This window comes from Cherax quadricarinatus, chromosome 38 (genome assembly GCF_038502225.1).
Source record: "Cherax quadricarinatus isolate ZL_2023a chromosome 38, ASM3850222v1, whole genome shotgun sequence".
Classification (NCBI taxonomy): domain Eukaryota; kingdom Metazoa; phylum Arthropoda; class Malacostraca; order Decapoda; family Parastacidae; genus Cherax; species Cherax quadricarinatus.
In genome coordinates this window covers 4,176,155-4,242,621 of record NC_091329.1, presented here as the reverse complement: position 1 = coordinate 4,242,621, position 66,467 = coordinate 4,176,155, and the positions used below count along the sequence as shown (strand labels likewise).

The 66,467-nt window shown below is 38.6% G+C and overlaps 2 protein-coding genes across 11 annotated transcripts; one reads left to right on the top strand and one right to left on the bottom strand.

Moving 5' to 3' along the window:
• Positions 1 to 9,530: 9,530 nt before the first annotated feature.
• Positions 9,531 to 42,123, top strand: Tsp97E (Tetraspanin 97E). Of its 4 annotated transcripts, none has more exons than XR_008407649.2 (7): positions 9,533 to 9,723; positions 11,641 to 11,793; positions 13,206 to 13,319; positions 19,850 to 19,969; positions 21,899 to 22,069; positions 37,339 to 37,468; positions 38,494 to 42,123. XR_008407649.2 is itself a non-coding variant. In XM_053782382.2 (7 exons), the coding sequence occupies exons 1-6, from the start codon at positions 9,664 to 9,666 to the stop codon at positions 34,836 to 34,838; spliced, it is 693 nt and encodes a 230-aa protein (XP_053638357.1). In that variant the 5' UTR covers positions 9,534 to 9,663; the 3' UTR covers positions 34,839 to 34,885; positions 37,339 to 42,123. The 4 variants fall into 4 exon arrangements, 3 of the variants coding, with proteins under 3 accessions (XP_053638358.1, XP_053638357.1, XP_053638356.1); XM_053782382.2 differs by adding an exon at positions 34,764 to 34,885 and having other exon boundaries at positions 9,534 to 9,723; positions 37,339 to 42,123; XM_053782381.2 differs by having other exon boundaries at positions 9,534 to 9,723; positions 37,339 to 42,123.
• Positions 42,124 to 44,851: 2,728 nt separating this feature from the next.
• On the bottom strand, positions 44,852 to 63,990 carry Fnta (farnesyl transferase alpha). 7 transcript variants are annotated; one of them, XM_053782375.2, is made up of 8 exons: positions 63,881 to 63,990; positions 59,783 to 59,934; positions 59,093 to 59,216; positions 53,198 to 53,293; positions 52,910 to 53,044; positions 49,523 to 49,723; positions 46,458 to 46,638; positions 44,852 to 45,876 (listed from the first exon to the last, which is right to left on the bottom strand). In XM_053782375.2, the coding sequence occupies exons 2-8, from the start codon at positions 59,922 to 59,924 to the stop codon at positions 45,784 to 45,786; spliced, it is 972 nt and encodes a 323-aa protein (XP_053638350.1). In that variant the 5' UTR covers positions 59,925 to 59,934; positions 63,881 to 63,990; the 3' UTR covers positions 44,852 to 45,783. The 7 variants fall into 7 exon arrangements, with proteins under 7 accessions (XP_053638350.1, XP_053638354.1, XP_053638353.1 ...); XM_053782379.2 differs by having other exon boundaries at positions 63,849 to 63,912; XM_053782378.2 differs by lacking the exon at positions 63,881 to 63,990 and adding an exon at positions 63,740 to 63,874.
• Positions 63,991 to 66,467: the final 2,477 nt, after the last annotated feature.

The window sequence follows — 66,467 nt, the reverse complement described above, 5'->3', positions numbered from 1 at the left end:
GTTGTAATGCTAGTGGGGATTGCGAAGTGAAGCCTTTACTCATGTATCGCTCTGAAAATCCCAGAGTGTTCAAGACAAAAGTGTCTCATCACTCATCAGTACTCTTCAATAAAGGTAAGTGTCATTATTGTATTTATTTATGTAGCTATTGTGCATGTCTCATTGTTTTCTTTGTAGGGAAATGTATATTTCATGAAAAAAAAAATTATTTTTTTTAATACTTTTGGCTGTCTGGAACGGATTAATTGGATTTCCATTATTTCTTATGGGGAAAATTAATTCAGCTAACGATAAATTCGGCTAAGGACAAGCTCTCTGGAACGGATTAATATCGTTGGTCGAGGGTCCACTGTACTGTCCTTTTAAACTTGTCAGATATAGGTACAGCTGTACTCACCTAATTGTGGTTGCAGGGGTCGAGACTCAGCTCCTGGCCCTGCCTATACTGTAGAGTACAGGAGGGCCCCACTTACATAGCAAGTTAGGTTCTGGGCTACGGCTGTAAAGTGATCATTGCTTTTTTTCATTTTCAAATGCATATAAAAGCCTGATAACATGTTTACATTATCATATATTAAGTGAGCAATGTAGTTAGGCCTTAAAAATGCATATACATTACTTACCTTATAATATTTTCATCCTTATCTTATAGTGAATGGTGAATATATATATTGTAGAAAGTCTGAATAAATGAAGAATGGGTATAATTGAAAACCACTGTACAGTATTAGCAAAACACTGTAAAGCAAAGCACTAGAGCAGGGCCTGCCTGTACTGTATTATAATATTGTACATTATTCTTAGTATGTCCGGTAGTCCACTTCAGTGGTCATTAGTCCGTGTCCATTAGTCAGTCAATTAAGCAGACTTTCAGTGTAGGAAATTTTTGCTAAAACTGACACTCCTTTACCCCTATTAGTCCATTTTATAGAAGTTTCACTGTACTTCACATTTATCAAATAGCTTAACAGTGTCAGTTGTTTACCCTAGCAATATTTCACTATGCACCACTAGGACCAACACTTCCTCATACTATACATATAAGTAAAAAACATACCATAAGGAATTGAGTCTGTTTTCTCTCTCTCTCTCTCTCTTTTGTTTTTTTTTCTTACACAGGGTTAGACAAGGTTAAGGATCCATAGCTTTATTGACAAGCTGTTTACAGGTTAAGGATTCCTAACTTTATTGGCAAGCTAGGAGCTGTTACCTACATCAGCTCATTTGAAAGCATTTTTATTGTTATGAGACATACAAGTAGGGAACAGGATGAAGTTGGAGCCATCTGTGGGCCAGCATTTTCATTTGATCAACTGACTTTATCTCGTTGACATCATTATCCTGTACGAATGTGTTCCATACTCGAGTCATCCTGGGTATATATGATCTCAGATGGAGTGATGTTCTGGAGAAGGGTACAGCCAGAGTGAAGTTGCTGCTTTCTGCCCGTCTTGTGGCATAAAAGCTTGTTTCACGCTGTCCTCGAAGTGGATCCAAGTGTGGTACTTCGACAATATTGGCCTTAAATAACAAAAAAGGCACAATACCGTGACTGGAACAATACACAAATAACCCGCACATAAAAGAGAGAAGCTTACGACAACGTTTCTGTCCGACTTGGACCATTGACAAAGTCACACTGTGACTTTGTCAATGGTCCAAGTCGGACCGAAACGTCGTCGTAAGCTTCTCTCTTTTATGTGCGGGTTATTTGTGTGTAATATTGTCCTTGTACATAACAGTAAGGCCACCCACATCCCTCCTATGTTGAAGGCTCTGCTGAAATGACAGATCTATCCAGGATGGGTCCAGGCAAGAGATGAGACGTCTTGCTCTGTTCTCTACTCTGTCAAGCAGTCGCAGATGAGAGGGGGTCAGGCAAACCAAGAAAGTGGAGCATACTCAAGGTGTGAGCGTACTTGTGCCTTGTACAGAATCTTGCAACCCCTACTGTCAAGCAGATGCGAGATACGGCGAAGTGCTGTAAGCTTCCTGGCTGTCTTGTTTGCAAGATTTACAACATGGTTCTTCATGGTTAGTTTGGAGTCAAATTTCACCCCAAGGATATCAATTTCTTCTCCAGGTGCCAACACCCTCCCATTCATCCTTACTACTGCACCAGCATTACCATCATGGTGCCTAGAGACGATCATCATTTGCGTTTTCTCAGGTGCAAATGTTACTTGCCATCTATTTCCCCAAGCTGATATAGCTCTCAGCTGGTGATTGATGTAGCTTAGAGCAGCTGGCATTTCTTCTCTTGGATAAGTGAATGTCAGTGTACAGTCGTCTGCATATGCCTGTGATTCTGGGATGAGATGAAGAAGGTTGTTGAAGTAGACATTCCATAACAATGGTCCCAGCACGCTTCCTTGTGGAACACTTGCCCCAATAGGATGTCTTGCTGATTCTGTTCCATTGAGAACTACACTTAGAGATCTACCATGAAGGTAATCACTGAGGAGACATAGCATCAAGGATCTTACCAGTGATTGACAGGAGTGACACTGGTCTGTAGTTGCTGATTTCTACTCTGCTCTTCTTTTTGTGAACAGGGACTACATTTGCCTCTTTCCATAGAGAGGGCCATTTACACTGTACTAGGCAGTGCTGAAAGATGCGAGTTAGAGGTGCTGCTAGCTGGTCTGCACATCTTCTCAGCAATCTTGGGCTCATCTTGTCTGGGCCCACAGCCTTTTCTTGGTCAAGCGATTTAAGAAGGGAATGATCCTTCTCCTGCCTTATTGTCACCACTGACAGTTTTGACACAGTTCTTGCAGCTAGCCAAGGAGGGTCCCTTGCTGGATCAGGAATTTGCATTTTGGTAGCAAAGTGTTCAGCAAAGAGGTCCGCCTTCTCTTGACTACTCGTAGAGGTGGTCCCATCCTGTCGATATAAAGGTGGAATGAGTTCATCAGGCAGATAACCTTGTCTGTCCTTGACCAGGGACCACCAGGTTTTGGAGCCTACCCTACCTGATGCTAGCTTTCTTTTAGTGTCCACCTCCCATTTAGCAATGGCCCACTTTTGAATGTCACCCATATGCCTACAGGCTTGCCTGTGCAAGTTCCTGTTATAGGCGGTAGGATGTCTCTTATACCTTCGCCATGCTTTGTACTTAGCAGTAGCAGCCTCTCTACAACAAAAGCCAAACCAAGGCTGATCTCTCTCTCTCTCTCTTTGTGTTTTTGTTTGTTTGATGTAAAGATAATATATTATTAGATTTATATGCCGGAAAAAAAATCCCCCCCCAGTACCAACAATACCACCAGTCCGATAACATTCTTCTTTGCAAATATACAGGGTCTAAAGCCAGCAACAAACAACAAAATACCTTTCATCCGTGGTCTGCTTGCAGAGGCAAAGGCAATGTTCGCGGCTTTCACTGAGACCCACATAAAGGATCACTTGGACAACGAAATATGGATCCCAGGTTACAACCTATACAGATGTGACAGAGTGAACAGGCAAAAGGGGGGGGTTGGCCTGTACATTGCAGAGTCACTTGTTTGCACAGAACTGCTAAATGCCTCAAATGATGTAGTGGAAGTTTTAGCAGTAAAGGTCGAGAACCAAAACCTAGTCATTGTGATAGTCTACAAGCCTCCGGATGCAACATCCCAGCAATTCCAGGAACAGCTGTTAAAAATTGACCACTGTCTGGAAAACCTTCCAGCTCCTGCACCCAACATCTTGCTCCTGGGGGATTTCAACTTAAGGCACCTAAAATGGAGGAATATAGCAAATAATATTGTTGCAGTAATAACACCAGGAGGCAGCTCTGATGAAAACTCACACTCACACGAGCTTTTAAATCTCTGCACAAAATTCAATTTAAACCAGCAAATAATAGAGCCTACTAGACTGGAGAATACACTAGACCTCATCTTCACTAACAATGATGATCTGATAAGAAATATCACCATATCAAAAACAATATACTCAGATCACAACATAATTGAGGTTCAGTCATGTATGCGCGGAGCCCCAGACCGACATAATGAGATTAGTCACGAGGGAGCATTCACCAAATTCAACTTCAATAACAAAAACATAAAGTGGGACCAAGTAAACCAAGTCCTAACCGATATAAGCTGGGAAGATATACTAAGCAACACAGACCCCAACTTATGCCTAGAACAGATTAACTCGGTGGCACTCGATGTATGCACAAGGCTTATTCCTCTAAGAAAAAGGAGGAGTAGATGTAAAACAGAAAGAGACAGGCGCTCCCTTTACAGGCGACGGAAAAGAATAACAGAGCGGCTAAAAGAGGTCAATATATCTGAAATGCGTAGGGAGACACTGGTCAGAGAAATAGCAAGCATCGAACTTAAGCTAAAAGAATCCTTTAGGAGTCAGGAATCGCGGGAAGAACTAAAAGCCATAAATGAAATCGAAAGAAACCCAAAGTATTTCTTCTCCTATGCCAAATCAAAATCGAGAACAACGTCCAGTATTGGGCCCCTACTTAAACAAAATGGGTCCTACACAGATGACAGCAAGGAAATGAGTGAGCTACTCAAGTCCCAATATGACTCAGTTTTTAGCAAGCCGCTAACCAGACTGAGAGTCGAAGATCAAAATGAATTTTTTATGAGAGAGCCACAAAATTTGATTAACACAAGCCTATCCGATGTTATCCTGACGCCAAATGACTTCGAACAGGCGATAAATGACATGCCCATGCACTCTGCCCCAGGGCCAGACTCATGGAACTCCGTGTTCATCAAGAACTGCAAGAAGCCCCTATCACGAGCCTTTTCCATCCTATGGAGAGGGAGCATGGACACGGGGGTCGTCCCACAGTTACTAAAAACAACAGACATAGCCCCACTCCACAAAGGGGGCAGTAAAGCAACAGCAAAGAACTACAGACCAATAGCACTAACATCCCATATCATAAAAATCTTTGAAAGGGTCCTAAGAAGCAAGATCACCACCCATCTAGAAACCCATCAGTTACACAACCCAGGGCAACATGGGTTTAGAACAGGTCGCTCCTGTCTGTCTCAACTATTGGACCACTACGACAAGGTCCTAAATGCACTAGAAGACAAAAAGAATGCAGATGTAATATATACAGACTTTGCAAAAGCCTTCGACAAGTGTGACCATGGCGTAATAGCACACAAAATGCGTGCTAAAGGAATAACAGGAAAAGTCGGTCGATGGATCTATAATTTCCTCACTAACAGAACACAGAGAGTAGTCGTCAACAGAGTAAAGTCCGAGGCAGCTACGGTGAAAAGCTCTGTTCCACAAGGCACAGTACTCGCTCCCATCTTGTTCCTCATCCTTATATCCGACATAGACAAGGATGTCAGCCACAGCACCGTGTCTTCCTTTGCAGATGACACCCGAATCTGCATGACAGTGTCTTCCATTGCAGACACTGCAAAGCTCCAGGCAGACATCAACCAAATCTTTCAGTGGGCTGCAGAAAACAATATGAAGTTCAACGATGAGAAATTTCAATTACTCAGATATGGTAAACATGAGGAAATTAAATCTTCATCAGAGTACAAAACAAATTCTGGCCACAAAATAGAGCGAAACACCAACGTCAAAGACCTGGGAGTGATCATATCGGAGGATCTCACCTTCAAGGACCATAACATTGTATCAATCGCATCTGCTAGAAAAATGACAGGATGGATAATGAGAACCTTCAAAACTAGGGAGGCCAAGCCCATGATGACACTCTTCAGGTCACTTGTTCTATCTAGGCTGGAATATTGCTGCACACTAACAGCACCTTTCAAGGCAGGTGAAATTGCCGACCTAGAAAATGTACAGAGAACTTTCACGGCGCGCATAACGGAGATAAAACACCTCAATTATTGGGAGCGCTTGAGGTTCCTAAACCTGTATTCCCTGGAACGCAGGAGGGAGAGATACATGATTATATACACCTGGAAAATCCTAGAGGGACTAGTACCGAACTTGCACACGAAAATCACTCACTACGAAAGCAAAAGACTTGGCAGACGATGCACCATCCCCCCAATGAAAAGCAGGGGTGTCACTAGCACGTTAAGAGACCATACAATAAGTGTCAGGGGCCCGAGACTGTTCAACTGCCTCCCAGCACACATAAGGGGGATTACCAACAGACCCCTGGCAGTCTTCAAGCTGGCACTGGACAAGCACCTAAAGTCAGTTCCGGATCAGCCGGGCTGTGGCTCGTACGTTGGTTTGCGTGCAGCCAGCAGCAACAGCCTGGTTGATCAGGCTCTGATCCACCAGGAGGCCTGGTCACAGACCGGGCCACGGGGGCGTTGACCCCCGGAACTCTCTCCAGGTAAACTCCAGGTAATATGAAGTTAATTACTGTAGACAATAAGACCAGAAGTGGATGAAGATAGGCACTGGGAAGACTGGACAGGTTGCAGATGTGGTCAAACAATTGACTACTGGAGTTCACTTCAAATAAATGCAAGGTCATGCAGAGTTGAGGATGAAAGGGTAGACTGGAGTACAACCTAGGAGGCAAGAAGATGCAAACATCAGTGTATTGATGTGTAGCAGTGTATGTATGTGCACACATGCAATGTGAGTGTATATACACACTGTAGGCTATGTACACCAAGTATGTTATATACACAATGTAACCTATATAAACAATGTATGTCATTGCACACAGTATAGGCCTATATGTGTGTAGGCCTACATTAAGAGCAAGAGATGCATGTATTCCAATAAAGCTTTGTTTTCTTATTTTAGAGAGGGGGTGCCTTCATGTTGAAGGGCTCTTGGTCCAAGGAATTGGGGCAACCTTTCTTGCATCTGACTCCCATTACCCAGGCACTCTATGACCCCTCATGAAATACAAACACAAGAAGACCCAATCAAGTTACCAGCTGGTAACCTAGTTTGTAAGTACTCTTGACAGGCAAACAATTAATGAAGGGTGGATCAGATTACCTAGATAACATTGTTATCAGTGGTCATGCCTGTCTCCAGGGAGGCCCCTAGGTGATGGTGGTGACCACTTGATCCAAGGAATCAGAGCTACATTATCGTTGGATCAAACCTGAGCACTCTCTACCACTGTGCTTGTAGACTAGTAAAACCTAGCGATGTACAGGATTTTTGGTCTGTATACATGCTAATTTTACAGGCTTAATTCACTAGGTTTATTTTCGAAGGCATTATTATGCATCCCATACCCATCCTGTTGGTGGCAGTCACCACATACCCATCCTGTTGGTGGCAGTCACCACATACTCATCCTGTTGGTGGCAGTCACTGCATACCCATCCTGTTGGTGAGTCACTACATACCCATCCTATTGGTGGCAGTCACCACATACTCATCCTGTTGGTGGCAGTCACCACATACCAACCCTGTGGTTTGTGGTCACCACATACCCATCCTGCAGTTAGTGGTATACCTGGAGGGTGTTTCAGAGTCAATGCCCCTGTGCCCCAGTCCATGACCAGGCCTTGATGTGGATCAGGGCCTGATCAACCAGGCTGTTGCTACTGACAGCACACAAACCGACATATGAACCACAACCCGCCTGGTCAGGTACTGACTTCAGGTGCCTGTCCAGCTCCCTCTTAAAGATAGCCAGGGGTCTATTGGTAATCCACCCTTATGTATGCTGGGAGGCAGTTGAACAGTCTTGGGCCTCTAACACTTACCAATTCCGTGGATGGTAGTCACTTCAATGGTTTTTGATATAAGAAATTAGAACTCGTGGCTCGTACGTTGGATTGCGTGCAGCCAGCAGTAAGAGCCTGGTTGATCAGGCTCTGATCCACCAGGAGGCCTGGTCACAGACCGGGCCGCGGGGGCATTGACCCCCGGAACTCTCTCCAGGTAAACTCCAGATCAAACTTGATTACCTCCCATTGCCTGGCACTGTGTGACCTTACTGGTCTAGTGCTTCCCCATCAATATAAGAATTAAAATAATTTGTGCTCATAAATACTCAGCATATATATCGTTTTGATAATCAGGAAATGTATAGATCACTTTGCTTGGCGATAAGCTAAGTTATCCTATATTGAATTTTGTATCATAAATATTATTTTATTTAATTCCCTTGAATGTGAGACAGTGGACTGTCCTGTCAGTTATATATATATATATATATATATATATATATATATATATATATATATATATATATATATATATATATATATATATATATATATATATATATATATATATATCCTGGAGTTTACCCGGAGAGAGTTCCAGGGGTCAACGCCCCCGCGGCCCGGTCTATATATATATATATATATATATATATATATATATATATATATATATATATATATATATATATATATATATATATATATATATATATATTTTTAAGACAATCAGTGTTATGCATTTTATGAGCATTCAGATTTTCATATTACTGTTTATTTTTTATGTACAGTAATTTTGAAATAAAGATTTGTATTTGTAAGTTATGTAACTGGCTTCTTGGTGTGAGTCAGTGACCTTGATTACTGTAGATAACATAGTATTGTCTCGTGTTTGATAGAGGCTTTGATTAGGACTTTCTTGGGGCAAAATCAAGTATATATAAATAATTAAATTTTACAATCATATTCCATAATGGGGAAGTGGCGGAAACAGATTCCATACACAGTTGTAAGACTAGATACGATAGGACCAATGAGGCCATAAATATATTACGGTACTTGACTCGAGTACCCCCTCGATGAGCTAGTACTCAGGTATTTTGGGTATCTTAGGCAATTTATACTATGATAATTATATGTACCTGTACCTAAATGAACTTGTTAGTAATCTGGGATAACCCGGTCAAACTTGTCCATACGTCCATTCTTAGTGGGTTGTTTTTTAGGTTAAGTTTTGTTGTGCACCCCATACATCTTCCTGTGGGTGATGGTAATATTACAGAGGCACATAATGGGTTCACGAACTGGGCCCCAACATTTTGATAAAGCAAACTGCTGAACAAGGTACTCTGTTAATGAACTATTCACTAGTTCATGATCTGTTAACATGAATTTAATGTCAAATAAATTTGGGTGCAGTTTATATAGCATGTGTTTGAGTTATGTATAATACCCACTACTTTAGCAAGGATATGGTTGTTTAATTTAGACGTGCAGTGATGATGGCACAGGTGTATTGTGTGTGAAGACAGGTAATGTGCGCTGATAACGTGGATCTTTGCGCTTCTGCTCTCTAGTATTGAATACTTTAAAATTTTGAAATAAAGTATATGGTGTTCTGAATGTGGTATTTGATAGTACATAGTTGCCATGTAATCTACGTATAAGCGATTGAATTTATCGTCTTCTTCACCTAATGTCCTATCTTAAAATCAGGAAATATATTCTAAATGAGAAGGCAATGACGTTTGATAAAATAGTATATAATGCAAAGTTGTCATCTTAAATAAAATATGGATATCATATGTTACCTATATTGTTGTAAATACTATATGAAAATATATGAGGGATTATGTTTGGTAAGGAAGATATAAAGTAAAAATGGTTATTGAGATTAGAGTGTTGGTTGTCTTGATAAACGGTGGGGAGGCAGCAGCCGGTGTGTGGCACCTACTCAACAATCGATACCAGCAGCAGTTCCCTGATCTCGCCAGAGCCTACATGCTCCTAATTGTTCTCTCTCGTATACACTAGACCTGAGGAAACAAGCAAAATGTGTGGAGGATTCACTTGCTCTAAAAACTCGCTGTTGGCCCTCAACATCTTGTATGTTGTAAGTATCTAATGGAAAAAAAAATGGGGTGACTTGTTTACCTGTCGACCCAAGATTTACCTCCCGCTCCAATATTAATTTGCAGTAACCTTGAAAATGATTAATTCTTTGACTTTTCAATCTCCAAATCAATCGTGCCAGAAAGCGATGATAGTGTGTAAAGTATTTGTAGCATGGCTAAGGTGAAATATATTACATAGCTGGTATTATGGGTTCGGTCAAGGACCTCAATGGAAGTAGCCACATTGACTTGACTAGGTTATCCTTGGTTAATTTCTACACAGTGTACCTATGGAAGAAATACCTTGGCGCCGGTGAAGGGCTCTTAATCCTAGGAAGTGGCCCTAATTTTCCCTTCCTTGGATGGAAACTTGATAGCCTCATTCCCCCAGGTGCTGTACAATTACTGTGGGTTTTGCACCCCTTTTCTTCATGAATGTAATACAGGTAATTTATAATCCTACGGGTTTAGCGCTTCCCCCTTGATTATAATAATTTACCCATTTTGGCAGCTGTCATTCTCTCAACTCTGCCATATACTTCTTCCTGTACTTGCATCACTTTTTTTTTTTTGGGGAGAGGGGGGTTATCCTAGGAAACTTACACATTATGATACTGGATATGATAATTGTACTTATGTGAACTTATACCTAAATCAACCTAAACTACCTGCCACTTCATAACTTCTCAAATTGAAGCTACATCAGCCTCTGTTGCAGAGGCAAAACCTGCCATAAATATCAATCTTATACCTTTGTACTCCTTATGGGTTTAGCACTTTATTATAATTAATAATATATAATGCACTACAGCATATAAACGTGTAACACTGGAAAAGGTCAAAACCTAAATAAAAACTTGGTCAATAGTGGCTTTTGTATGCTGTTAATTTTGTTATAGTATGTGGAAAAAATCCACTGCTGTACCTAACTTCTAACCAGTCAAAATACAGTTTCTAGGGCATTGGCTTTTATGCCTAACCCCTGATTGTATGCATGTTGGGTTTAGCATTAGATCTATTGTTTGGATTATTAACTGAGGGTTGGTAACCCAGGATAACCCATTAATGCCATTCCATACTATTAGCGAGTTATTTTCCATTGGGATCCTTTAATCCATTCTTCCAGGATGTGACCTAAAACAGTCTAACACCTAGATACCTATACAGCTGTGTGAAGGGATAGATGCTGGGAAAAATGAGTTTTGTTAATGTAAAGTGCACTTGGTAGATTTCTTTAGCAGATTCTTGTTAATTAGTTGGGGATTATTGTTATTACTGTTACTGACTGTTGGTCCTTGGCACAACTTGTGCATTGTATATTTTACTTACATCTTATCTGCCTTGAAATAAATAATTATTTCTTGGGATCTGTTAGTTAAAATGACACTTATAGTTTGGTTTGATTCTCACATCAGGGCTAATCAGCTGTTTGTATTTGAGTTAGTTGACATGCCTGGTCAATCACACTGAATGTAAATACGCTTCAGTTCCATTTCTGCTAATAATGGAGGAAGTTAGATTTAATTACACTAGGTTTTGTTAGGTTATGTTGGCTTTTGTTTGGTTATGTTTAGTTTGTTTTTCTAGTTGTTCAACATAAAATTATTGCTATGGCAGAACCACTTTAATATTGGACAGTTTAAACTAGATTTATTGCCAAAATGCACAGAGGAACAGTGGTGTATTATTACTGTTATTTTTCAGAATTTTAAAGTTTGAATTAGGTAAGATTATCATAAGCAGTAGAATGCTCTAGTTTTATTCAAAAACTTTATACAATTTATTTTGATTTTCAGATTGCATTTTGGATATTAGTTTTATATCTGATATTTTAAAACTAACTGGATTGGCAGAGTGACTTCTCTGTATGTAATTTGTTTGCAGTTACCAAATTTAATGTAAATTTGTTCTTGCAGGTGGTGTCTTTCATTTTAATTGGTGTTGCTGCAGCAGCCAAGGCGGCATCATTTGTCACTTCAGTCTCGCTTGTTTCTGTCATCATTGCCTGTGGAGTCTTCTTATTGCTCATATCTATTGTGGGTCTTATTGGAGCTAGCAAACATCACCAGGTAACATGTATATATTTTATGCATACAGTATTTTAATTTTTCTGTAAAGGCTTTTGGTAGATGAAAGCTAGGTATTTATAGTAAAGGTTTAACCCTTAAATTGTCCAAACGTAGATCTACATTCATGCGCATAGTGCTCCAAATGTAGATCTATGTTCTATTTTACATTGTGTAAAAAAAAAAGTAGAGCTACGTTCGGAGCAGTGCGTGCGTGAACATGGATCTACGCTTGGACAGTTTGAGGGTTAATAGTCAAAAGCTGAAATTTATCATATTGTAATCATTGACGTTGATACATTTACTGTGCACTCTAATCATTCCTTAATTGCCCAGTGAAAGAGCTTAAAACATTGAATAATGTGTTATTCCCTGTTGAAGCATGTTGTAGGTTATGCCGGATGAGTGGAGTAAAAGAAAGGCCTCCTTGGTTCTTGTCATTTTGTTGTTCGAGTGCCTGATGCTACGTTTGAAAACTGATTGCAGGCTAGAGGCTTGGGGATGCCTGGGCTCCTACCATGCTTGTGCCAACATAGCATTTCAAATGTTATATCCTGCTTTAATGGGGAGTGCCTGGCCATATGTTACACGTATAGCCTACCACACAGATTTCGCAAGGGTGCTACACAGGTGTTATATAAGTACACTACTGACATGCAAATTTGCCTTTAAAAAAGGGGGGAAATGTTACTTCTTGTAATGGGAATGTAAAAAATAAAGAATAAATGTATGAACTATTTGACGAAACCCTTGCCTGTATTTATCGTAAGTACTGTATTAAAATTAATGCTAATGTTAATATTATTAGTATTAGGGTATTAGCATGAAATATTCCATGTATGTATATGATTAAAATTGGGTTCAAAACACAATTGACAAGAATCACAATATTAGATTAACTGCCCAAAATCCGACCACCACCAGTGGTGCTGGGTTATTGACATTTAAATATGGATGTTGTATAGTGTATACTATTAAGATCACAGGTAGTTAGTTTTTGTAACAAATGGTATTTTATTTTGTAGAGTAATACTGTATTAATGATTCATAACGTAACTCATGAAATCATAATGACATGATTGCGATCAGAGAGTTTTGAGATTCTGATCGCAGGTTCTAACCCCACCTGTGGTATGGTTTATTCATTACAATTTGGCAATTACAGTATCTCTAATGTTCTTGTAAATCCTTAGTTAAAATTATTTGCCTTAGCCCTTTACAGGCATTGCATCTGACCATCAACGGTTCCCTGTAGAGTTTGTATAAAGGGCTTAGAAAACTAACAAGTTAATAAGAGAGACTTGTGTAATATCTTGGTATCTTTATATGGATACCCAAGTGTTGCACAAGTCTCTTATCAGTTCCCTGCAGAACAATTTTAGCAACTTGGTAAAATCTTAAATCTCTCTCTCCAGGTTATGCTCTTCTTCTACATGATTGTTCTTTTTATCATCTTCATCATTCAGTTTTCTGTGGCATGTGCTTGCTTAGCCATCAATGAAAATCAAGAGAAGTTAGTTGCTTCTAAGGTAAGTGGATTTAAGGGGTGCTTGAGTGGTACTTTGGGAATTATTCAGTGCTATAAGGCTGTTCTCAGTTAGGTCTGTTGAGGGTTTTCATGGGGGATACTTGGACTGGTTTCATAAAAGACTCCACAGATTGATTTCTGAGTCAAAACATGCCTGAATCCTTCAGGCAACTGTTTGGCCAGGCTGATTGTGTATGTTCAAGTTGCAGATTTTGTGTTGGTTAGTACATTATCAATAATTACACATAAAGAATAGTTTTGTCAAATAAGACTTCAGCTTATTTGTTGATATACATTAAATTATCTTGCCAAAAGTAGGCTGACATCACAGTTCAGATGAGCCTCTGATTGCAACTTCTCCACCCCTTTTCCAGACTGCAGGCATTGTCCTTCCCACCTCCAGGACTCTAGTTCAGCTAACTGGTTCTCCTTAGTTCATTTTGTAAAAGTTACCCTAATTATAGTCCAAGAGTGTCCAATAAAAATCGGCCTCCATTCACTCCTATCTAACAAGCTCAGCTGTTCACACAAGCCTGCTGGATTCTCAAGCCTCTTTACTCCCACTTCCATCCAAGATTGTTTTTAAATCTCTGTCTCTCTCTGACTCTCTCTGTCTCTCTCTCTCTGTCTCTCTCTGTCTCTCTCTGTCTCTGTCTCTGTCTCTGTCTCTCTCTCTCTGTCTCTCTCTCTCTGTCTCTCTCTCTCTGTCTCTCTCTCTCTGTCTCTCTCTCTCTGTCTCTCTCTCTCTGTCTCTCTCTCTCTGTCTCTCTCTCTCTGTCTCTCTCTCTCTGTCTCTCTCTCTCTGTCTCTCTCTCTCTGTCTCTCTCTCTCTGTCTCTCTCTCTCTGTCTCTCTGTCTCTCTCTGTCTCTCTGTCTCTCTCTGTCTCTCTCTCTCTGTCTCTCTCTCTCTGTCTCTCTCTCTGTCTCTCTCTCTCTGTCTCTCTCTGTCTCTCTCTGTCTCTCTCTCTCTGTCTCTCTCTCTCTGTCTCTCTCTCTGTCTCTCTCTCTGTCTCTCTCTCTCTGTCTCTCTCTCTCTGTCTCTCTGTCTGTCTCTGTCTCTCCCTCTCTCTTCTGTCTCTTTCTGTCTCTCTCTCTGTCTCTGTCTCTGTCTCTCTCTGTCTCTCTCTCTCTGTCTCTCTCTCTGTCTCTCTCTCTCTGTCTCTCTCTCTCTGTCTCTCTCTCTCTGTCTCTCTCTCTGTCTCTCTCTCTCTGTCTCTCTCTCTGTCTCTCTCTGTCTCTCTCTCTCTGTCTCTCTCTCTCTGTCTCTCTCTCTGTCTCTCTCTCTCTGTCTCTCTCTCTCTGTCTCTCTCTCTCTGTCTCTCTCTCTCTCTCTGTCTCTCTCTCTCTGTCTCTCTCTCTCTGTCTCTCTCTCTCTCTCTCTCTCTCTCTCTCTCTGTCTGTGTCTGTCTGTCTGTCTCTCTCTCTCTGTCTCTGTGTCTCTCTGTCTCTCTCTGTCTCTCTCTCTGTCTGTCTCTGTCTCTCTCTCTCTGTCTCTCTCTCTCTGTGTCTCTTTCTCTCTCTCTCGGTCTTTTCTTTTTTTTCCATGTTTATTTTTTAACTATGACACTTATAATTTGCCTAAGATGTGCCAGAGTTACACAATTACAAAGAAATTATTGATAATGAGAATTAACCAGTGTAATACCTGCTCACCTAGTGGCATGTCGAGCACATTTCAAGTACAAAAGCAGTCGATTAACCAGGGAGCAAGAGGAAGCTGCTGAATGGCCACTGTAGATTAATGGAGACTTTTACTGCTTCTTCTTACACTTTTCATTGGTGATGGGGGATATGTACCTTAAATCAGTGCTGGTGCCAAAAATAACACACACTCCTTGGCCAAATAGTGGGAACTCATGAAATAAAATTTGTTTTATTTATTCATTAATACATCAGCCTTCTCCCACCAAGGCAGGGTGGCCTGAAAAAGAAAAACCTTTATAATTATTCCCTCCATCACTGTCTTGCCAGAGGCACACTTACACTACTGTTATAAAACTGCAACATTAACACTTCTCCTTCAGAGTGCAGACACTGTGCTTCCCATCTCCAGGACTCGAGTCTGGGCTGCTAAAAATAAAAGTAGAAAAAAATCCATCAATTTGATTTCAAGTGAATTTTGTTCTTTCATGCTTGAACTATGGTAGCCTTCCAGCAAGTTCTGCTTCATTTGAGAGCATCTTTTTTGGGCAAATTCATACTAAATTAAGAAACAGATTAGGTGATGAAAAGGTTGAAAAACTTGATGAAACAGGATGCTTACAGGTAAAGACCAGGAGTGATAAACACTGCAGATCATATACAGTAACAATCTTTGCTTGTCTTGAAATACTGTACTGTAACATTTTTATAGTTTTTATATAAAAATTCATACCTTTTGATACTTAACCCTTTCAGGGTTTCGGCCGTACTAGTACAGCTTACGCGCCAGGGTTTTTGACGTACTAGTACGCCTAAATTCTAGCGCCCTCAAATCTAATGAGAGAAAGCTGGTAGGCCTACATATGAAAGAATGGGTCTATGTGGTCAGTGTGCGTGGTATAAAAAAAAATCCTGCAGCACAAAGTGCGTAATGAGAAAAAAAAACTTTGACAGTGTTTTTGGATTAAAACAGCGACTTTGCACTGTATTTTCGTATGTTATTTATTGTTGTATTCTAGTTTTCCTGGTCTCATTTTATAGAATGGAAGACATATTACAGAAATTGAGATGATTTTGACTGGTTTTACAAAGAAAACTACCTTGAAATTGCACTCAAAGTAGCAGAAATGTTTGATTTTTACCAAAGTTCAGTAGTAAACAAATCATGCTGTGTGTCCAATACACGTCAACTGGTGAGTCTAATATTCTTTCACAAGTGCGCTGATAATATTTATACCATTTCTACACTAATGCAGTAGTCTGCATAACAGTAAATCTTATACTTTTTTGTGAGAATAAAAATTCAAAGTGGAAAGCAAAAGAATGTAAGAGGGGCATGGGGACGTGACTAATGAACAGAGGAAATATTATTTTAGTGCCAGGAATGTCTTTCTTGTTTATTCTGGACCCTATTCAGAAATTGGCATCTTTTGAAATTTGTGTGAAATGGGCAAAATTGCTAAATTCTGATCACTGTATTGGATAGTTCAAGCCGGTAAATGGGTGGTTTCTTGTACTCATTCGATAGAAAAAATGGAGTTCTAGTGAAATAGTTATGATTTTTGTCGACAAGTACACTGGAATTGGCCAAAAATAGGGCTCAAATTGGGCAAAATCGCCAATGCGTAAACATCTTTGCGAGAGCATAATTCTGTAAATTTTCCATCAAATTTCAGACTTTTGGTGTCATTATGATTGGGAAAAGATTCTCTTATCTTTTTTTTTTTTTAATTTGGCCGACCCTGAGAACAAGTCTCTGAGAGGGCCTGTCGACCCTGAAAGGGTTAAATGTGAATTATGCTGTGCAATATTAATATATACGGTAAGTTACTTTTTTTTAAATAGTATTGTTTGACCAACGTATAAAAAGCATAAATAAAAGTAAGAGCTAAATTACGTACTATAGTTCTTTATATCCACATTTCTTTATTTCTGTCCTCTGGATTACCTGCACATTGTTTACACCACACATCACTGCAGTGTTCAAAACTCATGCCTTGCATCCCTATAAAAGTGTTGTACCACTATTCTGATAAAAAAAAAAAAATTCTCAACACCTTTTTTCTCCTCGTCTATTCAGTGGTTCATTTCGTCTTTCATATACCCATCTACTGATGTGCTCACTCCCAATTATCTAAATGCATCCACTTACTCCTTGCTTCCTCTCTCTAATGTAAAACATTTCTAGTATGTATTTATATTGGGAATGATGTACTTCAGTCATTTGCACTTATGGCTAGAGAGCTATACGTATATTGAATGGTGATGAGAATGTTTACGTTTTTTTTTTTTTTTTTCCCCCCTACCTTGGTGTGAGATACATTTTTTTTTTTTTTAACCAATGCTATGGTTAATTAATATTTATTTGAAATAATGCTATTAGTAATACAGTGGTCCCTCAATAATCGTCTGGCCTGAGAATCGTCCATTTCGGAAATAGTTCCGTTATTTCGTCTAAACATTGGCTCGCAAATGGTCCATTAACTCGCTAATTGTCTTTAGTCCTGGACGCGTACTTGCGGCTCTGAGCCGCCTTGGCCTCCTTTCCCACCCAATGTGCCATTGTTTGCCAGTGAGTGACTATCCCCTCACGTGTTCATACGAAATATTTCATGATATTCCATTCATTTTAGTGCTTGCAAGTGCTACCATGGCTCCAAAGAAAGCTCCTAGTGCCAAGCCTTTGGTAAAGGTGAGAAATATGACTGAATTTAAGAAAAACATTGAACAATATGAAAGTGGCGTATGTGTGGGCGAACTGGCCAGGATGTATAACAAATCCCGTACAACCGTATCTTCCACCATAGCCAAGAAAAAGGAAATCAAAGAAGCTGTTGTTGCAAACGGGGTAAATATGCTGACAAAAATAAGATCACCAGTACTCGAAGATGTTGAGAAGTTATTATTGGTGTGGATAAACAAGAAACAATTAGCAGGAGATAGTCTTATGACGTCGCTTATTTGTGAAAAGGCTAGGCAGTTGCATGACGATTTGGTAAAGAAATTGCCTGCAACTAGTGGTGATGTGAGTGAATTTAAGGCCAGCAAAGGCTGGTTTGAGAGATTTAAGAAGTGTACTGGCATACACAGTGTGATAAGGCATGGTGAGGCTGCCAGTTTGGACCAAAAAGCGGCTGAAAAATATGGGCAGGAATTCAAGGAGTACATAGAGGCTGAAGGACCGAAACCTGAACAAGTGTTCAATTGTGACGAAACAGGCCTCTTTTGGAAGAAAATGCCAAAGAGGACCTACATTACTCGGGAAGAAAAGGCACTGCCAGGACACAAGCCTATGAAAGACAGGCTGACACTCATGTTCTGTGCTAATGCTAGTGGGGATTTCCAAGTGAAGCCGTTACTAGTGTACCCTTCTGAAAATCCCAGAGTGTTCAAGAAAAACAATGTTATGAAGAGTAAATTGTGTGTGTTTTGGAGATTTAATAATAAGGCATGGGGTCACGAGGGACATTTTCGTCGAGTGGTTCAATGAAGTGTTTGGCCTTAGTGTAAAGAATTACCTCCTGGAAAAGAAATTGGATCTCAAGTGCCTCCTAGTAATGGACAGTGTACCTGCTCATCCTCCAAACCTGGATGACCTAATTCTGCAGGAGTTTGGCCTCATCACAGTAAAGTTCTTGCCCCCGAATACCACTCCTCTCCTCCAGCCCATGGACCAGCAGGTCATTTCAAACTTTAAAAAACTCTACACCAAAGCAGTGTTTGAAAGGTGCTTTAATGTGACCTCAGACACATACTTGACCCTAAGAGATTTTTGGAAAGAACACTTCAGTATTCTCCATTGCATAAGCCTTATAGGTAAGGCTTGGGAGGGAGTGACTACCAGGACTTTGAACTCTGCTGGGAGAAAATTGTGGCCAGATTGTGTCCACAAGAGGGATTTTGAAGGGTTTGAGGCAGCCCCTGATGAGCCTATGTCAGTTGTGAACTCTGTTGTGGCACTGGGAAGTTCCATGGGGTTGGATGTGAGTTTGGAGGATGTGGAAGAGTTGGAGGACCACAACAACGATCTAACCACTGAGGAGCTGCAAGAGCTTCAGCAGGAAGAGCAACAGATCGCAGCTCAGAATCTTGCTGCAGAGGAGGAGGAGGAAGAGAGATGGAAGAAGATGCCTTCTTCGGAAATTAAGGAGATTTTTGAAATGTGGGGTAGGATGGAAAGATTTATGGAGAAGCATCACCCTGAGAAGGATGTTGCAAGCCATATCAGCAACTTGTACAGTAACAGAGTCTTGGCTTATTTTAGGGAAGTTTTAAAGAGATGCCAGAAACAGAGCTCTCTGGACAGTTTTTTTTGTGAGAGGACTCCAGTGACTCTCAAGCTGGTCCTAGTGGAATTAAGAAACAGAGAAGAGAAGTAACCCCAGAAAAGCACTTGGTACCTGAGGTGTTGATGGAAGGGGATTCCCCTTCCAAACAGTAATTCAATCTCTCCTCCTCCAATCTTCCATACACTAAGAAGAATCACCAATAAAGGTAAGTGTTATGCTGTTAATGTTTCATTCATCATGTGCCATTGTATTGTTTATGTACTACATCTATATTTCATGTAAAAAAAATTTGTTTTAATACTTCTGGGTGTCAGGAACGGATTAATTGTATTTACATTATTTCTTGTGGGGAAAATTGATTCGAAAATAGTTTTTCGATAATAGTCCCACTTCCAAGAACGGATTATGGACGATAATTGAGGGACCACTGTACATCAGTATACATCATGTGCTTTTATGCATCACACCTAAGTGTTATACAGTGAATTGGGAGAAATAATGGGTAACCAGTTCTAGATGAAGTTCTTAGCACGTGTTTACCTCATTTAAAATTGTAAATATTGAATATTTGCAGATTTGATTGAATGTTCACTTTTTTCAGGGTTGGAATCTGTCTGCTGACACAACAAGAATGGATGCACAGATATTTTTTGGCTGTTGTGGATATAATGATACTAGAAATGGAACTGTTATATATTTGGATCATCCCAGCTGTGCATATGTAAGATTTTAGATTTTTTTTTGTTTTAGTTTTTTTTATTCTTTCATCATAGACTCAGTGCTGAGGCACCTTGATGCTATGGTGGGGTTTGTTTTTAGGGTCAGGGAAGCCTTCTCTGGAAGAGGTGCCCTACTCTCTGCAGGGTGTTTGCCTGACTAAGAATTCAGTATCTCTCTCAGCATAATTGGAGAGATTTCCCCTTTCATGTAAATTTATTGACTGACACTATTTATGGATATAAATTATGGAATGAGGAAATACTTATAATAGTTTTACACTACTTGTTTTGTGATTATGATATATGTAATAACAATGAATTGTTCATGACAGTAGCACGTTGGTAATGATAGTGTTTATTTGATAATGCTAGAAATGTAATATATTGAAAAAGCTAATAACTTGTCTTCCTATGGTGTTTGTTTAGGTACAGTTTGCAATGAGCAATATTTCTTATCAACCCTTTGACTGTTTCAGTCGTATATATACGTCTTACGAACCAATGCGTTTGACGTATACATACTCAAAAATTCTAGTGGCTTCAAATCAAGCAGGAGAAAGCTGGTAGGCCTATATATGAGAGAATGGGTCTGTGTGATCAGTGTGTGCAGTATAAAAAAATCCTGCAGCAAGCATTGCATAATGAGAAAAAAAAGCTCCGACAGTGTTTTTGGATTAAAACTCCAACTTTGAGGTGTATTTTCATGTAGTTTTTTGTTACATTCTCGTTTTCGTAGTCACATTTGATAGAATGGAAAACATATTATAGAAATGGAGGTGATTTTGATTGGTTTTACTATGAAAAGGACTTTGAAATGGAGCTCAAAGTAGAGGAAATGTTTGATTTTTGCCAATGTTCAAGAGTAAACAAATGACATCATTGTCCAGTAAATGTCCAACTAGCTATTCTGTTATGCAGTCATGAATGTGTTGACATTATTTATACAATTAATACAATATTGCAGTAGTCTGCATAACAGTAAATCTTCTATTATTTGTTTGAATAAAAATTTCAAAATAGAAAGTAAGAGTAATATCAGAGGGGCCTGGAGACGTGACTGATGAACAAATAAAATGTTATTTTAGAGCCAGGAATGTCTGCCTTGTTCATTCTGGACCCTATTTTGAAATTGGCATTTTTTTAATTTGTGTGAAATTGGCCAAATTCCCAATTTCTAAGCACGTTACTATAGTTTAAAGAAATAGCTACGAGTTTGGTCAACTGGAACAATGGAATTAGCCGAAAATAGGGCTCAAAGTGGGCGAAATCGCCACTTTGTAAATATCGCCAAGGTTGCTAACTTTGCGAGAGCGTAATTCCGTAAGTTTTCCATCAAATTTCGTACTTTTGGTGTCATCACCACCGGGAAAGAATTCTCTATCATTTCATAAGATTTTTTTTTTTTTTCTCAAAAAATTTTGCGATACCAGGAGACGCCTCAGGATTTGGGGTTGCGACAGTCAAAGGGTTAATGCTTTTATTTATTGGGTGAATTTTTTTTACTTTTATGGACATGCTGGTTTTAAGAATGCCTTGGGTTCTCTTGTGAATCATGCAGTCTAATAAGTAAGGAAGGGTGTGCTAATACTAAGGGCTTGCTGCAAAACTCACTTGTGCTGTTGACAAATATTATACCAATGAAGATGTTAAAAAATTTATTCTTGAAGCTTTTAATATTTAAAAAAGAAAAAAAAAAGCAAGAAGACATGGCCTTCCTAACTCGTAATATACCTTTGCCAAACTAGGTTTGTTTATTTTATTTCCCAATCATGTCCCTGATTTATTGTGCTCTGACCCATACATAGGTTGGAACGGTTTTAATTGGTTAGGTTGATATTCATCTTTTCAGGTAGACCATTACAGTATTAGAACAACAAATTTGTCAATCTGCATTCATATTTTAATTCCTAGCCTACTGGTGATACCCACAGGTGAAGAAGACTCCAGAGATATTTTGTTGTCCAGGAAATGAAAGTAAAGATTGCTGCACGAAAAATTCCACTGTGTGTAATTGTGATACATGTGACAAGCCAATTCAGGAGGCCATGTTGAGAGGTTTCAATCTGGTTGGTGGCATTGGCCTGTTTTTCTCATTTACTGAAGTAAGTGTCACTGCCGTTTTTAGTTCATTTTCTCATATTTCGTAAAAAATTAAGAAATTTAGCAATGAATTATATGTAAAGAATACTTTTTCTTACAAAGTTTGCCCCCACACTTTGTAGTTATGGTTGGGGAGATGAATAAAAAAATTAATGCAACAATAATGGCATCAGTAAGATTTTTGGGCAGAGGTATAATTTATTTAGTACTTAGTATAGTGTAGGTAGTAGGTTGGTTGTAGGTAGTAGGTTGGTAGACAGCAACCACCCAGGGAGGTACTACCGTCCTGCCAAGTGAGTGTAAAACGAAGCCTGTGATTGTTTTACATGATGGTAGGATTGCTGATGTCTTTTGTCTGTCTCATAAATATGCAAGATTACAGGCATGTCTTGCTACTTCTACTTACACTTAGGTCACACTACACATACATGTACATGTACATGTACATGTACATGTACACATACATGTACACATACATACATGTAGGTTGGTAGACAGCAACCACCCAGGGAAGTACTACCGTCCTGCCAGATGACTGTGAAACAAAAACCTGTAATTGTTTTGCATGATGGTAGGATTGCTGGTTTCTTTTTCTGTCTCATAAACACGCTAAGATAACAGGGATATCTTGCTACTCCTACTAACACTTTGGTCACACTTCACAGACACGCACATGCATATATATATATACATACATCTAGGTTTTTCTCCTTTTTCTAAATAGCTCTTGTTCTTTTTTATTTCTTCTATTGTCCATGGGGAAGTGGAAAAGAATCTTTCCTCCGTAAGCCATGCGTGTCGTATGAGGCGACTAAAATGCCGGGAGCAATGGGCTAGTAACCCCTTCTCCTGTATACAATTACTAAAAAAGAGAAGAAGAAAAACTTTATAAAACTGGGTTGCTTAAATGTGCGTGGATGTAGTGCGGATGACAAGAAACAGATGATTGCTGATGTTATGAATGAAAAGAAGTTGGATGTCCTGGCCCTAAGCGAAACAAAGCTGAAGGGGGTAGGAGAGTTTCAGTGGGGGGAAATAAATGGGATTAAATCTGGAGTATCTGAGAGAGTTAGAGCAAAGGAAGGGGTAGCAGTAATGTTAAATGATCAGTTATGGAAGGAGAAAAGAGAATATGAATGTGTAAATTCAAGAATTATGTGGATTAAAGTAAAGGTTGGATGCGAGAAGTGGGTCATAATAAGCGTGTATGCACCTGGAGAAGAGAGGAATGCAGAGGAGAGAGAGAGATTTTGGGAGATGTTAAGTGAATGTATAGGAGCCTTTGAACCAAGTGAGAGAGTAATTGTGGTAGGGGACTTGAATGCTAAAGTAGGAGAAACTTTTAGAGAGGGTGTGGTAGGTAAGTTTGGGGTGCCAGGTGTAAATGATAATGGGAGCCCTTTGATTGAACTTTGTATAGAAAGGGGTTTAGTTATAGGTAATACATATTTTAAGAAAAAGAGGATAAATAAGTATACACGATATGATGTAGGGCGAAATGACAGTAGTTTGTTGGATTATGTATTGGTAGATAAAAGACTGTTGAGTAGACTTCAGGATGTACATGTTTATAGAGGGGCCACAGATATATCAGATCACTTTCTAGTTGTAGCTACACTGAGAGTAAAAGGTAGATGGGATACAAGGAGAATAGAAGCATCAGGGAAGAGAGAGGTGAAGGTTTATAAACTAAAAGAGGAGGCAGTTAGGGTAAGATATAAACAGCTATTGGAGGATAGATGGGCTAATGAGAGCATAGGCAATGGGGTCGAAGAGGTATGGGGTAGGTTTAAAAATGTAGTGTTAGAGTGTTCAGCAGAAGTTTGTGGTTACAGGAAAGTGGGTGCAGGAGGGAAGAGGAGCGATTGGTGGAATGATGATGTAAAGAGAGTAGTAAGGGAGAAAAAGTTAGCATATGAGAAGTTTTTACAAAGTAGAAGTGATGCAAGGAGGGAAGAGTATATGGAGAAAAAGAGAGAGGTTAAGAGAGTGGTGAAGCAATGTAAAAAGAGAGCAAATGAGAGAGTGGGTGAGATGTTATCAACAAATTTTGTTGAAAATAAGAAAAAGTTTTGGAGTGAGATTAACAAGTTAAGAAAGCCTAGAGAACAAATGGATTTGTCAGTTAAAAATAGGAGAGGAGAGTTATTAAATGGAGAGTTAGAGGTATTGGGAAGATGGAAGGAATATTTTGAGGAATTGTTAAATGTTGATGAAGATAGGGAAGCTGTGATTTCGTGTATAGGGCAAGGAGGAATAACATCTTGTAGGAGTGAGGAAGAGCCAGTTGTGAGTGTGGGGGAAGTTCGTGAGGCAGTAGGTAAAATGAAAGGGGGTAAGGCAGCCGGGATTGATGGGATAAAGATAGAAATGTTAAAAGCAGGTGGGGATATAGTTTTGGAGTGGTTGGTGCAATTGTTTAATAAATGTATGGAAGAGGGTAAGGTACCTAGGGATTGGCAGAGAGCATGCATAGTTCCTTTGTATAAAGGCAAAGGGGATAAAAGAGAGTGCAAAAATTATAGGGGGATAAGTCTGTTGAGTGTACCTGGTAAAGTGTATGGTAGAGTTATAATTGAAAGAATTAAGAGTAAGACGGAGAATAGGATAGCAGATGAACAAGGAGGCTTTAGGAAAGGTAGGGGGTGTGTGGACCAGGTGTTTACAGTGAAACATATAAGTGAACAGTATTTAGATAAGGCTAAAGAGGTCTTTGTGGCATTTATGGATTTGGAAAAGGCGTATGACAGGGTGGATAGGGGGGCAATGTGGCAGATGTTGCAAGTGTATGGTGTAGGAGGTAGGTTACTGAAAGCAGTGAAGAGTTTTTACGAGGATAGTGAGGCTCAAGTTAGAGTATGTAGGAAAGAGGGAAATTTTTTCCCAGTAAAAGTAGGACTTAGACAAGGATGTGTGATGTCACCGTGGTTGTTTAATATATTTATAGATGGGGTTGTAAGAGAAGTAAATGCGAGGGTCTTGGCAAGAGGCGTGGAGTTAAAAGATAAAGAATCACACACAAAGTGGGAGTTGTCACAGCTGCTCTTTGCTGATGACACTGTGCTCTTGGGAGATTCTGAAGAGAAGTTGCAGAGATTGGTGGATGAATTTGGTAGGGTGTGCAAAAGAAGAAAATTAAAGGTGAATACAGGAAAGAGTAAGGTTATGAGGATAACAAAAAGATTAGGTGATGAAAGATTGAATATCAGATTGGAGGGAGAGAGTATGGAGGAGGTGAACGTATTCAGATATTTGGGAGTGGACGTGTCAGCGGATGGGTCTATGAAAGATGAGGTGAATCATAGAATTGATGAGGGAAAAAGAGTGAGTGGTGCACTTAGGAGTCTGTGGAGACAAAGAACTTTGTCCTTGGAGGCAAAGAGGGGAATGTATGAGAGTATAGTTTTACCAACGCTCTTATATGGGTGTGAAGCGTGGGTGATGAATGTTGCAGCGAGGAGAAGGCTGGAGGCAGTGGAGATGTCATGTCTGAGGGCAATGTGTGGTGTGAATATAATGCAGAGAATTCGTAGTTTGGAAGTTAGGAGGAGGTGCGGGATTACCAAAACTGTTGTCCAGAGGGCTGAGGAAGGGTTGTTGAGGTGGTTCGGACATGTAGAGAGAATGGAGCGAAACAGAATGACTTCAAGAGTGTATCAGTCTGTAGTGGAAGGAAGGCGGGGTAGGGGTCGGCCTAGGAAGGGTTGGAGGGAGGGGGTAAAGGAGGTTTTGTGTGCGAGGGGCTTGGACTTCCAGCAGGCATGCTTGAGCGTGTTTGATAGGAGTGAATGGAGACAAATGGTTTTTAATACTTGACGTGCTGTTGGAGTGTGAGCAAAGTAACATTTATGAAGGGATTCAGGGAAACCGGCAGGCCGGACTTGAGTCCTGGAGATGGGAAGTACAGTGCCTGCACTCTGAAGGAGGGGTGTTAATGTTGCAGTTTAAAAACTGTAGTGTAAAGCACCCTTCTGGCAAGACAGTGATGGAGTGAATGATGGTGAAAGTTTTTCTTTTTCGGGCCACCCTGCCTTGGTGGGAATCGGCCGGTGTGATAATAAAAAAATAAATATTTATTTATACACACTCATCTGAGTTTTCTTTGATTTTATCTTAATAGTTCTTGGTCTTATTAATTTTCCTTTTATATCCATGGGGAAGTGGAATAAGAATCTTTCCTCCGTAAGCCATGCGTGTTGTAAAAGTCAACTAAAATGCCGGGAACAATGGGCTAGTAACCCCTTTTCCTGTAAAGATTACTAAAAAGAATAAGAAGAAGAAAATTGTCAAAGTGGGAAGTCTGAATGTGCGTGGATGTTGTGCAGATGATAAGAAAGAGATGATTGTGGATGTTATGAATGAGAAGAAGCTGGATGTCCTGGCTTTAAGTGAAACAAAGCTGAAGGGGGTGGGAGAGTTTCAGTGGAGAGGAATAAATGGGATTAGGTCAGGGGTTTCAAATAGAGTTAGAGCTAAAGAAGGAGTAGCAATAATGTTGAAGGATAAGCTATGGCAGGAAAAGAGGGAGTATAAATGTATTAATTCAAGGATTATGTGGAGTAAAATAAAGATTGGATGTGAAAAGTGGGTTATAATAAGCGTGTATGCACCTGGAGAAGAGAGAAGTGTAGAGGAGAGAGAGAGATTTTGGGAAATGTTGAGTGAATGCGTGGGGAGTTTTGAATCAAGTGTGAGAGTAATGGTGGTTGGGGATTTTAATGCTAAAGTGGGTAAAAATGTTATGGAGGGAGTAGTAGGTAAATTTGGGGTGCCAGGGGTAAATGTAAATGGGGAGCCTTTAATTGAGCTATGTGTAGAAAGAAATTTGGTAATAAGTAATACATATTTTATGAAAAAGAGGATAAATAAATATACAAGGTATGATGTAGCACGTAATGAAAGTAGTTTATTAGATTATGTATTGGTGGATAAAAGGTTGATGGGTAGGCTCCAGGATGTACATGTTTATAGAGGGGCAACTGATATATCGGATCATTATTTAGTTGTAGCTACAGTTAGAGTAAGAGGTAGATGGGAAAAGAGGAAGGTGGCAACAACAAGTAAGAGGGAGGTGAAAGTGTATAAACTAAGGGAGGAGGAAGTTCGGGTGAGATATAAGCGACTATTGGCAGAAAGGTGGGCTAGTGCAAAGATGAGTAGTGGGGGGGTTGAAGAGGGTTGGAATAGTTTTAAAAATGCAGTATTAGAATGTGGGGCAGAAGTTTGTGGTTATAGGAGGGTGGGGGCAGGAGGAAAGAGGAGTGATTGGTGGAATGATGAAGTAAAGGGTGTGATAAAAGAGAAAAAGGTAGCTTATGAGAGGTTTTTACAAAGCAGAAGTGTTATAAGAAGAGCAGAGTATATGGAGAGTAAAAGAAAGGTAAAGAGAGTGGTGAGAGAGTGCAAAAGGAGAGCAGATGATAGAGTGGGAGAGGCACTGTCAAGAAATTTTAATGAAAATAAGAAAAAATTTTGGAGTGAGTTAAACAAGTTAAGAAAGCCTAGGGAAAATATGGATTTGTCAGTTAAAAACAGAGTAGGGGAGTTAGTAGATGGGGAGATGGAGGTATTGGGTAGATGGCGAGAATATTTTGAGGAACTTTTAAATGTTAAGGAAGAAACAGAGGCAGTAATTTCATGCACTGGTCAGGGAGGTATACCATCTTTTAGGAGTGAAGAAGAGCAGAATGTAAGTGTGGGGGAGGTACGTGAGGCATTACGTAAAATGAAAGGGGGTAAAGCAGCTGGAACTGATGGGATCATGACAGAAATGTTAAAAGCAGGGGGGGATATAGTGTTGGAGTGGTTGGTACTTTTGTTTAATAAATGTATGAAAGAGGGGAAGGTACCTAGGGATTGGCAGAGAGCATGTATAGTCCCTTTATATAAAGGGAAAGGGGACAAAAGAGACTGTAAAAATTATAGAGGAATAAGCTTACTGAGTATACCAGGAAAAGTGTACGGTAGGGTTATAATTGAAAGAATTAGAGGTAAGACAGAATGTAGGATTGCGGATGAGCAAGGAGGTTTTAGAGTGGGTAGGGGATGTGTAGATCAGGTGTTTACATTGAAGCATATATGTGAACAGTATTTAGATAAAGATAGGGAAGTTTTTATTGCATTTATGGATTTAGAAAAGGCATATGATAGAGTGGATAGAGGAGCAATGTGGCAGATGTTGCAAGTATATGGAATAGGTGGTAAGTTATTAAATGCTGTAAAGAGTTTTTATGAGGATAGTGAGGCTCAGGTTAGGGTGTGTAGAAGAGAGGGAGACTACTTCCCGGTAAAAGTAGGTCTTAGACAGGGATGTGTAATGTCACCATGGTTGTTTAATATATTTATAGATGGGGTTGTAAAGGAAGTAAATGCTAGGGTGTTTGGGAGAGGGGTGGGATTAAATTATGGGGAATCAAATTCAAAATGGGAATTGACACAGTTACTTTTTGCTGATGATACTGTGCTTATGGGAGATTCTAAAGAAAAATTGCAAAGGTTAGTGGATGAGTTTGGGAATGTGTGTAAAGGTAGAAAGTTGAAAGTGAACATAGAAAAGAGTAAGGTGATGAGGGTGTCAAATGATTTAGATAAAGAAAAATTGGATATCAAATTGGGGAGGAGGAGTATGGAAGAAGTGAATGTTTTCAGATACTTGGGAGTTGACGTGTCGGCGGATGGATTTATGAAGGATGAGGTTAATCATAGAATTGATGAGGGAAAAAAGGTGAGTGGTGCGTTGAGGTATATGTGGAGTCAAAAAACGTTATCTATGGAGGCAAAGAAGGGAATGTATGAAAGTATAGTAGTACCAACACTCTTATATGGGTGTGAAGCTTGGGTGGTAAATGCAGCAGCGAGGAGACGGTTGGAGGCAGCGGAGATGTCCTGTTTAAGGGCAATGTGTGGTGTAAATATTATGCAGAAAATTTGGAGTGTGGAAATTAGGAGAAGGTGTGGAGTTAATAAAAGTATTAGTCAGAGGGCAGAAGAGGGGTTGTTGAGGTGGTTTGGTCATTTAGAGAGAATGGATCACAGTAGAATGACATGGAAAGCATATAAATCTATAGGGGAAGGAAGGCGGGGTAGGGGTCGTCCTCGAAAGGGTTGGAGAGAGGGGGTAAAGGAGGTTTTGTGGGTAAGGGGCTTGGACTTCCAGCAAGCGTGCGTGAGCGTGTTAGATAGGAGTGAATGGAGACGAATGGTACTTGGGACCTGACGATCTGTTGGAGTGTGAGCAGGGTAATATTTAGTGAAGGGATTCAGGGAAACCGGTTATTTTCATATAGTCGGACTTGAGTCCTGGAAATGGGAAGTACAATGCCTGCACTTTAAAGGAGGGGTTTGGGATATTGGCAGTTTGGAGGGATATGTTGTGTATCTTTATATGTTTATGCTTCTAGACTGTTGTATTCTGAGCACCTCTGCAAAAACAGTGATAATGTGCGAGTGTGGTGAAAGTGTTGAATGATGATGAAAGTATTTTCTTTTTGGGGATTTTCTTTCTTTTTTTGGGTCACCCTGCCTCGGTGGGAGACGGCCGACTTGTTGAAAAAAAAAAAAAAAAAAAAAACTTAGTATAGTATTTATCTTTGACAGTCAAAAGTGAAAATATAATAATCATTTAACTAGTTAATGATTGACTGCAAACTAAGTCAGTTTGAGGACTGCCATTCTTTTAAAGCTCCCATTCTTCAGGATAAATATACCATTCAAGGGAGGAGGCCTTGATGCCTGTGAAGGTTTCTTAATCCAAGGGATTAATTATTTTATTTTTTATTTTTTTATTTTTTATTATCACACTGGCCGATTCCCACCAAGGCAGGGTGGCCCGAAAAAGAAAAACTTTCACCATCATTCACTCCATCACTGTCTTGCCAGAAGGGTGCTTTACACTACAGTTTTTAAACTGCAACATTAACACCCCTCCTTCAGAGTGCAGGCACTGTACTTCCCATCTCCAGGACTCAAGTCCGGCCTGCCGGTTTCCCTGAATCCCTTCATAAATGTTACTTTGCTCACACTCCAACAGCATGTCAAGTATTAAAAACCATTTGTCTCCATTCACTCCTATCAAACACGCTCACGCATGCCTGCTGGAAGTCCAAGCCCCTCGCACACAAAACCTCCTTTACCCCCTCCCTCCAACCCTTCCTAGGCCGACCCCTACCCCGCCTTCCTTCCACTACAGACTGATACACTCTTGAAGTCATTCTGTTTCGCTCCATTCTCTCTACATGTCCGAACCACCTCAACAACCCTTCCTCAGCCCTCTGGACAACAGTTTTGGTAATCCCGCACCTCCTCCTAACTTCCAAACTACGAATTCTCTGCATTATATTCACACCACACATTGCCCTCAGACATGACATCTCCACTGCCTCCAGCCTTCTCCTCGCTGCAACATTCATCACCCACGCTTCACACCCATATAAGAGCGTTGGTAAAACTATACTCTCATACATTCCCCTCTTTGCCTCCAAGGACAAAGTTCTTTGTCTCCACAGACTCCTAAGTGCACCACTCACTCTTTTTCCCTCATCAATTCTATGATTCACCTCATCTTTCATAGACCCATCCGCTGACACGTCCACTCCCAAATATCTGAATACATTCACCTCCTCCATACTCTCTCCCTCCAATCTGATATCCAATCTTTCATCACCTAATCTTTTTGTTATCCTCATAACCTTACTCTTTCCTGTATTCACCTTTAATTTTCTTCTTTTGCACACCCTACCAAATTCATCCACCAATCTCTGCAGCTTCTCTTCAGAATCTCCCAAGAGCACAGTGTCATCAGCAAACAGCAGCTGTGACAACTCCCACTTTGTGTGTGATTCTTTATCTTTTAACTCCACGCCTCTTGCCAAGACCCTCGCATTTACTTCTCTTACAACCCCATCTATAAATATATTAAACAACCACGGTGACATCACACATCCTTGTCTAAGGCCTACCTTTACTGGGAAAAAATTTCCCTCTTTCCTACATACTCTAACTTGAGCCTCACTATCCTCGTAAAAACTCTTCACTGCTTTCAGTAACCTACCTCCTACACCATACACTTGCAACATCTGCCACATTGCCCCCCTATCCACCCTGTCATACGCCTTTTCCAAATCCATAAATGCCACAAAGACCTCCTTAGCCTTATCTAAATACTGTTCACTTATATGTTTCACTGTAAACACTTGGTCCACACACCCCCTACCTCTCCTAAAGCCTCCTTGTTCATCTGCTATCCTATTCTCCGTCTTACTCTTAATTCTTTCAATTATAACTCTACCATACACCTTACCAGGTACACTCAACAGACTTATCCCCCTATAATTTTTGCACTCTCTTTTATCCCCTTTGCCTTTATACAAAGGAACTATGCATGCTCTCTGCCAATCCCTAGGTACCTTACCCTCTTCCATACATTTATTAAATAATTGCACCAACCACTCCAAAACTATATCCCCACCTGCTTTTAACATTTCTATCTTTATCCCATCAATCCCGGCTGCCTTACCCCCTTTCATTTTACCTACTGCCTCACGAACTTCCCCCACACTCACAACTGGCTCTTCCTCACTCCTACAAGATGTTATTCCTCCTTGCCCTATACACGAAATCACAGCTTCCCTATCTTCATCAACATTTAACAATTCCTCAAAATATTCCCTCCATCTTCCCAATACCTCTAACTCTCCATTTAATAACTCTCCTCTCCTATTTTTAACTGACAAATCCATTTGTTCTCTAGGCTTTCTTAACTTGTTAATCTCACTCCAAAACTTTTTCTTATTTTCAACAAAATTTGTTGATAACATCTCATTTGCTCTCTTTTTACATTGCTTCACCACTCTCTTAACTTCTCTCTTTTTCTCCATATACTCTTCCCTCCTTGCATCACTTCTACTTTGTAAAAACTTCTCATATGCTAACTTTTTCTCCCTTACTACTCTCTTTACATCATCATTCCACCAATCGCTCCTCTTCCCTCCCGCACCCATTTTCCTGTAACCACAAACTTCTGCTGAACACTCTAACACTACATTTTTAAACCTACCCCATACCTCTTCGAGGATTAATTATCCTCCTTTTTCCATGGCTTGTCCTTCATTCCCCAGGTGCTGTATGACTCCTGCAGGTTTATTGCTATCCTCATGCATTTAATAATAGTCAGGAGAGAATATTTGTCTATGACAAGTAAGAGGAACTTGAAGATATGTGGAAAAAAAGGCAATGATCTAGAAAATAAACAGCCTTTTTTTTCCAACAGGTTATTTATTTCACTACACTTGTATTTTATAACCCCAAAATAGTCAGTCAGTCAGTGAAAACTCGCAGTAAAAGTCTTGTAGCCATACTCTTTGTACTTTTGTTACATTGACACCATTATTTTTTAAAACATTTTATTGTCATGTGTAACTGCTTTAATTTGTAACCTGAAATATAAAAATTATAATTGGTTACAGGAGGGCCCCACTTGTGTGTGTGTGTGTATATATATATATATATATATATATATTTTTTTTTTTTCTAAAATATTACTTACCTTAAAATATTTTTGTCCTAAGCTTATAGTGAGTGGTGAATATATTTATTGTAGGAAGTTGGTATAATTGAAAACTGTTGCATTAGTGAAGTGCTGCGAAGTGGGGCCCTCCTGTATATTTTTGTTCATGTATATTTCCTCAAATGCACTAATATTTCCCTTCACCTCATTGTGGCATGAATCGAATTTCTCTACTTCAATTATTTTTTAAGGACTGTTGTAATGTCAGTGCTCTGGTTAGCATAAAAGGCTACTTAATGTTAAGTAGATTGTTTCAGTGGCTACCAATTCTCTGCTGTTTTAATTTTACATGTACTTGTTTCTAAAGTTGCATAATTTAAATTTTGCTAAATTTTTGGTCACATTGTGCTAATTATATTCATAGACAAATTTTCCATCCTGACATTACAAAAGTTAAAATAAATTATTCAGGTAATTGATGAATATAATAGTCCATGATCCAGGCAGGCTGGTTGGTACCATCTGGGATGATGCTTACTCAGTTAAAAAATTAACCCTTTGAGGGTCGACAGGCCCTCTCTGAGACTTGTTCTCAGGGTCGGCCAAATATAAAAAAAAAAAAAAATTTTCTTATGAAAAGATAGAGAATCTTTTCCCGATCATAATGACACCAAAAGTATGAAATTTGATAGAAAGCTTACGGAATTATGTTCTCGCGAAGTTAGCGGTCTCGGCGATGTTTACGCATTGGCGATTTTGCCCACATTCAGCCCCATTTTTGGCCAATTCCACTCTACTAGTCGACAAAAAACATGAATATTTCGCTAGAACTCCATTTTGTCTATCGAATGAGTGCAAGAAACCACCCATTTACCAATTTCAACTATCCAGTACAGTGGTCAGAATTTAGCAATTTTGCCAGTTTCACACAAATTTCAAAAGATGCCAATTTCCGAATAGGGTCCAGAATAAACAGACATTCCTGGCAATAAAATGACATTTCCTCTGTTCATTAGTCACGTCTCAAGGCCCCTCTTGCATTCTTTTGCTTTCCACTTTGAATTTTTATTCTCACAAAAAAATAGAAGATTTACTGTTATGCAGACTACTGCATTAGTGTAAAAAATGGTATAAATAATATTGGCGCACTTGCAAAAGAATATTAGACTCGCCATTTGACGTGTATTGGACGTTTGGCATGATTTGTTTACTTTTGAACTTTGGTAAAAATCGAACATTTCTGCTACTTTGAGCTCAATTTCAAGGTACTTTTCCTTGTAAAACCAGTCAAAATCATGTCAATTTCTGTAATATGTCTCTCATTCTATAAAATGAGACCCAGAAAACTAGAATACAACAATAAATACCATACGAAAATACAGTGCAAAGTCGCTGTTTTATTCCAAAAAAAACGGTCAAACTTTTTTTTTTCTTATTATGCACTGTGTGCTGCAGGATTTTTTTTATACTGTGCACACTGACCACATAGACCTATTCTTTCATATGTAGGCCTACCAGCTTTCTCCCACTAGATTTGAGGGCGCTAGAATTTAGGCGTGCTAGTACATAAACCCTGGGTCGTAAGCCGTACTAGTACGGCCGAAACCCTCAAAGGGTTGAACAACTCTTGTTGAGCGCTAAACCTGTGTGGGTTATTTTGTGCAAGATATAGTGGAGGCCTGATCCTCTGTCTGCTGAGTGAGACAGATGTGCTTCCTATTTGTACTTCTTGATGAAACTTTCCTTAAAAATGTAAAAAGTTAACTGAAGTATATTTTGATACCATAGAAGTATGTAGGTGCAGGAAAATATTTGTGCACTGAAACACCGAGATTATAAAGAAGATAAAGAGCTACACAATGCATTGTACATTTTCTGTAACTAAAGACAAAAATTACAGAATACAAAATCACTGAGCATTCGTCACCCCCATATAGTACTGATAATGAAAATTATCTGGCTCAAGGACTATGTAAGATTGGATGGGTAGCAGTTACTTCCAAAATACTTCTGGATGGGTAACAGTTTCTTCCAAAATACTTTTCTGCAGTTTAATCCTGGGCTTATGGTAAATACAGTATCTAACTACATATTTTGTTTTTACTAATTATAACATTGATTTACTAAATAACCATATTTAATTAAGTGCACAATTCTTATTGTGTTCAAGTGTTTGCTTCTGCACCCCTCAGTTCCTTGGTGTGTGGCTCACGGTGCGGTACAGGAACCAGCGGGATCCACGTGCTAACCCATCAGCCTTCCTGTAGAGTGGTCGGGTGCCTTAAGCCCTTACCCTCTCTCACTAACATATCAGGTAGCACGGGGGTGTAGTGTGCTTGGTGGTTGGTACTGGCTTGGCTTTCTCTTATTTTTCAAACTTTTAATGGGTGCTTGTATGGCAGAAAAAGTTTGTAGTAGCATGGATTTCTTAAATGTTGAATTTTAATTTTGTATTTAAACTGATAAGAAATTGGGATCATTATTGATCTGTGTACTGTATTTACTTTAGGTTGGCTAAAGATTTGTGTGTATTTCAGATGTTAATAAAAGTACAGCTTTATGCATATGCTTAATATATAGTGTTGCATATGGTATTACAGTAATTTAGTTTTAACTGCTAGTAATAACTATTCCTCTTCCATAATTGAATTGATTCTTGTTGCATAGTCCATGTAAGACAGTCTGACTGATTAAAATTGTGGACAAATATGAAAGATTTCTAAATTTTGTTTTAAGGTTAATATTTTTGGAGCTCTTCATAAGACTGGTATTAGTGCCCCAAATCAAGTTAAATTTGAATGTCATATTTTTAGCATTTTAATCTAAATTAGAGAGGATGATCTTGATTATAAGTGACAGGTGGTCCTAGTTTTGTGACTGGTGGATTCCAGAAATTGCATATAAAGCAGACTTGAAAAAGGAGAATCTTGTAACACTGAAAACACAAGGACATATTCCAAGTCTCTCTTTTGTCTGTCTCCTTTTTCTTAATTTTTTCTTTGTTTTTACACAATGGCTTTACAGGATTAGGTTAAGAATTTGTACCTTTATTTACAAGCAAAGATCTGTTACCTACTTCAACTCGTTAAAAAGCATTTTTGTTATGAGACGTACAAATAGGGAATAGAATGAAGTTGGAGAGATCTGTGGGCCAACGATTCATTGCTGTACGAACATGTTCCATGCTAGTCATTCAAGGAATGAATGATCTCAGATAAAGTGATCTTGAGGAGGATGCATCCAGAATGTAGTTGCTGTTTGCTGCTGTCTTGTCTTCTTACTGTCTGCGAAGTGTAGCCAAGTGCGGTACCATAACAACATTGGCTTTGTATGTAACAGCTAGGCCACACACAACCCTTTGGTGTTGAAGGCTCTGCTGAATTGACAGATGTGTCTAGGCTTGGTTCAGATGAAAGAGGTATTCTTGCTCTGTTCTCTATTCTATCAAGAAGTCATAGATGAGACAAGACAGGTAGTTCAAGCAAGTGGAGCATATTCAAGGTGTAAGTGCACTTATGCATTGTAGTGTTTTGCATCCTCTTTAGGTCTTTGTTTTATTGGTTTGTCTTTAATTCTTCCTGCAGTGCTAAAGCTCTTTAGATTTAGAAGGAAGCGTCTTTATGCTATTACAATTGGAATGGTGCAGTGGTTAGTCGTAGATACGGTTTCTCTCCCTTTGCAACAAAGATTTTTTTTTTCAGGTCCTTTACCATTCCAGTACTCTGGCAATAAACTTACAGGCTTCTCTAGACATTGTACTGTTCTGGACCTTACTACTCTCTGTAGATAATTGCCATTTTTAAGTCTTTTCCACTTACTTGGTAATTTTGGATAACTGACAGTAATGCAGGTGACAGTAGTGGCCAATAGGCTTTTTTAATTAATCTAGCCATCATTTTGTTTGTTGGTAATCAGATTTGCATGTGGACATACCTTAGAGAAGCACTTTGTGCCTTTGAAATTGTCATGTCATAATGAGTCAAAGAACTTAAGATGAAATAGTCCCACTTCACTTTTTGAAGTCTCTTTTAATGCAGATTTACTTGGACTTCATAACCAAAACTGATTTACCCCACTTAAACTTTTTCATTTCACTTTTGTTTGCTCTCCATGCTTCTGCTCTTAATATCAGCTACCTTTTGTAATGTAGCACTGAATGACATGTATGGGTTCAGCACTTTTTTGTGAATATGACTTGCATGGACATACAATGCTGATGTTGCTTGAAGTTCAAAATTGGAGTAGGCACAATAGAGATAATCACTCTGAGCATCTGTGGTATGATAGAATAAGGAATAACTTGTCTTGAAAATCAGTGGAAAATTATTTTAACATGTGATAAATATGAAAATGAGAAATGCTTATTAAAGTGAATTTTGGTATAGGAGAGGACTGTAGATGAACAAATGTGGCAAGGAAGAAAACAGCATGTGCACGAATGTAGATGTATACAAAGTAGCAATAAAATGGGTAAAAATTTTAATCATTAATTACTTTGGAAAGGTAATGCATGTGACAAGCCTTGCAGAGTACCATAAAGATGGTGATAGTGTGCGAATTGACAGATTCTCTTGTGGGCAGTTTGCTGGAGTGTGGTGATTGTATAGAATATTAGGAAGAGTGTTATATTAATTTAAACATCTTTGATACTGTCTAACACTTCTTAAAATTCTTTTCTATCTCAGTGATTCTTCTCATGGAAGTATATAAACAGGTTATTGAAAATTAAAAAAAAAAAAATTGAATTCGAACTTATTTTTTTTCCAGATTCTTGGTTTCTTCATAGCTAAACGGTACAGATACCAAATAGATCCCAGAGCAAACATCCAGAGTCTGCTTCGGTAATGAAAATTATTGACAGTGAAAAATCCATCACTACTACACTGACTTGACTAAGGTATCCATTTTCTAATCATTGATCAACTTTAATGTTATTGCATATTCCTCTTAATTTCTAAGATTGCCTTTATGTAAGATGTCGTAAAAGTAAATAATGATTTCCTTAGTATGTTTTCAAGATCATCCCTTAATAGTGGCATAAGTTTTTAAATTAATTGTAGTAGAACACGTCCATGATTGAATTAAAAAAATATATTTATTATTACCTTAAGTAAATAGAAAGTGTTCTATTAATTTATTGATGCAAGTCATCATTATTTTTATGAACAAATAATATAGCTTGTTAAGGATTTCAGAGTTAATTAAATTTTTTATACACGGTAATAGCCAAAAATATTTTGAATATGATGTATAGGATTTATTAAAGTGTATAATTTCTGGTGCAGGGTAAATTTGTTTGGTAATGAACAATTAGTTCAGTTTTTCATTATGTACATTACTTTTGTGGGTAAGTGATAAAACCATTGAGGCCCTGCCTAGGTTAATGGGAGGTAATCAGGTTTAATTCAAGGAAAATGAGCATTTCCACTTTCTTTGATCAAGATCTTTTCACTGGCATGAAGGCACCCCTCTTAAAGGGATCAGTGCTGTATTTTCTGGCATATAAGATTAATTTTTTTCCTAAAAAAGTCTTGGAAAATCACCCTGTGCCTTTTATGCTCAAGGTCAGGGTCAAGGGCAGGCTTTGGGTTATGCTTTAGCATAAAGTAAGAGCATAATTAGCACTTGAATATGATTACTGATTTGTTATGATACTTCTGTTGGGAGCCCCTTCATTATTAAAGTTAAAAAGAAACTTTTGTTTTTCTTTTTGGGCCACCCTACTTCAGTGGGATATGGCTGGTGCCTTGAAAGAAAGAAGACTTCTGTCAGGTGCAGTATATGCCGGAAAATATGGCATGCACTCTTTCAATTACGAGTTCATGTTCCAATAATCAGTGAAACATTTCTAGATACATTTTTAGCTCAGGTAACTGATTAATTAATTGGTTATCTAATTTTTTTTTTTTTCTTGCCTTGTAGGTCCCTCACTTATGACACTAATGCATTTGTAATCTGTTCCTGTGGACATGCTTATGAGATGTGCTCCCAAGTTATAATACTTTTTATTTGATTTCATAAATTTTAATGTAATTGAAGACCTTGTATGGTACTCGGAAGTATCTCTCTTCTCTTCCTTGACAGCATACTTTACACATGCTGTGCACCATCTCACTGATAAGGGAAAGTATTAGGTACCTTCTGGGCATGGGGTGTTGGGAATGAATGGTGAAAATATCACATGGGTAGGGTTGGGGTCGAGTACTGGTAATTAAGCCAAGGAAGATAAATGAGGAGTCGCCTGCTCTTTTGCATGTTCTTTATCCTCCTTTTCCCCCAGTGACTAGCCTAGATTCTGGGGCCTCCCTCTACCCAGGCTTTTGCAATCCACTTATCTCCCAGGGTAACCACCCAGTTTTTACCTTTTGCCCAACAGCCAGATGCTTGGACCTTTCCCTCTCCAGGCTCTTGGGCAACCCACCCACCTCCTAGACTAACTACCCCCCATGATTCTCACCCCTCAGTCAGGAGCTAGGGTTGCTTCCCAATGCTCTCTGGTAATCCATCTGCCTTCCAGGATAACCAGCCATTCATTCCCAGGATGCCAGGGCTATCCTCCACAGGCTCTCAGGCAACCCACCTCTAACCACCCCTCTGGTCCTCTTCCCTCAACCAGGAACCAGAACTCTTTATCCCAAGGTAGCATACCTGCCTCAGTGGCATACTAACCATCTCCTTGGTCCTTTACCTTTGGCTATATGTCCAGCGGTTTCCCTCCTAGACTTGCAGGCAGCTAGCCTACATCTGCCTTACCAACCACACCTTTGTCCTTTGGCCTTCAGCCAGACATAAACATAAATGAATCCTGCTGTTAACTAATCCCTACAAAACAAATGAGAGCTCTGTGCCTGCAGGCATTGAACATACACAGTGTTTAAATGCATTTGATAAAAAAATATTTAAAAATTCTTCTTGAATATTTACAGTGCTTATGGGTGCATAGTTCCAAAGTGTCAGTGTCATAAGTGCAAAACATTGTAAATTGGAGATGTACTATTTCAACTTTGAAGGTGCCATGGAAAAACTTGTGTATATTAAAAAAAAAAAAAAATGGCTGATAAGCTAAAACCTATTTATCACAAGTTGTGTAGAATATTAAGTCTTTTGTATAACTATATACCTCTTAAATACCAGATATTTAGAAGTGTTCCTTCTTTTCTTTCACTGAGAAATGCTACCTATTGTCATTGTGTTTATGCATTATTATTTGCTTTAACCTTTAAATGGTCCAAACGTATATACACGTTTTTTCAACATCTGAAAGTATGTAAAAAAACGTAGATCCTTTTTTGTTTTACATTTGTAAACGTGTAAAAAAAACTTTTATCTACATTTTTTTTTGTTATATTTGAAAATATGTAAAAAAAAAAGTAGATCTACTTTTGTACCACTACGAATTTGAACGTCAGTCTGTTTGGACCGTTTAAGGGTTAATTAAGGGTACATGTTGATCTCTAAACTGCAATTATGGTATTTCCCTGAATGAAATACTTTTTTTTTTTCCTGTATATTCTAGCTGTAATGAATATTATTTTTCTGAATTAATCTCATTGAAATATTTACATGTAAATTCAAGTTGTCAATGGCCTATTACATGGAATAAGTACTAAAAATCTATTGGTTGCTGAAGGTACTTTTATAAATACTGTATTCTTTCATAACCTTAAGAAATATTTCACCCAGAGTAATCAAACCTTTGATTTAGTTATTTTTCATTGCAGTTAATCACTTAGTGGCCATGTATCCATGGACATGCCCAAATTATTAATTTATATTGTTTTAGTAATTTTGTATTCAAAATTTAGTTACCATTGATTAGATAAAGTATCAGCCCATGTAAACTTTTGAGTCATGATTGTGTAACTTTTGTGATCATAAGAGGTTTATATGAATTTATATAATTTGCCATGTATAGTGAAAATTTGGCAGTGCAAAATTTGTTTTGCTGTAATTAATTTAATGGGAAAGGACTTTAGTTTATAGGCAGAATTTATGGAAATATGATTATTACATTGCAGATCAAATTAGTTTATCATATGCTACTGAAATATTGGTGCCAAGAAAAAATAAAATTGTAAACTAGTATTTCATCCAGAATTTTAATGGATCAAATTGTGTGCCTAATTTAAAATGTGTTCATGCTAATGTAGCTGATTTGATATAGTCTAGTAGATAATGTTTCCACAAAACCATTAATATATTAATAACCATTTTAATTGTGGTCAATTTATGGAGTATTCAAACTTGTTCCACTCACAACCCAGCCAAGTTGAAATATTGGTTTTGTGATAGTTTCTGCTCACTTTATCAACAAGGAAATTGTTGGTGCAGTGGACTGAGAAACTGGAAAAACTGTTTTGGGCTGGCTGGGACATGCAGATGTATTCAAAACCTTCATAAGCTGACAGTGAAAAGTTTGACTAGCAGATATTTAAAATTGGTTGTCAGTGTCCTTGACAGTATTATGGGGTAAGACCTTTAGACTGGACTTTCAGGGTAAATGTAAACTTGTATGTTATTTAATTCCAATGATTTTGCCAAGTTTCATTTTCATGGTAGGAGAAAATAGTACAGCAACTATTTATCCTGTGAAATACATTTTTAATTTAAGGTACAAATATTAGTATCTATTTTAATAAGGCTTCCAGTTTAAAGTTTCTTTAATTAAATTTTTCACAATTTCAAGTCTGGGTAATGATCTTTCTTTTATGTCTTAATGCAATACAGTAGATTCAGATTTCAGACAAATTTTAAGCTGATTTGGGCAGTGTAATACATATATAGTAGTTTTAACATCCAGTACTTGCTCATTTTACAGTACCACAATTACATTCCTAAGACATACCATATATCTTAAGAATTCTATTTCTGTAATAAGTCATGTAGATGATAACCTGTACTGTGTTCAGCTAGTTGACATTATTTTGTGTTCAGTAATTTAAATATCAGACATATATACTGATCTCTTTATTCAAAAAAATTTTATCTACAGATTCGTAATATGTGAAAAACCAGGATTACACATTTTACTTAGAAAAATTAGACAATCGTAATACATTTAATACTATGTGCTTAAAATGGTATGTCATACAAGTTTTCTTAAATATGCCAGTGCTTCCTTGGGTAGTTTAATAAGCTAGTGTTTTGATTATATTTTTGTGGTTGGTCATCTTGTGCTATAATTTCATTTAGTTTGTCTTGGTAACTTACAAGAACAAAAAATCCAGTACTTGCCCTTGTCTTAAGTTGGATATTGATGAAATTTCAGAGCAAGCAAGATTGGATAAAATTTTTATGCTTGTTTATGTAGAACTTGTTTATGAATCATTTTTATTGTATGGTACACTGTTTTAAGTATTTGTTGATTAGTTGAAATAAATTTATTTAGGTATTTAAATGCAAAGTACTAACTGTTTGATGAAACATTGCAAATATGCCTCTAGTCATTATCCACTTTGTGTAGGAAGCATGTGAACAATTTAAGTAACAGTTAAGTGTTTTATATTTTGATCTTGTATTTACCAATTGTTTTTAATAAAAGAGTAAGTTTAATTTGATGTTTGAAAATCACCAATTTGACAATTACAATAAAAAAAGTGCTAAACCAACAAGGGCCATACAGCGCTGCAAGACAGAAAATAATGCTGGGGCTATAAACAGCTGGGTGGAGAGGGAATCAGAGGTGAGGGAAGAAAAGGGGTGGAAGGGACGCTAAGGGCTGCGTGTCAAAGTTCGTATAGTAAAGCAGTTGCTGACAAAAAGTCAAAGGCAGAGCTGTCTGCAAGAAGGAAAGATAAGGTAAGAGTGGAAGGGTGGCATTGGAGGTAAATCTTACAAGCTCACTGGTAAACTTGGCAATCTACAAGGAAGTGAAGAACTGAAATAGGGACTCGACAAACTTCACAAAGAGGAACAGGGTGTCGGTCTGTGAGATACCCATGGGTAAGGCGAGTATGGCCAATGCGGAGACGGGAGAGCAGTCTCCCAAGTACGGCAATGGTGGTAAGATGGCCACAAACCTAAAGGTGGTTTAATAGAGTGCAATTTGTTATAGTGCATGCCCGACCACCGTTGGTGCCAACGGCCAAGATGACTGGAAAATAATCTGAACGAAACTCCTCTATATGAAACCAGAAGCTCGTGTACCACTGACCGTGCAGCAGCATCAGCTTGTTCATTGTCCTACACAGTGTGTCTAGGGACTGAACAGAAAAAAGACTTCTTTGTTTTCGCTAGCCACACCGTATTCATCTATCGTTGCACTAAGGACAAATGCACTAGGGGAATCAAATTGTTTAATGGCTTGTAAGACACCGAGGGAATCTGGAATGATCACAAACGTCAAAAGAGACACTTAATACCTAGAAGCACAATGAGGATGGCATACAACTCGGCAGTAAAAATACTAGCCGAGTCTAACGAACGTCCTCTGACATCGTCGTCAGGGAACACACTGCCACAAACCCAACACCATCAGAAGATTTAGAACCACTTATATGAACAGCAACGGCACGAGCACGTGATTGGAAGTGATCGAGAGAGCGAGACGCAGCCGTCGGTAGGAGAGCTTTGGCGCAGGGCAGTAGGGGAGAACAGACGTGAACTGTTGGAATCTCCCAAGGGGGAATGGAAAAAGGCAGACACTAAATGAACATACGAGGGAGGAAAGTTTCATCACCTTGCAGACTTCACTGGTCAGAGCAATAGGACGATAGTGAGAGGTATCAAGCCCCGGGGTGCCTAGTTTGCGAAACAGTAGTACAATGGCAGATTTCCATTGTTGAGGGAGAGCCCCTTGCGTCCAAATAAGATTGAAAAGATACAAAAGGACTGTAAAGGCTGCAGAATGATGTAGCATACTGATACGAATATCATCAGGCCCAGCTGCCGATGACCAGCAGGCGGAAAGTGTGGATTCTAGCTCTAAGAGAGTGAAAGGTACGTTATATGGCTCCATTCCATTAAAGGAGAAATCCAAGGGCAATTGCTCCTTGGTAGAATTAGATGCAAAAAATGAGGGACAAAGATGAAGCTCTTGGGAGACATGGACAAGATGGTTCCTGAGTTCAGTGGCAACTGAAGAGGTTCCACAACACCAGCAACCCACAAAACGGGAGCTGGGTCCAGAGTGTACTTGCCACATAACTTTCGTACCTTCTTCCAAACCACACACACACTGGAGGAGACGAGGTAATTGTAGACATGTAGTCTTGCCAGCAAGTGTGTTTAGCATCGCGTACGATGTGGCAAGGAACTGCCCTTGCCTGTTAAATATCCAAAAAACTGCTCTGGATCACTTGCACAGTAATGCACTCAAAAATTCAGAGATGTAACATATGGAAGTGTAAATATTGGCTGTCTGGGTCTGGACTGTCAACAAAAAGAGCATATGTGGACTAGTACAGCTGGCTGAGAAGCCAGTATATGGTACTCTGTCTCCAGATTGTAGTGCGAGGAAACAAGACAGAAAAGGGGTGGAAGGAGATATACGGTAGGACTATTTCACAGCTTAGCAACCGAGGTCAATAGATGCAAGTGTGGGCTGGCTGTGTTCTTTATGAATTATTGAAGAATTAACACAAAGCCAAAAGACATCTCTGTGCAATAGACAAGTAAGAGCTCTATCCACATAAAAGGCTAAGTACTAAAGTTCCTCAGTGTTAACCAAACCTGGAATAGATTCATTTTTTTTTTTTTGTTAAGCTGCATTTAAGCTACATCGGGCACCATATGTTCAAACAAAACATGGCAGGAGCTCTTGCAAGAACATGGCAAAGAGCAAGACATATGTCAGATAATCAACAGAGTTGTTACACTTGTGCTTGCCACTAAACTATAGAAATCTCTGGGTATTCAATTATGACCTGATAAAATTGCAATTACAATGCAAGCAGTGTGCCTATAAGCCTACAAAGAAAACCAGGAAAAGGGCTACAGTTTACTTGCAAACCAGAAAGAGAAAGAAGGGGAATGCCACAAGTCTGAGTAATGTGTACAGTATTCCTGTTTCATAGGTAGGTTAGGTTAGGCAAGGTTCGTCAGAAAATAGGACAAGCGTTTCCCGAGACGGGTCTTAGTCAGATGATGACCCGCCTTTGGAGCTTTTGGTCATCTGACCGAGGCCTTCCATTGGCTTACAAGTCCACCCTTTTAAAAATTATGGTTATTTATAACCAGTTAGTGTTTCACAGGTAATGTGATAGAAATGTGTTATAGGATTAAATGGACAATATAGAAATCTAAATTGACCATAGTATGGGAGGTAAACCAAAGTCCTGGGGTAAATTTATATATATATTTTTTTAAAACTAGTAAGAATTTCAACTTTTCTTTTTTTTACATTTAACACAAATAGTAAAATCATTGGATTAGCTACTTTTGCAGTCCAGCTTCAATATATTGTATTTAAAATTTTACTCCAGTATGCCTTCATCTTCTATGTATTCATATGGATACACTAACAGAACCTATAGTAGCTACTATATAAACAATGGTTCATATTATTAAGCTTTCTATATAATCTAGTCAATGCAAGATATGATCAATGCTTCAAATTGCACTTTTTTTATATACAATTACTATAATTGTAATAACTCCAAGTTAGGTCCCTTTATGCCAGCGTGGGACATTTACTCCAAGGGATTAGACATATTTTTCCTTTTCTGTGAATTAGGTCTGTCTGCCAGTCCTCTCAGCACCAAATGACCCCTATGGGTCTAGCACTCCCATGAATGTGGGAGTGTTGAAACCATGAGTCTTACAGTGCCTATGGTATGGGAGGTAATTAGGTTTAATCTAGGGAAGGGGAGTATGGTTCCAATACCTGTATGCCTAAATAAATTGCACTGTAAAATGATATTCATATTCACAAATACCAAAGATCACCTGTAATCTGGTTCAGACATTCAGATAAACTGCCCCCCCCCCCCCCAAAAAAAATGGTTGTTGAAATACTGTTGAAGACAGGTTCCTAATAAAAAAAGGCCATCCTAAATCATAATATAGTCATGCTTAAGACTGAAATATCCTTCTTAAAGCCCATATGAACAAGGGCAACAAACTACAGGTACTGAATAGGATAAATATGAAATGGTGTAAGAGTGTTTAAGCTTTAAACTTGCAGGAATCACAAAGTTGCTTTGTTACATACCTAAGCATTGAAGTCCATTATTAAAAGGGCAACAAACCAAGTTCATTACTGAATTTCACTGCTTATGCACCAAATCTATGACTAAGGTTTCTTTCTATGTATCGCCAGTACTCTTGGCGAATTTTGTCATGTTCCATGGCCAAAGATTCACATATCTGCAAATTATGACAACTATTAATCATTTCATATAATCACTGAATAAGGAAACTCAGTGTATAATAAAATTAATTATTTTATTTTTTTTTTATTATCACACTGGCCGATTCCCACCAAGGCAGGGTGGCCCGAAAAAGAAAAACTTTCACCATCATTCACTCCATCACTGTCTTGCCAGAAGGGTGCTTTACACTCCAGTTTTTAAATTAATTATATAATCCTTTAATACAAAAAATGCTTATTTTCTTATCTAATACTGACTCCTGTATTTTTCTGTGTACTGTTCATTTCATCTTAAACCTGTATTCCATAATATATTAAGTTTCTTCTCCATGGGAAGTGGAAAAAAGAATTCTTCCTCAGTAAGCCATGCATGTTGTAGGAGGTGACTAAAATGCTGGGAGCAAGGGGCTAGTAACCCTTTCCCTGCATAAATTAATAAATAAAAGGAAAAACTTTTGGTTTTCTTTCTAGGCCACCCTGCCTCGGTGGAACACGGCCAGTGTGTTAAAAAAAAAAATTAGTACCTATAGTCAAAGTTCCTAGCATTCAAGGTTTAAAAAATCAGAAAAACGCTTACCTCCTGAGTTTGCTTCAGTAAAAGTGGTCTTTCTGAAGCCTCTCGTTCCATCCTGTCTTCCAAGAGATCTATCATGAAGGTAAGAAGATGAGGTGATCGTTGCCCACCTTCATACATTTGCTGACACCATTGCTCCAGGTTACCAATGCTATTCATCCCATTATCACAGTGTTGGACAACTCTAAACAATAAAAACACACATCAATAGCAATACAATACAGGCTCTCCTCACTTAACGATGGTGTTCCGTTCCTAAGACCACATCGTTAAACGAATTCATTGCTAAGTGAGGAGGTTACTATAATAGCAGTGGGTTTGTGTCTACCATCTTTGATATTGGTTTAATGTCACCTTTGCACCATTTATAACATTTCTGGTATATTTTGAAATGTTTATACAATAGTGTATTGTATATTGCAATGAACAGAATGGAGGAAATCAGCTCTAATATACATTATTTAGGTATAAATACTGGTTAGAGCGCCCATCGTAAGTCCGAGGTGTCAGTAAACGAGTACATCGCTAAGTGAGGAGAGGCTATGTTGTAGTTTGATATATTACATATGTTTACATTGATATGTTTACATTGAAGCATATATGTGAACAGTATTTAGATAAAGGTAGGGAAGTTTTTATTGCATTTATGGATTTAGAAAAGGCATATGATAGAGTGGATAGAGGAGCAATGTGGCAGATGTTGCAAGTATATGGAATAGGTGGTAAGTTACTAAATGCTGTAAAGAGTTTTTATGAGGATAGTGAGGCTCAGGTTAGGGTGTGTAGAAGAGAGGGAGACTACTTCCCGGTAAAAGTAGGTCTTAGACAGGGATGTGTAATGTCACCATGGTTGTTTAATATATTTATAGATGGGGTTATAAAGGAAGTAAATGCTAGGGTGTTCGGGAGAGGGGTGGGATTAAATTTTGGGGAATCAAATTCAAAATGGGAATTGACACAGTTACTTTTTGCTGATGATACTGTGCTTATGGGAGATTCTAAAGAAAAATTGCAAAGGTTAGTGGATGAGTTTGGGAATGTGTGTAAAGGTAGAAAGTTGAAAGTGAACATAGAAAAGAGTAAGGTGATGAGGGTATCAAATGATTTAGTTAAAGAAAAATTGGATATCAAATTGGGGAGGAGGAGTATGGAAGAAGTTTTCAGATACTTGGGAGTTGACGTGTCGGCGGATGGATTTATGAAGGATGAGGTTAATCATAGAATTGATGAGGGAAAAAAGATGAGTGGTGCGTTGAGGTATATGTGGAGTCAAAAAACGTTATCTATGGAGGCAAAGAAGGGAATGTATGAAAGTATAGTAGTACCAACACTCTTATGTGGGTGTGAAGCTTGGGTGGTAAATGCAGCAGCGAGGAGACAGTTGGAGGCAGTGGAGATGTCCTGTTTAAGGGCAATGTGTGGTGTAAATATTATGCAGAAAATTTGGAGTGTGGAAATTAGGAAAAGGTGTGGAGTTAATAAAAGTATTAGTCAGAGGGCAGAAGAGGGGTTGTTGAGGTGGTTTGGTCATTTAGAGAGAATGGATCAAAGAATGATATGGAAAGCATATAAATCTATAGGGGAAGGAAGGCGGGGTAGGGGTCGTCCTCGAAAGGGTTGGAGAGAGCGGGTAAAGGGGGTTTTGTGGGCAAGGGGCTTGGACTTCCAGCAAGCGTGCGTAAGCGTGTTAGATAGGAGTGAATGGAGACGAATGGTACTTGGGACCTGACGATCTGTTGGAGTGTGAGCAGGGTAATATTTAGTGAAGGGATTCAGGGAAACCGGTTATTTTCATATAGTCGGACTCGAGTCCTGGAAATGGGAAGTACAATGCCTGCACTTTAAAGGAGGGGTTCGGGATATTGGCAGTTTGGAGGGATATGTTGTGTATCTTTATATGTGTATGCTTCTAAACTGTTGTATTCTGAGCACCTCTGCAAAAACAGTGATAATGTGTGAGTGTGGTGAAAGTGTTGAATGATGATGAAAGTATTTTCTTTTTGGGGATTTTTTTCTTTTTTGGGTCACCCTGCCTCGGTGGGAGACGGCCGACTTGTTGGAAAAAAACAAAAAAAAAACAAATATTACATGGGTGTCTTTCAAATTTACTTTTGTTTCTTTTTTCCTCACTTCAATTAAATCTCTCTTTTAAATACTTTATGTATATTTGATTATATATACAGCCTCTCTTCACTTAACGACAGAGTTCTGTTCCTAAGATCACGTTGGTAAACGAATTCATCGCTAAGTGAGGAGCATACTATAATAGTAGTGGGTTTGTCAACCATCTTTGATAATGTTTAAATGTTGCCTTTGCACCATTTATAACATTTCTGGTATATTTTTCAAGGTTTATACAGCAGTGTACCATATATTGTAATAAACAGAATAGAGGAAATCACCTCTAATATACATTATTTAGGTATGCATACTGATCAGAGAGCCCATCATAAGTCCGAGTCATCGGTAAACAAGTACGTCACTAAGTGAGGAGAGGCTGTATTTATATTTATTACTGACTATCAAATGTAAATGCCTTAAATTATTATCATATTCACAAGAAGTGCTACACACACACACACATACGAGTTGTTCATGATTAAATTAATGCATAAAATAAGTCTTCTTTCATTCCCTTCAAGGGTTATGCCATGATGCTGTTGAAGATATCTTGATTCAAGAAGCTGGAGCTACCCTGCCCTTCCTTGGAACACACTTCAGTACTTCTTATTTCCAAGTACTGCATGACTCCTATTGTTTAGCACTTTCCCATGAATATATTTTTTTAATTATCATTCTTAAACTTGAGTTTTCAGCTCATGCATAAAACCAGTTAAGCGGAAAAGAATCCAATTATTATTATACTTATCGGAAATGCAAAATACATAGGGGTCACCAAGATTCTGGGAAATGGGGGACAATCAGATGCAAGAAAGGAGAGAGAAACCCAATTCCTTGGCTCAAAAGTCCCTCACCAGCATCAAGGAACTTCCCTTGAGGATGAAAGAATCTGAATATGCTTTTGGCTTTTGGATGTTACTAAAAAGTTTGTAACACTCTATACCTACCCTCTGAGATAACTCCATGGGCTTTCATTACCCACAACTTTACTAATGGCCTTTTTGGTGTATTCCACTTCTCGCTCTATCACATCTGGTGTGAAGCCTGTGGTTTGTGTAATAGCAAAGTGCCGCTGGTTCCAAGCAGAGTTATTCCTCACGTCTTCTTCAAGGAGTCTATCAACATAATTAAGCTCTCCATCATATAGTCTGTGAATAAGAAAGCAAATTAATATCTATATTTACAGAAAGAGTAAAAACACACATTTGCAGATGATGCAAAAATACCTACTATAAGATATGGACAAGTTGAGAAAATGGAGTCATAAATGGATGATGGAACTTAATTTAGACATGCCCTGTACTTTAAATGGGGTAAAGTAATAACAGACCACATGAAGAATATAAATTATGTTAAAATATTAAAAATATTGTAGGCAGAGGGCAATCTGGAAGCCATCACTGACAACATGCTCATACATGCCTGTTGGATGTCCAAGCCCCTGGCATATAAAACCTTTACCTCTCCCTCCAGGCTTTCCTAGGACAACCCCTAACCCTCCTAACCTCCACTTTAGATTTATACACACTTTCTTTCAACAAACTGGCCATATCTCACTGAGGCAGGGTGGCTCAAAAGGAAAAACAAAAGTGTCTCCTTTTAAATTTAGTAACATATACAGGAGAGCATGCATAGTTCCTTTGTATAAAGGCAAAGGGGATAAAAGAGAGTGCAAAAATTATAGGGGGAGAAGTCTGTTGAGTGTACCTGGTAAAGTGTATGGTAGAGTTATAATTGAAAGAATTAAGAGTAAGACGGAGAATAGGATAGCAGATGAACAAGGAGGCTTTAGGAAAGGTAGGGGGTGTGTGAACCAGGTGTTTACAGTGAAACATATAAGTGAACAGTATTTAGATAAGGCTAAAGAGGTCTTTGTGGCATTTATGGATTTGGAAAAGGCGTATGACAGGGTGGATAGGGGGGCAATGTGGCAGATGTTGCAAGTGTATGGTGTAGGAGGTAGGTTACTGAAAGCAGTGAAGAGTTTTTACGAGGATAGTGAGGCTCAAGTTAGAGTATGTAGGAAAGAGGGAAATTTTTTCCCAGTAAAAGTAGGCCTTAGACAAGGATGTGTGATGTCACCGTGGTTGTTTAATATATTTATAGATGGGGTTGTAAGAGAAGTAAATGCGAGGGTCTTGGCAAGAGGCGTGGAGTTAAAAGATAAAGAATCACACACAAAGTGGGAGTTGTCACAGCTGCTGTTTGCTGATGACACTGTGCTCTTGGGAGATTCTGAAGAGAAGCTGCAGAGATTGGTGGATGAATTTGGTAGGGTGTGCAAAAGAAGAAAATTAAAGGTGAATACAGGAAAGAGTAAGGTTATGAGGATAACAAAAAGATTAGGTGATGAAAGATTGGATATCAGATTGGAGGGAGAGAGTATGGAGGAGGTGAATGTATTCAGATATTTGGGAGTGGACGTGTCAGCGGATGGGTCTATGAAAGATGAGGTGAATCATAGAATTGATGAGGGAAAAAGAGTGAGTGGTGCACTTAGGAGTCTGTGGAGACAAAGAACTTTGTCCTTGGAGGCAAAGAGGGGAATGTATGAGAGTATAGTTTTACCAACGCTCTTATATGGGTGTGAAGCGTGGGTGATGAATGTTGCAGCGAGGAGAAGGCTGGAGGCAGTGGAGATGTCATGTCTGAGGGCAATGTGTGGTGTGAATATAATGCAGAGAATTCGTAGTTTGGAAGTTAGGAGGAGGTGCGGGATTACCAAAACTGTTGTCCAGAGGGCTGAGGAAGGGTTGTTGAGGTGGTTCGGACATGTAGAGAGAATGGAGCGAAACAGAATGACTTCAAGAGTGTATCAGTCTGTAGTGGAAGGAAGGCGGGGTAGGGGTCGGCCTAGGAAGGGTTGGAGGGAGGGGGTAAAGGAGGTTTTGTGTGCGAGGGGCTTGGACTTCCAGCAGGCATGCGTGAGCGTGTTTGATAGGAGTGAATGGAGACAAATGGTTTTTAATACTTGACGTGCTGTTGGAGTGTGAGCAAAGTAACATTTATGAAGGGATTCAGGGAAACCGGCAGGCCGGACTTGAGTCCTGGAGATGGGAAGTACAGTGCCTGCACTCTGAAGGAGGGGTGTTAATGTTGCAGTTTAAAAACTGTAGTGTAAAGCACCCTTCTGGCAAGACAGTGATGGAGCGAATGATGGTGAAAGTTTTTCTTTTTCGGGCCACCCTGCCTTGGTGGGAATCGGCCAGTGTGATAATAAAAAAAAATAATAATAAAAAATACAGGAGAAGGGGTTACTAGCCCCTTATCATTTATATTTCTAATTAATAATAACTGTATGAGTAGAACTAGTAAAATATTGAAATAATTAGTAATATTCAAGGTAGTAGGTTGGTAGACAGCAACCGGTCAGGGAGGTAATACCATCCTGCCAAGCGAGTGTAAAACGAAAGCCTGTAATTGTTTTACATGACGGTTGGATTGCTGGTGCCCTTTTTTTTCTGTCTCATAAACATGCAAGATTTCAGGTACGTCTTGCCACTTCTACTTACACTTAGGTCACACGACACATGCATGTACAAGCATATATATACACACACCCCTCTGGTTTTCTGCTATTTTCTTTCTAGTTCTTGTTCATTTCCTCTTATCTTCATGGGGAAGTAGAACAGAATTCTTCCTCCGTAAGCCATGCGTGTTGTAAGAGGCGACTAAAATGTCAGGAGCAAGGGGCTAGTAACCCCTTCTCCTGTATCAATTACTAAATTTGAAAAGAGAAACTTTTGTTTTTCTTTTTGGGCCACCCCGCCTCGGTGGGATACGGCTGGTGTGTTGAAAGAAAGAATTAGTAATATTAATATCCTAATAAATGCTCGTGATTATTTTGGAGGAAGATAATTTAAAATACATATAGTGTTAATGACTTAATAGGGATGCCATGACCCATACACCCAGTCTTGATTTAAGAATGAAAACAAAGGCTAATGTGGCAACTCTAAGTGATCTCAAATGTAAACAACCTGAGGAAAAGTGCATTTTGGATATGGCCTCCATGGAGCTCAACCAGGGCTTCCTGCCTGGAGCCCAACCAGGAAGCCTTGGTTGGGCTCTGACTAGTGCCAATGCAGCTACTGGATATTATCAAGTTTATCTTTATATTTCAGGCACAAATATGGTTTCAAATATACATTCATCCTTGACACACAAAAAAAAAAAAAATAGGATCTACTTCATTGCCCTCAATTTTGTAAAGATTTCAACCTTTAAAAAGTTTATGCATAAATAGGTCAACTCCCTCACATTCTGTTTAAAAATTTGGTCTTAAAACTTTGCTCTACATTCAAGTATAAATGGCAATACTGATGTTCACATACTTAAAAGTTCTGAGAACCCACTGTCGATGTTCCCAAGCATGGTAATTCTTGGCATCTTGATTAAAGATCATCTCTGTCAGTCTCAGTTCTTTGCTAGCATCACCAAGCCACTCTACAACAACACGCCGATGATGCCTAGCAGAATGGTAAAAAATACTAGTTACAAATGTAATTAATAAGAGCATTCCTTTTGATAATTTCAAATATATAGTGTACCACAAATATATACAGTACTATAGTCACTGAAGTATAGCATTTAAAAAGTACAGTATGCAACTTTTTCCTTACCACACTTGATAATTCTTGGGATTCATTTCAATCATCTCACGACAAAATGTCAATTCTGCCTCTAGATCACTACCTAAATGTTTGAGAACCTTCCTCCTGTAGGAATGTATTACATATTCACGTGACAGAATCTTATTTAAGCATATTCATTTTTATCACATTTAAATCAATAACAAAAATAAATACAGTGGACCCCCGCATAACGATTACCTCCGAATGCGACCAATTATGTAAGTGTATTTATGTAAGTGCGTTTGTACGTGTATGTTTGGGGGTCTGAAATGGACTAATCTACTTCACAATATTCCTTATGGGAATAAATTCGGTCAGTACTGGCACCTGAACATACTTATGGAGTGAAAAAATATCGTTAACCGGGGGTCCACTGTACTGAACAACAGTAATCAGAACAGCTGTCAATACACTAGACCAGGGGTCCCCAGCCTGCAGCCCAATGACTGCATGTAGCCCTTCTAGGAAATGGATGTGGATCTTATGTGACTATGTAGTACGCCTTGAGCTGGTTTATAAAGCTGCTGATATTAAAAACATTATTTCATAATAGCCCCCCCCCCCCAGCACGAAAAATGGTCGCACTTTTCGCATGTGTCGCAGGTTTTCATAGGCAAGTCACTATTTATTCTCTGGAGATGTCTATGCTTAACAGACATAGCATTTTTTGTAACATCCTACCCTAATCTCACCTTTCCAGAGTGTACATTTAGTTTCTACGGCCTATTTTCATAGAAAATGGTTCTTATACGTATAAGGAATTAACATGTCATCTTTCTCTTTATGATTTCCAGTGTATTTATTTTTTTATTTTTTATTATCACACTGGCCGATTCCCACCAAGGCAGGGTGGCCCGAAAAAGAAAAACTTTCACCATCATTCACTCCATCACTGTCTTGCCAGAAGGGTGCTTTACACTACAGTTTTTAAACTGCAACATTAACACCCCTCCTTCATTGTCATCTTTCTCTTTATGATTTCCAGTGTACAGTGGACCCCCGGTTAACGAACTTTTTTCATTCCAGTAGTATGTTCAGGTGCCAGTACTGACCGAATTTTTTCCCATAAGGAATATTGTGAAGTAGATTAGTCCATTTCAGACCCCCAAACATACACGTACAAACGCACTTACATAAATACACTTACATAATTGGTCGCATTTGGAGGTGATCGTTAAGCAGGGGTCCACTGTATTTATATCTCTTCTATACAGCCTCTCCTCACTTAACGATGGAGTTCCGCTCCTAAGACACACTGGTAAACGAATTCATTGCTAAGTGAGGAGCATTTTTTAGCTTAAGACTATTTACTTTGTTTTATACTTAATTCTAACTATAGATTCACTACAAATCTTATGATTACAAGCATTGATCCTGATACCAACCTCTTATTTAATGACTTAAATGAATCAAACAGTTACTGTAATTACTACACTGCAGAACAATCAAAGGCACTTCTCAGTGCCAACAACAACATAACTATCTTTAACTATAATATCAGATCTTTAAGCAAGCATTACGATGACCTCATAGCATTACTAAATTCCTTACATGCCAATATGTCCATCATTACACTAACTGAAACCTGGCTAAAGCCTGATAGTACAGATGTCTATGCCATTCCTGGTTACACAGCCATACACAACTGTAGGCCAGACCAACAAGGGGGTGGCACAGCCATATACTACTCAGACCAACTAGAATGTATCACTAATACTTGCACAAGGGATGAACATGGGGAATATATAATAGCCAAATTCAAATCCAAATACCTACAAAAACCTCTCACACTGATAAACATCTACAGAGTTCCACAGTCAAACATTAGCCAATTTAGTCAAAACCTAGGAAGTATGATAACTGATGCACGCATGAACAAAGATCACTTACTACTCTCAGGTGACTTCAATATAAATCTCCTGCAAGACCAGGACCCACACGTTACTGAATTCACAAACACAATGAGTAACTATGTTGCTACCAACAGTAACAAAACCTACAAGAGTTACAGAGACTAGTGTTTCCCTACTTGACCACATCTGGACCAACACCATATCCCCTTTAAAATCAGGCATAATTACAGATAATACCACAGACCACTACCCTACTTTCCTCATAACAACTCTTGGTAAATTACCCCAAGACACTACTAAAGTCACCTTCAGACTTCACAATGAGGCAGCCATTAATAACTTCACAACAGCAGTAGCAAACATTGACTGGCACACTGAGCTAGAAATCTACACAGATATTGACGAATGTATTAATAATTTTCTAAAAAAGACCCAATACCTCTATAACAAGCACTGCCCTAAAAAAACTAAACAGATGACAGCTAAGAGACTGAACAGTCCCTGGCTAACACCCAGCATTCTCAAATCCATAAATACAAAACACCAATATGAAAAACAGTACAGAATGGGTCACATAACCAGAGACCAAACAAAACGTTACTCGTCAATCCTAACCAGCCTGATAAGAAGGGCAAAAAAATTGTATTATGAGAACAGATTATCCAACTTACGAGGTGATATAAAAAAGACCTGGAAAACCCTATCAGAAATTCTAGGAACAAAAAAGATATCACGAAATAGCGAAATAAAATTAGCAAAATCTGATGAACCCCAACTCCCACCAACAGAAACAGCAAACAGACTCAATGATTTCTTCTCCACTATAGGACAAAACCTTGCCAATAAAATCCCAAGCTCAGATACCCCACCAAATGACTACCTCACCGGCAACTACCCGAACACACTGTTCCTAGCTCCGACTAACCCATACGAAGTCTCCCTTATTATCAACACACTAAAAAACAAGGCAGGAGATTTAAATACCTTACCACCCTTTATATACAAAAAAGTGTCACAAGTGCTATCACCAATCATTGCAACACTCTTTAACAAATCCATTGAATCCTCCACCTTCCCTACAGTACTCAAAATAGCAAGGGTCACCCCGATCCACAAAGGAGGAGACCAAACAGAGTTGAATAACTATAGGCCAATATCCAACTTACACCCTCTCTCAAAAATCTTCGAAAAATTAATTCATAAACGAATCTACTCCTACCTTATCTCCCAAAACATACTCAACCCCTGCCAATTTGGATTCAGGCCTAATAAAAATACTAATGATGCTATTATACACATGCTAGAACATATATACACTGCAATAGAGAAAAAAGAAGTCCCACTGGGGATCTTCATTGACTTACGTAAAGCTTTTGATACAGTTGACCATGACTTGCTCCACGTAAAATTGTCACACTATGGTATAAGAGGGCACTCCCTCAACTACCTCAAGTCATACCTCAGCAACAGAAGCCAATATGTGTATGTAAATGGGGCAAACTCTTCTGCACAACCAATTACAGTTGGTGTCCCACAGGGAAGTGTCCTTGGCCCTCTTCCCTTTCTCCTATACATAAATGACCTACCAAATGCTTCGCAATTACTCAAACCCACACTATTTGCAGATGACACTACATACGTCTTCTCCCACCCGAGCCCAGTCACGCTAGCCAATACTGTAAATACCGAATTACAGAAAATATCTACCTGGATGAGGACTAACAAACTTACACTAAACATTGACAAAACCTACTTCATTCAGTTTGGTAACAGAGCTACAGATGTCCCTCTTAACATAATGATAAACGGATCACCTATCACAAAGCTAACAAGAGGGAAAATTCTTAGGAATCCACCTTGATAATAGACTCAAATTTCATACACATATACAACAAATTTCTAAGAAAATTTCCAAGACTGTAGGCATACTATCGAAGATACGGTACTATGCTCCACAGTCAGCTCTCCTGGCCCTATATCACTCTCTTATTTACCCCTATCTCACCTATGGAATTTGTGCATGGGGCTCAACAACAAGTAACCATCTCAGACCACTAATTACCCAACAAAAGGCTGCAGTTAGAATGATAACAAATTCTCACTATAGGCAGCACACTCCACCAATATTCAATACACTAAACCTACTCACCATACAAAACATCCATACTTATTACTGCACCTATTACATACATAGAACACTTAACTCTGATATTAACCCTCCCCTCAAACATCTCCTTGCCAACCTCAACAGAACACATGACCATAACACAAGGCACAGATCACTCTTTGATGTTCCTCGTGTCCATCTCACACTATGCAAAAACTCAATGCACATAAAAGGCCCTAAAATCTGGAATTCATTACCTGTAAATATAAAAGAAACACTACCTGTTTATAAATTCAAATCTCTTCTCAAAGATCACTTACTCACCCAAAACCAAATAAATACTGAATAACTGAACCTTATAAATTGTATATCTTAAATGTTTCTCACAATTATATCACATAAATGTTAAACCTAAAACCCAATCTAACTTTATTATTTTTTAAATACACTACCTAACAGAATACTCCATTCTACTGAATGTACAACAATGCATACAACCATATGACCTGTCTTTGTAATACTCACTTGTGCTTTATAGTAATCTGTTTACATTAATGTTTTATCGCTGATTTCATCATTGCTTAGTTAATCTTAAGTTAATTTTAAGCCAGCCCGTAATGCTATGCATAGTATAAGTGGCTTTGGCATGCTGCTCTTATCTGTATTTTTTGTACCTCTGTAAGTGTGCTCAAATTTTTAAATAAATAAATAAATACTATAATGGTAGTGGGTTTGTGTCAACCATCAATGATATTGTTTTAATGTCCCCTTTGCACCATTTATAACATTTCTGGTATATTTTTAAATGTTTATACAGTAGTGTACTGTATGTTGAAATAAAAAGAATAGAGGAAATCAGCTCTAATATACATTATTTACGTATGCATACTGGTCAGAGAGCCCGTTGTAAGTCTGAGGCATCGGTAAACAAGTACATCGCTAAGTGAGGAGAGGCTGTAATATGATCAGAATTTACTTACAATCTTAAACATTACAAATTAAATATGATGTTAAAGTAGAACTTTGGTACTTTTACTATTTATTATTCTTGATACTATGCGGTCAAGTGTGAGTGTGCATGTACATCCAACCATGAGTTTACCAGTTTCCTCCCCCCACCTCAGGTGTGTGTGTTTGTATACCATAGCTCGTTCAACCTGAGTCTGCCTATGCACATACTATATTAGTTCTATTGCAAACATTCATGCACTGCTGTCTTGGCTTTAGATTTTTGCTAACCAAGCTTTCGAGTCTTCTTTGCATTCATCATAAGCTCTTATGTCCTTTAGTTAACAAGTGTTGTGGTTATTTTCTTTTTCCACAATTAGAAACTTACTTTCATCCCCATTAAGCTGCATCTGCCACCTCCAAATATCAATTTATCAAAAATCATCCTGCAGATCCTTGAGGTACTCTTCAGAAATTATTTCATGGCCTATTTTTGTCATTGGCAGGTTTTTCTAGGAAGGTCACTATTTATTCCCTCATGTATGTCATTATGTATCCCCCAGAGTAAGAACCAATAAATGGGTAACAATCATTTTTTATTCCTCCAAGGTTTTCATATACAACTCGAGAATGCCTCATTTGAGTGGCTTCAAATTTCCAAGGCTGGTGAACTGTATTAGCATGTGCAGGTTAATTTTAATGACCAAAAGAGATTGTGATTTCAGTGATAACCTGAAAAATTTCCCCAACTAGCTTCAGGCTTTCAACACTCGTGTATTCTACTTAGAAGGTTTGTACTGGAGTGTGTAGTTGCCATTTTGCCATGGCACACTCGCCTGCTTGTTTCAAGACAGTCTTGCCAAGGGTTTGAATCCTACATTTAATAACTACAAATGGAATTACAAATGGGCAGTTACACACAAAATCAACTGAACATTATCTATTTAGACCATAAACATAAAATTTGTATCTCACCTATATTGCCAGACAGTATAGTTTGCAGCATTCATATTCAAAGCATCTTCGGTAAGTTCTAGAGCTCTCTCGGAGAGCTCTCCACCAGCCATTACAGCTCGAAAATAGTCATACACATCTGTAACTGTTGATGAAGTAATTTAGCTCACTGCTTGTGGATTAGCCAGAAAATACAAAAATTTTATTTGAAAAATGTACATAATTGTTACAAAATTAGGTGACATTTATTTCAAAGGTTTTGAAAAGCCCCTGGTTCTGCAGAACATTTTGGGTAGACTAAAACTAGAAATACAAACTGCAGTACTTCATACTACACAGCTGTATAGCTGGTCAGATTAATTGTGCTAAGTTTAATGTAAATAAGTTGTATGAAAGTAAGATTTTTAAATGTTATGATAATTTTAAGTAACAAAACATGATATTAAAACAGCAATGTTAATAATAAGAGATAGTACAGTAATACAAAGTAGATCCCTGATGGAAATACGTTGCATAGACTAACTTTATTGACTTATCAAAGGTTGCATATACTATATATAATGTTGTACCAGTGCTGTATACGTAAAACAACTGTGTGACTTCAGAACCATTGTATAAATTTATACTCCAGCCTTCAGAAGTCTGTAGATTTCCTAAATAAAGCTGATCTTAATTAGCATAAAAATATGTACTGTAGGGCTGGATACTTACAGGTATCTGTATAAGCAATTTTAACCACTGCATTTGGACCATCATCTTGGGGTATTGGTGTTACATCTGCCCATTCTTCTCTGTCCTTATAGAAAACCCAGGCTTCTTCTTTTGTAGTGAATTCATCATCATTGGAGCCCATTGTCTCCTACCTAGAATGACAATACTGTATATGGCATTCAGAGAAAGAACAATTCTTTTGAAAACTAACTCAGAAATGCTTTTGTTATATAATATATACTAATAAATTTTCTGACAATTTGCACGGAAGAATAATGTACAGTACATACTTTAAGACATATGGCAGGCTTGACTAATACATTTCACAATATACATCATACAGTACTTTCAAACATGGAAAATCCTATTAAGAATATGGTGCTATATAATTAAAGTATCAGTGATGTGCAGTACAAGATATTTTGACAGAAAATAAATGATAGGTTTTTCACATGTGAAAATTTAGGTAAAAAACTTTTATAAACAAATACTAACACTAATACCACCAGTAATAATAACTAAATCCTGGATTACCAGCTGTGAAACATGTATATGACATACATAGGGGGGGGGGAGAGCTATCCTTATATGTATATAGAAGTACTGTGCTTTATCAAACCATTGGAGAAATTGAATGATTTTTAATACAGTGGTACTTTGGGATACGAACAGCTCAAAACTCGAACAATTATGTAAGTGTATTTATGTAAGTGCTTTTGTAAGATTTTTGGGGGTCTGAAATGGATTAATCTAATCTATGTTATTCCTTATGGGAATAAATTCGTTCGGTATCGGCACTCGAACAGCCTTCTGGAACAAATTAAGTTCATATCCCGAGGTACCACTGTACAGTGGACCCCCGTATTCGATGGCATCGGTATTCGATAAATCCGGTATTTGATGCATTTTAACGCAAAAATTTTGCCTCGGTATCCAATTGAAAACCCGGTATTCGATACGATTCGTACGAGACGTGTCCACGTGTGGCCTGAACTGCCCCGTGTGTGCCAGCGTTTACAAGCCAGCCAGTGTGCGCGCATCTAAGGATACATTCGGTACATTCCATATTATCACTGTTTTTGGTACTTGTTTCTGCAAAATCAGTCACCATGGGCCCCAAGAAAGCTTCTAGTGCCAACCCTGTGGTAAAAAGGGTGAGAATTAGTATGGAAATTAAGAAAGATTTTGAAGGGTTTGGGGCTAACCCTGAGAAGCCTATGCCAGTTGTGGAATGCATTGTGCCTGCTTCAAAAATTAAGGAAATGTGTGCAAAGTGGGTTGAACTGCAAACCTTTATGGATGAAAATCACCCTAACACAGCTATTGCAAGCTGTGTTGGTGACTATTACAATGACAATGTTGTGGCCCATTTTAGACAAATCGTAAAGGAACGGGAGGTACAGAGCTCTACGGACAGATTTGTTGTGCGACAGAGGTCCAGTGACTCAAGCTGGTCCTAGCGGCATTAAAAGAAGAAGTCAAGTAACCCCGGAAAAGGACTTGCTACCTCAAGTCCTAATAGAAGGGGCTTCCCCTTCTAAACACTAACACCATCCACACTCTCCCCTCCTCCCATCCCATCAATCATCACCAGATCTTCATTAAAGGTAAGTGTCAATTATTCTATTGTTATTGTTGTTATTGTAATTATTCTATTGCATTAAACTTAATATTTCATGTGGTAAAATATTTTTTTTCATACTTTTGGGTGTCTTGCACGGATTAATTTGATTTCCATTATTTCTTATGGGGAAAATTGATTCGCTTTTCGATATTTTCGGTATTCGATGAGCTCTCAGGAACGGATTAATATCGAATACCGGGGGTCCACTGTATTAAAAATCATGCAATTTCTCCAATGGTTTGATAAAGCACAATACTTCTATATACATATAAGATAAAGATAGCTCCTCCATTCCCTAAAAAACATTATTCCACTGTACTGTACAAGTCTAACATTGGGTCTTGCATGCCTTCGTTCTGGGTTTACCTGGAGTTTACCGGGAGAGAGTTCTGGGGGTCAACGCCCCTGCCGCCTGGTCTGTGACCAGGCCTCATGGTGGATCAGAGCCTGATCAGCCAGGCTGTTGCTGCTGGCTGCACGCAATCTAATGTACGAGCCACAGCCCGGCTGGTCAGGTACCAACTTTAGGTGCTTGTCCAGTGCCTGCTTGAAGACAGCCAGGGGTCTATTGGTAATCCCCCTTATGTATGCTGGGAGGCAGCTGAACAGTCTTGGGCCCCTGACACTTATTGTGTTGTCTCTTAACGTGCTAGTGACACCCATGCTTTTCATTGGGGGGATGTTGCATCGTCTGCCGAGTCTTTTGCTTTCATAGGGAGTGATTTTTGTGTGCAAGTTCGGTACTAGTCCCTCTAGGATTTTCCAGGTGTATATAATCATGTCTCTCTCCCACCTGAGAGTATGTATCCAATTTTCGATAATTTTCAGAAAAATTCTTTCCAGTGAATGCCACTTGCCAATAAACAATTTTGGCACACCACCCAGGCATGAGTGCTACTGCTTTGCCAACCTTGTCTTAGATGGCAAGCATTGTGCCTACCTGTACAGGAACTTTAATTTGGCATTTGCCATTTTGTTTAATACAGTACACTGTTCACAGCTCACCAGACTGGCACAGCTCACCCCCAGATATTTTTTCACTGTGCAAGAATTCCCAATTCCTTTCAGACCCCCAAACATAATGTCATAATTGGTCGCATATATATACATGTATATCATTGAGTTACTGAAGAGATACCTCATTACACATTTCAATAAATTTATTAACTCTAAATTTTTGGTTTTCTTTTTGATCCACTTATACTGGGCACTTGCTTGTATGTTAAGCATTACAAAATAAACGTGAAAGTTTGCTAACCAATTATGCAATCACTGGAAGACAAACCTCCAAGCATAAAAAAACACACACATTCATCAGTACTGTATGTAGCTGTACCTGCTTCTGTTCTCCTATTATTGTTATTATTACAATCAGAACTAAGCACTAAACTTACGAATGTCGTAAAGCAACTGTTGTCCTAGCATAGCATTATTGTAATTAAGGGGGAAGCGCTAAACCCGTAGGATTATACAGCGCCTGTGGGGAGGAAGTGGAAGGTATTCAGGCTTAATTCTGGGAATTGGAGCACAGATCCAATTCCCTAGATCAAGAGCCCCTCACCAGCATCAAGGAACCTCCCTTGAGGGGCCTAGGATAGCAGCTTTTTTCAATTTTTTTATTTTTGTAAAGTGTCAATACCATGTAGGTCATTCACTTACAATTACTGGCAAGACTTATCCTCCAACAGTCGATCACAAGATTAACTACTAAGTTTTACTGTTATTACTTAGTAGTGACTCAATACTGGAGATTTTCCTCACGAGATAATTTTCTACCAACAGCCTGGTTGAACAGGCCCTGATCCACCATGAGGCCTGTCATGAACTGAGCCATGGGGGCGTTGACCCCTGAAACCCCCTCCAAGCACACTCCAGGTATTGCGGTTACTTCACCATTAACGTTACTAATCTAATGCAAAACTGCATGGAAGAAGTGTAACAAAACTGATCACTGGCATCATTGAAATAACAGGCAAAACGCACCTTGATAAGTGACCCGTGGCCTGGTAGGCAACGCTCTGACCTCACACGCCGAGTGTTCGTGGTTTGATCCCTAACAAGGGTGTAAACGATGGGTATTTCCTTACACCTGTTGTCCCTGTTCACCTAGCAGTAAGTAGGTACCTGGGTGTTAATGGACTGGTGTGGGTGGCATCCTGGGGGACAAGACTGAAGGACCCCAATGGAAATAAGACAGTCCTCGATGGCGCACTGACTTTCTTGGGTTACCCTGGGTGGCTAACCCTCCGGGGTTAAAAATCTGAACAAAATATTATCTTACACATTGGTTTAATACGTCCCCGGCACCTGGCAACACCTGACCTGCACACTACCTTGTTTAATACTACCTCTCACTCAGCCTGAGAGGTAGCAGCTTAATACACTATGAAGAGTGTTTCTCCTTACACAGTACTCCACTGATAAACTGTCTTTGCAACTCACAAATTAGCGTTAAAGGCAGGTTAATAACTCACAAACAGTGTTGTCTGACACTTGTCTTGTTATTGCTCCTCACAGAGGCTACGGAGGTATACAAATTTCTTGTATACATTTTCATATTAAAATGCTTCTAAAATCCCTAAACTAACTATCAAGCGAATATATTTTTATATATATATATATATATATATATATATATATATATATATATATATATATATATATATACATATATATATACATATATATATATATATATATATATATATATATATATATATATATATATATATATATATATGTCGTGCCGAATATATATATATATATATATTTGTGTATGTAATATATATATATATATTTATATATATATATTGTATCTATATATATATATATTGTTCTTGTTATATATATATATATATATATATATATATATATATATATATATATATATATATATATAGAGTTTAAGATATTTCTCATGAAAGCAAGCTTTGTGTTGTATGAAAGGCCTACAAACAAATTTAATTTAGTAGCTATTGTCTAGTTAATAATTGTTAATATAAACTTGTCTAAATAATTTAAACGTAAAAAAAACGCAGTAAATCTGATTGTTGCAATAGTTTAAATTAAGTAAAGACAATGTGACTTAATTTAAGAAACGATCCTGCATCATACAGGATGATTGTCCTGTCATACTGCATCATACAGGATGATTGTCCTGTCATACTGCATCATACAGGATGATTGTCCTGTCATACTGCATCATACAGGATGATTGTCCTGTCATACTGCATCATACAGGATGATTGTCCTGTCATACTGCATCATACAGGATGATTGTCCTATCATACTGCATCATACAGGATGATTGTCCTGTCATACTTCATCATACAGAATTAAAATTCAAATTCAAATTCAAAGTTTATTCTCTATAAGGATTACAATGCTGAGTTTACAGAAATTTGGTTATTGTGTGGTTTACATGTAGTAAAATAATGATTACAGAGTGTACCACAAGAACACCTAGCATGGCTAGGCATTTCGGGCATACTTAGTTTTATTCTTAATTGTAAAATATTACAAATTATGAGGTAAGTTGGTATTATGGCTAAGTGACTAAATACTAGTTTGTGAGTTTAGCAATGTGAATGCTTTTGTTTTGGCACAGTACATAGTTTCAGTATTGGAGTATCACAGGATTCATTATTTTAAGATTGAGGTTAATATTTCTGTTTATGGTCAAATGGGTGAGTGAGTGTAAGTGTGAACCACCAGGTGGTATTCGTGTAGTTAGTTGATAGGGTGTATCAGGGAGATAAGATGTTTTCTAATGGTAGTTTTGAAAGTGATGAATGTGTCTGCAGTTCTAGAGTTCTCAGGTAGGGTATTCCAGATTTTAGGGCCTTTGACATACATTGAATTTTTGTAAAGGTGTAGTCGGACACGGGGAATGTCGTAGAGATGTTTGTGTCTGGTGTTATGCCTGTGGGTTCTGTCACAACTAACAAGAAAGCGTTTTAGGTCAAGGTTGATACTGGAGTTTAAGGTCCTGTAGATGTAGATTGCACAGTAGTAAGTGTGGATGTACTGAACAGGGTTGTCCTGTCATACTGCATCATACAGAATGATTGTCCTGTCATACTGCATCATACAGGATGATTGTCCTGTCATACTGCATCATACAGGATAGTTGTCCTGTCATACTGCATCATACATGATGGTTGTCCTGTCATACTGCATCATACAGGATGATTGTTCTGTCATACTGCATCATACAGGATGATTGTCCTGTCATACTGCATCATACAGGATGGTTGTCCTGTCATACTGCATCATACAGGATGATTGTACTGTCATACTGCATCATACAGGATGATTGTCCTGTCATACTGCATCATACTGGATGACTGTCCTGTCATACTGCATCATACAAGATGATTGTCCTGTCATACTGCATCATACAGGATGATTGTCCTGTCATACTGCATCATACAGGATGATTGTTCTGTCATACTGCATCATACAGGATGATTGTCCTGTCATACTGCATCATACAGGAAGATTGTCCTGTCATACTGCATCATACAGGATGGTTGTCCTGTCATACTGCATCATACAGGATGATTGTCCTGTCATACTGCATCATACAGGATGATTGTCCAGTCATACTGCATCATACAGGATGGTTGTCCTGTCATACTGCATCATACAGGATGATGGTCCTGTCACACTGCATCATACAGGATGGTTGTCCTGTCATACTGCATCATGCAGGATGATTGTCCTGTCATACTGCATCATACAGGATGGTTGTCCTGTCACACTGCATCATACAGGATGGTTGTCCTGTCATACTGCATCATACAGGATGATTGTCCTGTCATACTGCATCATACAGGATGATTGTCCTGTCATACTGCATCATACAGGATGGTTGTCCTGTCATACTACATCATACAGGATGATTGTCCTGTCATACTGCATCATACAGGATGATTGTCCTGTCATACTGCATCATACAGGATGATTGTCCTGTCATACTGCATCATACAGGATGATTGTCCTGTCATACTGGATCATACAGGATGATTGTCCTGTCATACTGCATCATACAGGATGATT

Coding starts and splice junctions, on each gene's coding strand:
- Tsp97E (XM_053782381.2), top strand. CDS start 9,664: ATGTGTGGAGGATTCACTTGCTCTAAAAACTCGCTGTTGGCCCTCAAC. Junction 11,794..13,205: donor GAGCTAGCAAACATCACCAG/GTAACATGTATA, acceptor CTCTCTCTCCAG/GTTATGCTCTTCTTCTACAT. Junction 19,970..21,898: donor ATCATCCCAGCTGTGCATAT/GTAAGATTTTAG, acceptor TGATACCCACAG/GTGAAGAAGACTCCAGAGAT.
- Fnta (XM_053782375.2), bottom strand. CDS start 59,924: ATGGGCTCCAATGATGATGAATTCACTACAAAAGAAGAAGCCTGGGTT. Junction 59,217..59,782: donor AATTGCTTATACAGATACCT/GTAAGTATCCAG, acceptor CTTCATCAACAG/TTACAGATGTGTATGACTAT. Junction 49,724..52,909: donor TGGGTTCTCAGAACTTTTAA/GTATGTGAACAT, acceptor TCTTATTCACAG/ACTATATGATGGAGAGCTTA.